This window comes from Oratosquilla oratoria, chromosome 28 (genome assembly GCF_046742065.1).
Source record: "Oratosquilla oratoria isolate Oo_2021 chromosome 28, ASM4674206v1, whole genome shotgun sequence".
NCBI classification, from domain to species: Eukaryota; Metazoa; Arthropoda; class Malacostraca; order Stomatopoda; family Squillidae; genus Oratosquilla; species Oratosquilla oratoria.
This window is the reverse complement of record NC_134804.1, coordinates 54768143-54840231: the sequence shown is the minus strand read 5'-3', so window position 1 is coordinate 54840231 and position 72089 is coordinate 54768143. Positions and strand designations below refer to the sequence as shown.

General features: G+C 39.4%; 3 protein-coding genes across 7 annotated transcripts in view; 2 read left to right on the top strand and 1 right to left on the bottom strand.

The window, feature by feature from the left end:
- Window positions 1-26130: 26130 nt before the first annotated feature.
- On the top strand, window positions 26131-33634 carry LOC143040428 (uncharacterized). Its single transcript, XM_076211519.1, has 3 exons — window positions 26131-26309; window positions 30313-30555; window positions 32042-33634. Exons 1-3 carry the CDS (start codon window positions 26241-26243, stop codon window positions 33134-33136), a joined length of 1407 nt encoding a protein of 468 aa, XP_076067634.1. The 5' UTR covers window positions 26131-26240; the 3' UTR covers window positions 33137-33634.
- A 3863-nt stretch (window positions 33635-37497) lies between these two features.
- Window positions 37498-60308, bottom strand: Ice2 (Interacts with the C terminus of ELL 2). The gene is made up of 15 exons (XM_076211518.1): window positions 60090-60308; window positions 56110-56290; window positions 55608-55718; window positions 55273-55449; window positions 52106-52237; window positions 50986-51117; window positions 48268-48397; window positions 47589-47741; window positions 46164-46308; window positions 44785-45328; window positions 43492-43665; window positions 43257-43395; window positions 42866-43097; window positions 38075-38241; window positions 37498-37964 (listed from the first exon to the last, which is right to left on the bottom strand). The coding sequence occupies exons 1-15, from the start codon at window positions 60128-60130 to the stop codon at window positions 37891-37893; spliced, it is 2532 nt and encodes an 843-aa protein (XP_076067633.1). The 5' UTR covers window positions 60131-60308; the 3' UTR covers window positions 37498-37890.
- A 5664-nt stretch (window positions 60309-65972) lies between these two features.
- Window positions 65973-72089, top strand: part of LOC143040425 (uncharacterized) — a 19482-nt gene continuing 13365 nt past the window's right edge. For 2 of the 5 annotated variants that reach the window (XM_076211515.1, XM_076211512.1), the window contains exons 1-3: window positions 65973-66116; window positions 66295-66461; window positions 70086-70215. In XM_076211515.1, coding sequence (XP_076067630.1) covers window positions 70132-70215 — 84 coding nt within the window. In that variant the 5' untranslated portion in view covers window positions 65973-66116; window positions 66295-66461; window positions 70086-70131. The remainder of the gene's footprint in view (window positions 66117-66294; window positions 66462-70085; window positions 70216-72089) is intronic. The other 3 variants (XM_076211513.1, XM_076211516.1, XM_076211514.1) reach the window with 3 other exon arrangements.

Genomic DNA, 72089 nt, shown 5'->3' with positions numbered 1-72089 from the left:
CGTGGGTGCTCCTCAAACAGAATGGATTTGGTCAGAAACAGCACGCCATAAGTCGGGTCGTTGCTCCTGTTCCCAGCACACATTTTCGCGGGTTTTCTTTAACTCCGCCCACTTAGACAAAATCTACCAATCAATGGCGTCGTACAAGTCAGATCAATTTCACATGAGTTTTGCATTACACTTGCAATTATGAAAAGTAGATACGAATTGTTCTGCTAATTCGGTGATAATTTGGTCTGAAACAGTACCGCATAAGTTGGGAAGTTCCTCTTGTTTTTAACAGCCTATTTCCGGGTTTTCGTTTGCTCCGCCCACTTACACGATAAGTATGACACACGTCAATAGATGGTAATAATGTCAATAATGACAGAGTCTACCAATGTCAATAATGATAGAATCTACCAATGTCAATAATGATAGAATTTATACAAAAAATTAGGCATGATTTTTTACGCTATTATGCCTCTAGCTGGCATTAATATCACATGATAAAAAAGACGAAATCTTTACACTTTTTTCTACAGCCTGCTTGCGCTAAGCCTCTTTAATAATCAAGAACCATATGGAATAGGTGAAATATGTGGTTTATTTGATTAGTAAAAAAAAAAAAATGGACTTGTTGGAACTGCTTCGCTTCGAGATGCTCGATTTGTTCAGAAACAGCAAACCATAAGTTGGGTCGTTGCTCCTGCTCCCAGCACACGTTTTCGCGGGCTTTCTATAACTCCGCCCACTTAGACGAATTTCTACTAATCAATAACGCCGCACAAGTTAGGTAGCCACTCCCACAAGATTTCGCATGAGTTTTGCTGCAGTTATACTAGGATGATAAAGCGTCTGGCGTTTTTCTGGGTGAAAATTGGTGTGAAACAGCACCGCATAAGTTGAGAAGTTTCTCTTGTTTATAGCAGCCAATTGCCCGGGTTTTTGTTTGCTCCGCCCACTTACGCGATAAGTACGGCGCACGTCAATAGATGGCAAAAATGTCAATAATGATAGAGTCTATGATAGATAAAGAGACGACATTTCTACACTTTTTTTCTCGAGCCGTCTGCTTGCACCAGTAATGAAAGTCTCTTTGATAATTAAGAACCATATGGAATAGGAGAAATAATAGTTTATGTTTTGGTTAATTATAATGTTTTATTAATAAAAAAAATGGGGACTGAAAGTCTACTTCGCTCTGATATGGGGGATTTGTTCAGAAACAGCAAGCCATAAGTTGGGTCGTTGCTCCTGCTCCCAGCACACGTTTTCGCGGGCTCTCTATAACTCCGCCCACTTAGACGAATTTCTACCAATCAATAACGCCGTACAAGTTAGGTAGCCACTCCCACAAGATTTCGCATGAGTTTTGCTGCAGTTATACTGGGATGATAAAGTGTCTGGCGTTTTTCTGGACGAAAATTGGTCTGAAACAGCACCGCATAAGTTAAGAAGTTCCTCTTGTTTATAGCAGCCTATTTCCCGGGTTTTTGTTTGCTCCGCCCACTTACACGATAGATGGCAATGTCAGTAATGATATAATCTGCCTAACAATATCAATAATGATAGAATTTATACAAAAATAGGCATTTTGTACAGTATGCCTCAAGCTTGCATTAAATGTTTATCTTATGATAAAAAAGACGACATTTCTACACTTTTTTCTAGAGTCGTCTGCACCAGTAATGAAAGCCTCTAATAATTAAGAATAATATGGAATGGGAAAAATAATACTGTTTCTGTTTTATTTGATTAATTATAATGTGGATTTAGTAAACAAACAAACAAAAAAAAAAACAAAAAAAGTGAGGGAAGTCTGCTTCGCTCCGAGATGGGGGATTTGTTCAGAAACAGCAAACCATAAGTTGGGTCGTTGTTCCTGCTCCCAGCACACACTTTCGCGGGCTTTTATAACTCCGCCCACTTCTGACGAATTTCTACCAATCAATAGCGCCGTACAATATAGGCAGTTCCTCCCACGATAAGTACGACGCACGTCAATAGATGGCAATAATGTCAATAATGATAGAATCTACCAAACAATGTCAATACGTTATTATGCCTCTAGCATTAAATTGCTTGATCTTATGATAAAAAAGACGACATTTCTACACTTTTTTCTCGAACCGTCTGCTTGCACCAGTAATGAAAGTCTCTTTGACAATTAAGAACCATATGGAATAGGAGAAATAATACTCTTTATGGTTTGGTTAAATATAATGTGGATTTCATTAATAAAAAAAAAATGGGGACTGAAAGTCTACTTCGCTCCGAGATGGGGGATTTGTTCAGAAACAGCAAGCCATAAGTTGGGTCGTTGCTCCTGCTCCCAGCACACGTTTTCGCGGGCTCTCTATAACTCCGCCCACTTAGATGAATTTCTACCAATCAATAACGCCGCACAATTTAGATAGCCACTCCCACAAGATTTCGCATGAGTTTTGCTGCAGTTATACTGGGGATGATAAAGGTCTGGCGTTTTTCTGGACGAAAATTGGTCTGAAACAGCACAGCATAAGTTAAGAAGTTTCTCTTGTTTATAGCAGCCTATTTCCCGGGTTTTTGTTTGCTCCGCCCACTTACACGATAAGTACGATGCACGTCAATAGATGGCAATGTCAGTAATGATATAAACTGCCTAATAATGTCAATAATGATAGAATTTATACAAAAATAGGCATTTTGTACGGTATTATGCCTCAAGCTTGCATTAAATGTATCTTATGATAAAAAAGACGACATATCTACACTTTTTTCTAGCCGTCTGCACCAGTAATGAAAGCCTCTAATAATTAAGAATAATATGGAATGGGAAAAATAATACTGTTTCTGGTTTATTTGATTAATTATAATGTGGATTTAGTAAAAAAAAAAAAAAAAAAAAAAAGTGAGGACTAATCTGCTTCGCTCCGAGATGGGGGATTTGTTCAGAAACAGCAAACCATAAGTTGGGTCGTTGTTCCTGCTCCCAGCACACACTTTCGCGGGCTTTTATAACTCCGCCCACTTGACGAATTTCTACCAATCAATAGCGCCGTACAATAGGCAGCTACTCCCACGATAAGTACGACGCACGTTAATAGATGGCAATAATGTCAATAATGATAGAATCTACCAATGTTAATAATGATAGAATTTATACAAAATTAGGCATGCTTTTTTCACGGTATGTCTCTAGCTTGCGTTAAATGGATCTTTTGATAAAAAAGACATTTCTACACTTTTTTCTAGTGCCGTCTGCTTGCATTAGTAATGAGTCTCTTTGATAATTTAGAACCATATGGAATAGGAAAATAATACTCTTTATGGTTTGTTTGGTTAATTATAATGTGAATATTATTAAAAAAGGAAAAAAAAGTTGGGACTGTGGGTGATTTGTTCAGAAACAGCAAACCATAAGTTGGGTCGTTGCTCCTGCTCCCAGCACACATTTTCGCGGGCTTTCTATAACTCCGCCCACTTAGACGAATTTCTACTAATCAATGACGCCGTACAATTTAGGTAGTCACTCCCACAAGATTTCGCATAAGTTTTGCTGCAGATAGGATGAGTGTCTGGCGTTTTTCTGGGTGAAAATCGGTCTGAAACAGCACCGCATAAGTTGAGAAGTTCCTCTTGTGGATAGCAGCCAATTTCCCGGGTTTTTGTTTGCTCCGCCCACTTACACAATAAGTACGACGCACGTCAATAGATGGCAATAATGTCAATAATGATAGAATCTACCAATGTCAATAATGATAGAATTTATACAAAAATAGGCATGTTTTTTACGGTATTATGCCTCTAGCTTGCATTATGCCTATTTTATGATAAAAAAGACGAAATTTCTACACTTTTTCTTAGAGCCGTCTGCTTGCACCTGTAATGAAGCCTCTTTAATAATTAAGACTATATGGAATAGGAAAAATAATACTATTTATGGTTTATTTGGATAATTATGATGTGATTTATTAGTAAAAAAAAAAAAAAAAATAGGACTTGGCTGCTTCGCTCCGAGATAGGGGATTTGATCAGAAACAGCAAGCCATAAGTTGGGCCGTTGCTCCCGCTTTCAGCACACATTTTCGCGGGCTTTCGTTGACTCCGCCTACTTAGATGAATTTCTACCAATCAATAGCGCCGTACAAGCTAGATAGCTCCTCCCACAAGGTTTCGTATGAGTTTTGGTGCAATTATATTTATTTCATCTAACTTGCAATATATAGCATGATAACCCTATAATAATAAAGACAAAAAATCTACAATGTTCTGGTGCGTTCCTAATTCGTACTACGCACAAGGTGATAATTTGGTCAGAAACAGCATCACATAAGTTTTCGTTTGCACTTACAGGATAAGTACGACGCACGTCAATAGCATGGCAATTCTTTTCGATAATGATACAATTTCTACCAATCAATAGCGCCGTATAAGTTTAGCCCTCCCCCAAAACTTGGCATTTTTATGCATTTATATTTGTGCCTCTAACTTGCATTAGATACACACATACATATACCAAGGCTTTTTCCCCCTTACTAGGGAGGTAGCCTAAAAGGAATAGGCATAAAATCATTCCCACCCATTCCATCCCTGAAAACACTCCACACCCCTCCACCCTCCCTCCCATCTTAGCACCTCCTAGATGACGGGTCATCCCTGCACCTTGTCCACTGCCCTGGGTCAGAAGCAGTGTCGCAAGACACAGCAAGGCCGCTTCATTAAATCGGCGACCCCTCTCTCCGTCCCCCTATATAAAGGAGAAGACGGAGAGAAAACCCTTTGGGCTGCGTCAAAATTTTGCTCACACACACTACCTCACCCCCCATCCCCGTCCATTCCACCTCGTGCATCACATCTTCCATATACAACCATTCTCCATTCACCCGTCTTCTGTCCTCTCCCGTTCTTCCTCAACAAACATTCCCCTCTTCCCCAAAGCCCCCTTCACCCCATCCATCCATCTCATCCTAGGACGTCCCCTCATGTTCACTCCCTCCACATCTGCCTTCCATACCTCCTTTACTAGTCTTTCTTCACTCATTCTTTTCATGTGTCCAAACCATCCCAATACTCTTTCATCAACCCTGTCTCCCAACTCCCTTTTCACCCCTGTTCTCCTCCTCATTTCTCACTCTATCTACCCTAGTAACCCCCATCATACTTCTCAGACACTTCATCTCACATTCAAGCTCCTTCTTTCTTCGTCTCTTATGTTCCATGTTTCTGCTCCATACAGTGCTGTTGGCAAAATCACTCCTTCATACAGTCTCCTCTTAGCATCCATTCCCAAATTCCTATTCCTCGTTACACTTTTTAATCCACCAAGGCATTTACTCGCTTCTCTCAATCTACATTCTACCTTCACCTTTTCCTGCCACATTTGCACCCAAGTATCTAAGACTATCCACTTCCTCCAGTTGCTCTCCCTTAATGCTCACTTCCAGATTACTGCCACTTTCACCCCTTGTACATCTCATCACCTTACTTTTACCCACATTTATCTTCAGCTTTCTTCTATCACACAATCTCCCAAACTCTGCCACCAACTTCCTCAATCCCTCCTCCGATCCTGCCACAAGCGCAGTGTCGTCCGCAAACAACAGCTGGCTCACCCCCCCCCTTTTTCTCCATTTTTCCCAACCATCTCCAATCCCTGACCCACTGCCCTTGCATTTACCTCTCGCACTACCCCCACCCATGTATAAGTTGAACAGCCAGGGTGACATAACGCACCCTTGACGAAGTCCCACGTTAACCTCAAACCACTCTCTCCATTTCTAATCCTGACACAAGCTCTACTACTCTCATAAAAACTCTTGACAGCTCCGAGAAGCTTTCTTCCTATCATTATATACCTTATGATAAAAAATACGAAGTCTACACTTTTTCTAGTACCATCTGTTGCAACTGCCTCTTCATAATTAAGAAACATGGATTTAAAAGGAAAAGCAATAGTTGTTTACCTTATTTATATATATTAAAAAAAAGTCTGGGTGTGGATTTGGTTAGAAACAGCATGCCATAATTTGAGTCGTTGCTCCTGCTCCTAACACATTTTCGCGGGTTCTCTAACTCCGCCCACTAAGACGAATTTCTACAAATCAATAGCGTTGCACAAGTTAGGTAGTCCCCTCCTACAAAGTTTTGGCGCAATTATACTGGTTCACCTAACTGATGGGATGATGAAGACGAAGTTCCTACATTACCACAAGTTCGGAAGTTCCTCTTGTTTATAGTATGATTTTTGTTTACTCCGCCCACTTACACGTTAAGTTCACGCAATTCATGGCAATTATCTTCAATAATAATAGAATTCCTGCTAATCAATAGCGCCATATGATAGGTAGCCGCTCCCATGTTTGGCATTATTTTTGACGAAATGCCTAACTTGCAAATGGTTTGACATGCTTATGAAAAAAAAATCTAGTTTTTCTAGTACCATCTGCTTGCGCCACTAATGAAACCCCTTTATAAGAATCATATGGATTAAATAGGAAAAAATAATGCTGTTTGTTTATAAATGTAATGCGGATTGATTAAAAAATCACTCAAGGGGGGGATTTGGTCAGAAACAGCACGCCATAAGTTCGGTCGTTGCTCCCTGCACACATTTTCGCGGGCTGCTCCGTCCACTTGGACGAATCTCTACAAATCAATAGCGCCATATAAGTTAGATACCTCATATCACATGTTTGTTATGAGCTTTAGTGCAATTATACTTGTTCATCTATCTTGTAATAGATGGCATGATAAGCTTATGATAACGAACACGAAATTTCTACAATGTTCTGGCGTTTTTCTAGTACGTGCAGTGATAATTTGATCAGAAACAGTACCGCATAATTTGGGAAGTTCCTCTTCCATATACCAATAAATAGCGCCGTATAAGTTCGTTAGTCCCCACAAGGTTTGCCACGAATTTTTGTGAAATTATACTAGTTCCTCTGACTTGTAATAGATGTAAAAAAAGACGATATATATTTTTAGTACCTTACAGGATGGGGATTTGATCAGTAGCAGGCTTTTTGTTAAAAACTCAGACTTACACGATAAGTACGACGTATAACAGTTCTACCAATCAAAAACGCCGAATAAGATAAGTAGTCCCTTCCACAAGTTTTGGCGCAATGTGCTTTTCTTGCTCGTACCTCACAGGGTGCTAGTTATCAGAAACAGTAGTGCATAAAGCCGTGTCCAGACGATCGGGCGTGTCCATCGGTCAGTGCGGTTGGCCGATGGTTGGTTGACGAATAGCTGAGCGTGTCCGACGATGCCAGTAGCGTGTGGAGTGCGGTACGACAAGCATGGCGCCTAGCATTGCCAAGAATGTATTGTGCACAATGATGATAAAAAGTGAACGGTGTTACAATGATGTGGGTTCACAATATTAACTTTCGTCTGGCAGGGTCGAAGCCTCAGCTACCGGGCACTGTCCTAGTGATTTCGCTCGACGAGCACTCGGGCAATTTGACAGTTTGCCCGTCAACGGGCATGCCTGCACGTCTGCGTCGGAACAGATCTCGAGTTGAAAAGTTCCTAGGCATTGCCGCGGGTTTTGTTAGCTCCGCTCTTTCACAAGTAGGGCGCATTTTGATATATAGTATGGCGATAGGGATGGAATTTATACCAAGCACTAGCGTTGTCTAAATTAGGTAGCACCTACAAATTTTTGGCGCACTAATGATGTACCTAATTTAGACATGGGACAATCTGGTGTGACAGGCCCTACTTGTAAAAGCCTTTTTTTGGGACGCGTTTTTTTTATAGATGGCAAGATATTTCATAGTAAACTATTCTATTAGCCAGTACCACATAACTTAGCACATCTGGTTCCACCATGCACAAAGACTTTATCGTAACTAAGGCAGAAACAGAGTGCATATTGATAAAATGGAATAACAAAAAAATTCATTCTATTTAGTTCTAACGTGTATTGATGCAGATTGCTAAAATTATATATATATATATATATATATATATATATATATATATATATATATATATATATATTACTGAAATTTTGAGTTCCGATCCTTTTGGACCAATATTGCTGAATAAGTTCTAACAAATCTCCCTTCGTGGTCCACACCTTCAGCTCTATAGGCTGCCAATATTACCTGTGTCTTCGCTTGGTCAACAAAGAAAAGTACAGTATAAAGTAGTGAGACGATGAATCTACGCTAGGAAGCTCGTAGCTGCAGCCGATAGTCCTCTTTGTCCTATGCGTTTGTATTGTTGGGACAGGTAACTGTCACTTCTGGTAATCGTAGAGAAGTGCGGGACTCGAACACGTGATTAAAATGATACCCCACCGGTATATGGCAAGTTTCCTCTCTAGACAATATCTACTTTACTATATACATATAAACTACGTTCCATTAATAAGCCAACACAATTAAACTAAGTAAAATGTGAAAAAATATGATCTCGTTGTAATCTTAAAAGAGAAAGCAAAATAAAACAAGGCGTCACAGGTATCTTTAATGTAATACTTCAGTCTCTTAATTACCTCCTCTACTTTTAGCAATCCTGACATGTTCCTTGAAGGCACGAGTGTCGAAGAAAGGGTAGCCTATACACACCAATATATTGAATGGACATATATGGGGGTCATCTTAGAATTATCTACTTACACGAGTTGTTAAAATAGCTTAAAACAGATGGGATTGTCCAGAAAAAAAAAAAAAAGTTGGAATATACCTATAAAATGTTTTTCAATGTATTTACTTCATACATATATATATATACATACCTGGGCTTTTCCTCTAATAAGAGGGGGGTAATTACGTCAGATACCTACTCCCATCCATCCTTTTCTCCCTCTCATCTGAAACAAAGTTGCAAGTTTGGGGTTGGCTGCATGTTACTGTACGGCTTATTTTGCATAGTAGCCGATACTTTAGGGACTATGGGGCGCCCCTATGGACCAGAGCCACACATCATTTTCTCTATGTTTAGAGTAAATCTCTACTCCTAGAGCAATTATTCTATTTTCTTTTACTGCGACTGTCCCTCCGTTATGCTGTCGCCCGTCTTTGAATATATATTTCCATTTTCGCCTCTGACCCCTATGGTTGGGAGAAGAAAGAATACTGCCACAGAGTCCTATCGAAATAAACACCATGCGTCAGGACGGAGCCTTTATTTGTACGTTTCGCTCTTTACAGCTTTCTCAAGTACATAACCGTAATACCCATGACTTGATCCTCACTTGTGGTGTTTATTTCGATAGACTTGTCGGCAACTACCACTTTCATACACCGAGTCTCCCCACTCTGGCCGTAGAGGCAGCTAAAACGGGATGAGTGATGGGACTAGGCACCCTGCTCTGTGTAACCCTACAGGGTACATCCCTACGAGAAGTTCGTGCATGTATTGGTACACAGTACACTAAACCCAAACTCTTTGTGCATCAGAATTCTTATAAGTAGACTCACGTGGAAAATAAATTTTAAAATGAAATAGATTAAGCACTTAGTTATACGTTCCCTTGCTCCAAGCCCCATCAATTTACTATGTTGCTTGAGTCTCGATGTAAAGGTTTAGACCAGTAGTTATTGACCTTTTGATGACTGCAAACCCCCAATGGACGGCCCAATATGGTCCCACACCCACTTCACTTGACTGTCGAAATAATCACCATTCCAATTAGTTATCAGGATGACTTCCAAATATGTCAATAGTATTGACTATACTATAGATATGGACAGCTAGGAATAGAACATGGAGTAAAATCATAAGCATAGACAACTTTATCATATTCATTTACAAAAGCGAGACAGAAATGACAAATATAAAAACAGCCACAACTCGACTGCACAACACAGACTCTTACTATTCTAGCGAGGTAATAGTAGCTGTTTTGTGCAATCAGAGCATGGAATCTTGTGCATTTACTGACAAAGCAACTCGCATGTCATCTGACACGCCAGGCGTCTATTAATTATCAAGGGTCAAAATATGGAATGCCAGTTAATAATAAATCTAACATTCTACCCAAGTATAAACCGATACACTAAAGTAAATACCAGTACCCAGATATTCCCATGCCCCCAGCATCTGGTTCCTATATCCCCGATTAAGAACCCATGGTTAAGGGGAATTGGCTACTGAGGGAGCTCAGTATCCTTGAGGTCTTATTCCTGGTTAAAATATTTAAAAAATGTGTGTGTGTGTGTGTGTGTATATATATATATATATATATATATATATATATATATATATATATATATATATATATATATATATATGTATAAATAGAAGAGCGATATTTACATTTCAGTGTCAATACAAAGAAGTAATTTATTATTAATTCTATTAGCACTGAATATATATACGAAAACTCTGATTTTAGTTTACCTTTCCTGGTGATTACTTCCGCATTTGTGAACACACGTTTCTAGATCCATGTTTGGGCGGAAGGAGTGGCTGGACAATAGAGATGTGGAGAGTGGATATGCACCTGGAAGACAACGGCTTGCGGTTTGACTAACGAGTTGGTCTCGCTAGGGGGTCGGTTAACATAGCTGCTGCTCTTCCATAGCAACACACTCCAAGCGTGTGGGAGGGTGTGGATGAGTCGGGGAGGGGGGCTAGGCGGGGATGGGAAGAGATGTTGAGGAGTACAGGATGAAAGGGAAGGTGGGGTGGAGGAGGGTGTAATGAAAGTCTTGCTAGAAGGAATTTACCCATAGACTGGAAAGAGCAGACGAGGGTTAAGGGGTCGGGACACAGAGGGCTGAAGAGTGGGATCAAGTATGAAGGGGAAACCTGGGATAGTAACGGCGAAGTAATGAGGGTGTAAGAACGAGAGAGAGACGAAAAGCCAGGCAAATGACATCGGGTGAAATGTGGAGGGGAGAGAAGAGAGCGGAAAGGTGAGGGACGGGGAAGGAGAGATGGAAAGAAAAATGGAATCAAGGTGACTAAGAAACCACAAAAGTTCATAACCTTGTTTCCGGGCGGTTATTCCACCTCACTTACCTCATCTTACCTTCTCCCTTCCCTTGAACTACATAAATATACATTTTGTTTCTCTCTCTTTCCTTTGCCCATCACATTCCCGGTTTTCTCTTTATTCCTTCCTGGCGCCTCGCACGCGCGCGCACGCACACACCTTCCCTGTATACATTAGGTAAATACACAACGAAAACCGGCTTGAGAACTTGGTGTTACTTGGATTTGACATGGACTTGCTAGTGCTCGAAAGTATTTGATAATATTTGACACTAACTATAGTACGAGTTGGACCTGGAACACCCGTGTTTTCCTACCACCTTTTCCACTTGACTGCCTCAGTATCTATATGCCAAAGGCTTCTTTCCCCTTATAAGAAAGGCAACCAGCCAAGGCACGCACCCAGTTTCCCTCTCATCTTAGCTCCTCGTGGATGCAGGGTAATCCCGGTCTCCTGCCCACGGCCAGGGTCAGAAGCAATGCAGCAAGACACAGTTCATCTACTTACACGGCTACCCTCTCTCGTCATCCCCTCACGCGGAAAATTGAGATGGGGAAAAATCACTTCGGACTTAGTCAAAATTCTCCACTCACACCAGTCCCCTACCTTCTCCCTTCCCTGCTCAACAGACATTCCCCTCTTGCTCAAAGTCCCTTTCACGCCATCCATCAATCTCATCCTTGATCATCCCCTCAAGTTCACTGCACATCTGCTTACACCACTTTTTTGTGGATTTTCCCTCACCTCACACCATCCAAATAATCCTTTATTAGTCCTGTCTGCCAGCTCCTTTTCCACCCCTGCTCTCCTCCTCACTTCCTCAGTCTATCCAACCGTGTAGCCCCTACCATACTTTTTAGACACTTCATCTCATACACATTTAAATCTCTCCTTTCTACCTGACTTAAATTCCAAATCTGCCCCATACAGACACAATCTCCCCTTCATATAATCTCTTTGCATCCATTCTCAGATACCCATTTTTCAGGACACTTTTCAATCCCCTAAGACTTTTACTTGCTTCCATCACTCCAGTCTACCTCCAACCCCACTCCATTTCCTGCTACATACACCCCAAATACTTCAAATTATCCATTTCCTCCAGCCTTTCTCCTCTAGAACTTACTTCCAACTTGCTGCTATCCTCTCTCCTTGTACATATCATCTTACACATTTACCTTCAACTTTCTCATATCCCATACCTTCCTAAACTAATTGCCATAGTCCCTCATCTGACCTCTCCACAACTGCAGTTTTGTCCACAAACAACAACTGGCTCACCATCAAATTTCCTCCACTACCTCTAACCTTCTCCAATCCTCTACCCATCACCCTCCATTTAACCCTGTACCACCCACCCAGGAATTTTTGTACATGTAGGATATTTGTTGATCATATGTATATCTCCTTGGGAAAAACCTATGCACAATAGCATCAGTAATTATATAACTTCATGAAACGAGATAAAACATTAAATGTCAAAAAAATCTGAACAGCGGGGAAAAACATTGAATCTTGTGTTTCTCTCAGTAGTGTAACACCTGGTGGCAACCTGAATGAGCACAAGAATCGAATATTGACTTGAAGTGGTTCGTGGAGCTAAGAAGTAATTTTCTCTTGGCGAAATTAATTTTTATCCCAGAGTTAAGAACTTTGACCTGATTCTCTGACATAACAGGGCTGATAAAAATATGTCTAGACCAAGTGGAACACTATGGTCCTCATAAAAAACAGAGTTGGATACAAGTAAGACAGACATTGGCAATGTGTTGTACATATAAAATAAATAATCCAAATACATTTAAACAAACAGTAATATAACTAAAACACAAAATGTTATTCATAATAGTTCAAAATAATAATAATTTACAAAATTCATTATGTAATGAAAGAAATATACTAATGGCTATAGAGGTATTAAACAAAAATATATATAATAATAAATAATTGAGAGAAGCAAGTAAATGCCTTGAAGGATTAAAAAGTGTCATGAGAAACTGGCATCTGGGAATGGCTGTAAATATACTGTATGAAGGGCTGATTGTGCCAAAGGCTTTGTACGGGGCAGACTTGGAATTTAAGAGAGGTGGACAGAAGTTTGAATGTGTTTGAGATGAAATGTCTGAGAAGTATGGTAGAGGTTACTAGGTTAGATAGAGTGAGAAATGAGGTGAGGAGGAGAGTGACAGGAAAAGGAGATGAGAGATATGGTTGATGACAGAGTATTGGGATGGTTTGGACACATGGAAAGAATAAGTGACGAAAGATTAGTAAAAGGTGTGTAGAAGGCAGAAATAAAGGAGGTGAATCTGAGGGGCTGACCAAGGATGAAATGATACATGGGGTTAAGAGTGTTGAGAGAGGGGAATGTCTGTTGAGCAAGGAAGGAAGAAGCCAGGAGATAGTTATGAGTGGAAAGTGGCTGTATATAGAGGATACTTTTATGCAAGGGAGGGGTGGGAGATGGGGGGTGCTTATGTGTGAATGACATTTTCATGCATCCCAAACGGATTTCTACCCGTCTTCATTTTTTCTGCATGAGGGGACGGAGAGGGGGTTTTGCCAATTAAGCAAAGAGGCCTTGGTGTGGATGTACAGTGTCTTGTTACATTGTTTCTGACCCAGGGCAGTGGGCAGGATTCAGGGATGACCCATCATCCATGAGGAGCTAAGACAAGAGAAGGGAAAGGGTGGTGGAGGGAAGTGGAATGGGTGGGAATGCACATTTGCCTTTGACTTGGTTACCTCCCTTATACAGGAGAAAAGCTCTTGGAATATAGACAATTACAAAATAATAAAATAATAATACTGATACTACCTGTTTACTTATTTCCATCTAGAAGTGCTGCTTCACAGCGACCGTTGTCCTCCACTGCTGCCCAACCTGGTCTCTCTTTCTTGCAGAGACACTTGGTCTGCTATCATGCTGTATACCCTAGCACTGGAAGTTCATCTGGTACTGTTCTCAGGAACCTATATAGTGCAGCTTTAAACTTTACTGTGCACCCAGACATGCCTCTAATCTCCTTTGGGACTGAACTGGAGATACTAATAAGATAAAGCCTAGCACAAAATTACTGACTAAATTTGATAATAACAGCAATCACATAAAACTGTTAATACAGAAAAGTAAACACAAGATAAAAAGACTTTAAAAGTATCACCATTACATATAAGAGACCTAATAATAAATAAAAGACTCCCAATTTCTAGCTTGCAACTGAGAACATAAAAGATTTTTAATCTGACCCTTTAAGGCATTTTTTGTTGGTAAGACTTATGTTTGTGGGGAAATCATTCTATAGTACAGTACTTGTGTGATATAACTTATTTTTACAGAAGGAGCCAGTGTCGATTTGGTAACAGCCTATAAGCTGTTTCTGATGTGGTTATGTACTACTGGCTGGAAGTTGGATCTTAGGTACTTGGGTGCATTATTGTTGTAGATGTTGTATACATAATTTAATTTCAGTTGTTTAATGGATTATTTAACAGGTAACATGCCCACTATTACAAATTCATAAGCTACAAGGCAAGTTTAACATACTCGTAAATACCATGAAATCACTTTGTGCCCCCTGCAGTCTAGATTGCTTTTGGAGAATCCACTGTAGCATGGACTATAAGCATAATCAAAATGGCCTTCAACAAGTGCAGATTTTTTTTTTTTTTTTTCTGTATATAAAAAAAAAAAAATTATATACATATATATATATATATATATATATATATATATATATATATTATATATATATATATACATATATATATATAAAAAGTATGACCTATCCAGACAAAGCTTGGCCTATTGTTACTCCTAAGTAGGTAACCTGTTATTTATTCTCTGTTTCATTACCAAATTGGACTTCACCATTACACTGTTTCAGTTTATGGCTGGATCCAAGCAATATTGATTATCTATTACCACAATGTAACAACTCTTTATTACCAATTAGCCATTCTTGTACAGCATCAAGCTCAATGGCTTGGACCTCCTACCTCTGATTTATCTCTGGCTGAAACAATCAAAGCTGAATCATACATATGAAACAGTATTTTACAGTCCACAACAGCTGACATATTGTTCACATATATCAGCAATAGAAGCTGTCCCAAGAATGAGCCCTGAGGCACACCTCAGGTAATATTGCATTTACAGGAATTGAAATAAACTGCATTAACAACTTGATTTATGTACGGTTAACAAGACCTAAACCAGTTTATTGTAATGCTGTACTCACTCATACCAAGTGCAGTCATTTTCTGAAGAAGGATATCATGATGTATGTATCAAATACCTTTTGAAGGTCTAAAAGAACCATACATGTACTCGTATATCTACCCCTATAACATTCATGTAAGTAAATCAAACAGATTTCAGTCAAGTACCCTGTATGGAAACCTGATTAAATTTCATACAGAAGATAATTTTCCACATGGAAACCACTCAGTTTTTTTATAAATTCAAAAATCTTTGACACAACACTTAAACAGACACCAACCTATGATTACCCACATCACTTTTGCTATTCTTTTTATATAGTGGTACCACTGGCTAATTTTAGGTCATCTAGCACTATACCTGAACTGAGTGAAAGATTTATATGTTATATAGTATGAGCAACTATACAGACACCATCCTTCACAAAACAAGCTGGAATGTTGTCTATACCAGCCTTATTATGACTCAAGTCTTCTAAAATCTTTACCACACCACCTCATATGATGCACGACCTAAATTGAAATTTTGAAAATCTTTTCCTGTGTTTAATTTTCTATTTAAAAAAAAAAAAAAAAAAAAAAAAAATCTACCTGAACTCATTGGAAGTGCTTCAACCAGTTTAGAATACTGACAAATGTTGCAAGAATTGGATACCATAATCAAATCTAAAGATGGAACTGCTAGTTTTTGATAACCTTGTTGGTACATCAATCAATTGTATTAGCCCATTTGCATTCATGAAGTTATGTACTGCTTTGATCAAATAATTTTCTGACTTAGTATTGATGTTGTAATCATTCAAGATTATGATTTCACACTCTACTGTATCAAGTTCATTGTTACAGGGACTCTCCAGATGACCATAAAAGTCCATCTGTTTTAAGGGTCTAAGGAATACTCTTGTCAATTAGTCAAGTTTTTTGGCAGAAGATCAACACACACTGATTCCATGTCACTGTTATTCATGACCTCAGTACATGCAATGAATGCCAGGTCACTATGAATAAACTGACATACACCACCACCAGAATGTCATCTGTACTAATAATGTATGATGTATCCTGGTATCTCCATCTTGGTATCCTCTGATGATACGAAGTGTTTTCACTCTTCTCATGATTTTTGAATCATCTACAAACAATTTGGCATAGCTTGTTGTTCCTTTCATCATGTTACTGACATAGACAAGAAACATTACAAAGTGCTTGCACCAGAAATGTTTTTTTTGTGTATGTCAATGACATGATGGAAGGAACAACAAGCTATGCCAAACTGTTTGTAGATGATCCAAAAATCATGAGAAGAGTGAAAACACTTTGTTACCCTGAAAATAAAAATTCAATTTCATAGATGCAGAGTTTATGGGTTAAGATTCATTGGCTGTGCATATCATTAAAGGATAAGAGGAATATTACCTGAGGTAATATTGAAGATCAGGACAAATTGATCTATCTGCACTCTACAGGTGTCATTGTATTCTATTTCGAGGTCAGATTTGTGTAGATAGGCCTATAATTTGTATAAGCTCTTGAATAACAGTAGCACCATATGTGCACTTAGCCTTCTATTTTACCATTATATTATTTATATGTGACCTCTAAGCTCTCATCTGCTTGGGTAATAACTGTAAATCACGAGTCCAACACGTGACCCAAGACCATGGTGAATCACCCCAATATTAATATCGATTGTACTTATTCATTGAGCACAATTTCAATTGCCAACCATACCTCTATATAAAGTGTAATATTGAATACCAATAAATTTCGCCAGTATAGGCCTATTAGAAATGAGCCTTGAGGTCAATTGCACAAGGCAAGCAACATTCCGAAAAACTTTTTAAATTTGCTATTTTTCCTACTTACGATACGCACACTGCGAGACGAGACAATTTACATTTATGCCAGGCTGCTGCAGTGGCAGTGACATATTGCCTAAGTATAAACTACATGCATGGTCATCTCAATAGTGAAAAAACTGGGGCTGTAACTGTTTGATAGTACGAATATTACACTTTGGCCATGATTTTCTAACTTCAAATTTAGATATACCACCTCTAGGATATTTAAGTCGACAATATTTAATGAAGTAACTGTCTACCTACCTCTAAAATAGCTCAGTTTTTCACTTGGTTTTGGCAGTATTCATTCACAAGTTACTTCCCCATATTTCGTTTGCGCTTTGACAATCTCGATATTTGGTCCGACTGGAAGGCTTCAAGGTACGTATATGTTTTTTTTTGTGTTATGCTCGCAATCTTATATATTTTTACATATGTGTATTTTATTGCCAATAAATCCTATTTAATCCAAGCCATATCTTTCGAATGTGCGCTAAAGGAATCTCGATAGAGATAAGATGAAGACAATGGCGCTGATTGGTCCGACTGGAGGCCACATATATACTTTTTTGTGTTATCCTCGCATTTTCATACATAGTATTTCTATACCTGTGTGTTTTAATTTAATTTCAATAAATCCAATCCCAGATAGCCAAGGTTTGCAGGCAAGTTCGAGAGATGTAAACAAATACATGTGCTTTTGCTGATGACGTTATAAATGCGACATAATATCAATTGCGCCGATTGGTCCGACTTGAAAGCACGTGTGGATTAATAAGATTCATTTTTTTCTCCCCGCCAGGCGGTCTGATTCAATTTGACGAATGTAATCGTAATCGAAGGGTTAGCAGCCTCGATCGATCAATCCTTTCGCCATAGTGGTGCATTTTGCATGTCCGAACTCCAGACGACTTGATTCACTATAAAAACCGAAAGGGTCAACTTCCTTCTTTTCCTTCTCCTCCCTTGTGCCTTCCACTCCCCTGCCTCCACTGTCACTTGTCGGAAGAAATTCGATGCTGCTAGAGAATGGAAAGGTCTGGACGGGGTGGGGGTGGGTGTTAGGGGATGGGGTGGGGGTGGATGGCACAAGGAGGGAGAGGAAGGTAGAGTGAGGAGGGGGCTGAGGGGTGTGTCGGAGTGGGGAGTCAAGAAGGCGGGGGAGGGCGCGGAGCATTTTACGTAAGCTAGTGGCGTAGGAAACCGAAGAGCCATGCAGGCCCTGTGCACATGGATCGGCCGTCATGATGTGCGCTGTTGTCAAGAGGGTCGTTCCCCAGTCGGTGGGATCAGTGGTTTCCAAAAACTGGGAATCTGGAGTCGTGACGCCTCAATAATATTCCTCTCGATCGCGGAACATCACGAAAAAAGTAGTGAAAGAGATTTAGGGTTACTGATAGTGCAATGGTAGATCATACGCCTCCACACGACATAGACTCATTCAAGTCTTACAACCACTAGTTTTTTTTTCATTGTCGTGGACGTCCGCACACAGGGTGAGGGTCACAGTTAAGATCCTCATTACCTGAGATCCTTGTTTTAGCTTAATGTGTGGAAGGAGTCATGCAGGTGTACCAAATAGTCTGACAATAGTCTTGCAAAATAAATAAACAAATATATATATGTATAGTGTATTCAGGGATGGAATGGGTGGGAATGATTTTGTGCCTTTTTCTTTTTGGCTACCCCCCTTGTAAGGGGGAAAAAGCCTTGGTATATGATGGTATATGATGATGATATATGTATATATATGTATATATATATGTATATATATATGTATAATGTATATATATATATATATATAAATAGATAAATAAATAGATTTATTATTTAGTAAATAAGTAAATAAATAATTAGATAGATAAGTAGATAAACAATTTAATATATGAATAAATAGGTAAATGAATAAGATAAACAAACGAACAAATACATAAATAAATGAATAAGGAGAGAGTAAATCACTAGATAAACAAGTTAAGTAGATAAATAAGAAAATATTGTATACGAACACCTTCGCCACCAGATAATTGATTCTTTAGGCGCTCTGGCACCAGGATGTTGCCAAAATTTATGTAATCTCTGCGTATTGTGGAGGTGGGGAGATCAGACGCTTCCGGCCGGCGTATACAAAGAGAAATGACCCGCAGTTGTTATGCTTGATCGGTGTTCTACGGAATGCTCCTCATGTAACAAGCATGAGAGTTCATTACCCATGCTGATATAACATGTTAGCAAGTGAATACCAACGGCGCATTCTGTTATATGTGTCATAGTTTTGCTTTGCATACTGAAAGATACATTTGTGTGAATACATACATATATATATATATATATATATATATATATATATGTATGTATATATATGTATATATATATACATATATATATATATATATATGTATATATATATATATATTTATATATATATATATATATATATATATACCCGATAACGTTGTCGTAAATGTAATTTCAAACATTGGAAAACGACCATTGCAACTATACAGTAGATGGCGAAGTCTTCAGAAAACCCACCTCATGCATTGACCAGTCTTAGAATTTCAAACTCTCTTCGTCCGTTACGTCTCTCCTTATCTCGTCCTTCCTACCTCGCCTACGTCCTCCCCCGACTTCAGATAATTCAGCAACAAAATATTTCTGAACGCATTTTCACACTCCAGGGAATATTTACAAAGGCGCAGACTTTTTTTTTTTAACCATGTTTGAGGCTTTCGGACGTAGCCTCCCCGCCGACCCAGACCACAGGGTAACATGACATTTGTGGGCTTATCTGACGTCCATCGGGAACGCTTTACACCTCAGGACAAGACACCAAATTCTCGATCTCTAGATGCGATCGAAGTCCTCTAATAGGAACAGCATTAGGGTTGGTGTTGGGTCTTACAGAATTTCTCCATGTTCGTACTTCTTCCTTTCCCCTCCTCTCTCTCTCTTTCTCCCCCTTCTCTCCCTCTCCCTCCCCCCTCTCTCTCCCTCTTTCTCCCCCTCTCTCTTTTTCTCCCACCCGCTCTCTCTCTCTTTCCTCCACCCTCTCTCTCTTCCACCCCCTCTCTCTCCCTCTTACTTCCTCCCTACCCCCCCCTCTCTCTCTCTCTCTCTTTCTCCCGGGTAAGCTCAAGACCTCCATATATAATGATACAAACAGGTGATTAGCAAAACATATGTAAGTGAAGTATTAGGCATTTCACTGCCTAACTGATGAAATAATAAGAGAAACTCCAGGTCCACGACTCGCCTCCTCACCCTGCGCTTGTTAGGCTTAGCCTCTCAGTCTCTTCACAATATTCTTCTCCACTCCGTTCGATCTGTCCACACCGCATCCTTTGTTGCTCCCTCCAGAGATCTCAAGAACATAAGAACGTAAGACTGGAGGAGACTGCAAGAGACCATAAGGCCTACACTAGGCAGTTCCATGTCCATTACTACTTTCCACCCCTATCCATAAAGTTAATTTTTCTTAAAACAACCAATAGTTTCTGCGCTTATTGCATGGTTGCTAAGTTTATTCCATTCGTTAACTATTCTATTTGTAAACCAGTTCTTACCTATTTCTTAAACCTAAATTTGTCTTATTTAAACCTTTCTCTGTTTTATTGGGCATCTTTGACCTCCTGGATCCACCAGAGGGTCATGTTCCTTATTAAATCTAGTCTAAAAACTTCTTCGGAAAACCGTTTTCTGTCATTCTTTGCCTTCCTCCACCAGTCACCCGTAGGACGCACCGGCTATGAGTTTTCTCCCACCCTGGCATGGTTGAATTCCAGGGAGTATGAAGCCAACTTTAAAATTCTTGGATTTGAATGTTCTTATTCACCTGTCTATCTATCCATCCAACATACCAACAGGATTCTTCCCCCTCACAAGGGAAGTAGCCATCCAACAGCCGAACCTGGTTTACCCCCACCGCTTCATCTACATGGCGACCTTCCCTTGTCGTCTCCTCACGAGTAAATGGAGAAAACGAGAAATCCCTTTAAGCTGCGTCAGTTTATCATCCATTCACAACTCCGTCCATTCCATCTCCCGCCCTCTCCCTTCCCTACTCAACGGACATTCTCCTTGTATCCATGTATTTTTTCATAAACATAAAATACATATGTATATCTATATTTTTCTAATGAAAAGATCGATGCCATGACTCAAATATCCAGGATAGTCTATCGACCAAAAATCTTTTGAGTAAAGACGATGAATTACTGTTTCAGAAAAATATCTAGCCTCTTTAATTGTGACGTACTATTGTCGGAAGGTTTAATTCTGAAAGCAGTAGCTGGATTACATTGGAACAAGGTATAATTATAGTGCTGCATGGAGAATCCAACAACTGCATGATGATGAAGCTATTGATTAGTAGTAAAATTAGAGTAAATGGAAAGGAGGAACTATTGGATAATTTTTGTGACCTCAGAAAGTTTAATTTCCAAAATAATTTCAGGTTTCAGAATAGAGATGTACGTACATATAATTATTTACTAGACATGAACAAAATGGAGGCGCTGATTTGAAAAAAGAAAGTGGAGCAGGGCGAATTGGTGGTCCTTTTCAACATTTTCCTTCAGTTGAACGAACATGCAAATGAAACCTGCAACCGGTCAAGACTCGTGGCTCTGTCCTTCTACCAAAGAAAAATCATCTGTTTGCAACAAAATCCTCCGGTTATGTCATGGTGCTTCACTGAATTGATCTCAACAATAGCCCCTGGGCTCTCTTGCAACTGTACCTTGGGCGCCATGCTGCACCAGGCAGGCGGTATGTCTCAATTAATCTTATCTTGGTTCTCTATATATGTGTCCATCACGAGCGATAACACCTTTGGGGTGACACATTCACACCCGTGACGTTTTACCAACTGTTCGCGAACGTCTTACATAACACCTTGCTTTTAGATTCATTCACTCTGACATCGCATCACGTAAGCCCATTGTATGGTGCCTTGTGTTACGACACACTCTTCCCTTAAAGTAGTAATATCATAATCTGCTCCTAGGGGGCTCAATGATGCACACGCACACACGAACTACGTTATTAATTATGCTATTTGTTATCATAAGCCAACTGAAATGTGGAAATTCCTACCGTCTTCGAATCTACCCCGCTCTTTACCATTGTTCTTTAAGAAGAAATTATATTCTAATATGTGATCTCTATTCACCCGAGATTTTCAGGAATGTATCTCTCGAGCAAATTGAGAGATATACCTGTATATAGTCTGCCCGCGTCTTGGTAGGCGGGGCATACAAATCACCCACGACATGACGTCATGTCAAGTCCGACGCATTTGAACAAAAGTAACCTTCTGTTTACACGTAAACTCTGGATGGGAGAGTTGTTCACCAGGAGGTTCCTAACGAGGTGCACAGTAACTTCCTCAGCTGAAACCCGAGACAACTTGGGCAACTATATCATTGCAAATTTCGGTTAGTTAGACCCATCTAACTGGAATTTGGTTAACAAGTAACCAGTTGAATGGAATGGAATGGTTTTGCCTGCTGAGGAGTTTCCCTCCGCTGAATAAAGCCATCTGGATTTAGCTGCAATAAACATATCTACAAGAAAGATAAGAGGAGTTATCACACTGGGCTTGCACGGGCTTCACCAGCGTCGACCGTTGAGAGTTCGAGTAAAAACGAAGTTCGTTGCAATATTTTTTCCAAATCTCCAAATGTCAAATTATAATTATCTTTCCGTCATATATAGCAAAGCTGAATGGTGAACTAAGAAAGAGTAAACCTATACGAATGTGAGACATACTGTTCAAATGTTCTTAGAGAGGTCTAGATTTCTGTTAGCGAAGTCATATTCGAGTTATTCAAATGGAGGTTGGAGGTACGATGTCGGAGGAAAAATAGCCCAGTGTGATAACCCCTTAACGCCGTCGGCTCGGATGAGAAATCATAATTTTTCTTCAGCCAGATACAATCGTTTGGTTGTAACAAAGATGGAAAAAAACATTTGCACAATGACGACATTCACAAAGAAGTTAACCGTGTCAATACTGCACACCACCACACCTTCACCATGTAGCTCAAAATCTTGGTCTCTCTCTCTCTCTCTCACACACACACACACACACACATCTCGCCTGCCACTAGGGTGGGCCGGGTTCGACTCCCGCCCATGGCTGAAATAATTTCAGTATCGCTCCGCTGCGGGGTGTTACTCCAGCTCTCGTGGGCGGGGAGTTCGGTGTGTGTGCGTGTAAGGGCACAGTATTACCCATAGATCGGTCGCACGAGCTCTGAGCTCTCATCCGGGAGTTTAATAACTGTCGATCACGGGTCTAACACGTGATGCAAGACCATGGTGGTGAATCACACACACACACACACACACACACACACACACACACACACACACACACACACACACACACACACAGAGTTGAGTTCCAATCCTATATATGTCTTCCTCATCTTGGAGCGAAGGTAAAGTGGCCCAGGTACCCAGTACTTGTCATGAATCTCATTTCGAGATTCTGCAACTCTTCACCCCGTCCCCGCACTAAGGAGAGGATAGAAGGCTCTCGAGGCGAGACTCGAAAGAACGAAAATGTGGAAGAGAAGGAACAATTTGTGGGCCACCACCTCCACGCGGTGCTCCCCGGGACCTACTCCCACCTGAGCGTTGTCAAAAGTGAAGGTAGTGGTTGAGACTGACAACATATTCAGTCACCGTCCCTCCCACCCACTAGCAATAGATTGCTTCATTTTTGCACCTAACAACCATAAGTCCTCCGGCAGTGGTGACAGGAGATGGTGACCTCTGAAAGCCCTTAGTCACATCCCGGACGGCAGGGGGTGTAATAGGCCCAGTGGTCACCCTGCGCGAGGGTGGGGAAGCACAGCTCGGCAGCAACCTACACCGACTGAGCAGCCCTATTTAGGATCCACTCCACATGAGGGAGGAGCTAGAAAAGTTTTCCTAAACAAAACTTCCGCTAACCTAACCAGGCTGGGGAGTCGTCCCAGCATGGTCACCCATAATGCGGTAATGATGATGATGATGATAACAAAATAATGATAATAATAATGATAACAATAATCTAATATAATAAACGCGAAATTCTGTCGGTCCATTCGGTATACCTGTGTACCAGTCTACATTTGTTCTACATAGTCATATTATACCTTTTTGGAATAAAGATGATCCCGGGGTTGAAAAAATGTCCTTCATTTGGTCCTTGACCATCCAGCATTGGGATCAGGTCTGGGTGAAGATTTATGGGATAACAATTGATAAAGGGAACTCTAAATAATCATTAACTTACAAGTTTTCCATTCAAACTGTATCTAAAGTAACACAAAAAACTTTGTGAATTTAAATAATATTTTAAATTCAGTTCAATCAGCCCTCCGCAGAAGTTAGTTTGAAGGGATAGGAGGTAGCAGTCAAAAAGCGCTGCTTAAAAGGCGTAAGCATAGCTTTCCTCATAGATGCTTCAATTTCTGGAATAGCAAGATATGATTCAGGCAAACAACATTATTAAATTTAAGGGCAATGTTGGTAAATGGAAGTATTAGCCTAGACCTCACGAGTATGCTAAATATAAGCTCATATGAGAAATGTAGGAAGGATGTAGGTGAAAAGAGCGAATTTTTGTCAAGATGATTTGGACACACGATGAGAAAGGGAAATGAGTGACAGACTAACAGGAAGGGGTAGACAGGAAAGTAGACAAAAGTAAAGGCAGAAATAAGAGAGGCCTAAAACGAGCTGGAGATGGCAAAGGATCGCATGGGAGCAGAATGACAGCGAACATTGGCTGCTGAACACTGTAATAAATATGAGTTTGGTTTTCATTTGTTAAGCATGATTTGAAGTTGTTAAAAATAATAACAATATCGCCGGTGACTTACAGATGGTACAGGGACGAAACGTGGAAAGACTGACGTTGAAGTGTCAATCTACATGTCACATCATTCACAGTTATATTCATGACCGCCCAACTTCAGTGCCGACGTAGCTTCACGCGCACCCGGGGTTTGAATCCAACAACTGGCAAGCTACTTCTACTTGCATTGCAAATCTGAGCGTACAGGGCAGAGGTGACCATGGGCACACCTAAACGCCTCCTGACATGTGCTGTCACGCACGTACAACTTTAATTCAGTTTTGCAGTGGAAGAGATTACGCAACGGTGCGTAATGGTTAACACTGCGTTACTATTTTAAGACAGTGAGAATTTTGTATTTGAGAATCCCAACATGCAACTTTCCTTTTACAACCTCCCTTGTATCCGTAGACCTACGGATGTGTTTATATTAACCAACATTGTACTTTCCCATCGCAACTCTCCTGCCCTGCCCATCGTTTTGGTACTTTCCGTAGTTGCTTCACATTCTTTATATATCCGGCCACGATATCGTCTTCACGACTGTTTACATCAGTATCCATCCTCTCTAGTTCTGCTAACAAATCTAGAACCATACACCCTCCCTCCTATAACCTACAATACACCCACTACCAACTTCTCCCAGTCTCATCCGCCACGCCAGTTGCATGCCGCACGCGTCCTACCTTGTTTCCCGTAATGTTTCGGACAGAAACAAATTGTACCATACAATCTATTTAGAGTTCTACTGACAATTCAAGAGTTAGTGAAGTACCTAAATATGTAGCAAAATGTTTGCAATGGAATTTTACGTATATAAGACTTTGGAGTGTTATTCATACTCTGTTGGTATTAATATAAGGTAATTATTATAGACAACTCATTCATAGAATAACGTCGAGTCACGGCAGAGGCATTCCGTGTTCACGTGATCAATGTTGCTGGTTAGATGAACTTCACGCAGTGATCACGTGAACAGTGGGATAGCCTTGCGCTGATTGGCTAACCACGCCGCGCCCCCAACGTTCATTGGTGTATTGCAACACCCACCCTCTTCGTTTCTCTGCTATCAGGTTAGAGTTACTTAACGGCAAATTATAATAAATTTATATAGCGTATAGATGAATATATGCCTTATAAATTTTACAATAATATAATCATTACATTACTATGTTTCATTTAGATGTAAAATAAAGGTGAGTATGACAAAATATAGGAAACAAAAATATTCTAGGTTAATTTCTGGCGACATTTGGCACTGCATCGAGACAACGTTAGATGGCATAGTGTTGTACCGGAGCTAGTACTTTAGAAGTGTTCTGTGCAGTGGGTGGTAGTCAAACTCTTGTGCTCCCGATACTATAGAGGAATACTTGAAGTTCACATAGCCGTCAGAAATACAGAAATGAAGAAGCAACTGTGGCAAAAATATTCATCACCGCCCGCATCGCCACCATACGCGGAGCAGATGAAGGTAAATTGAAGCTGTGTGACACCAAAACTCAGTTGACAGCTGCAATGACATTTGGGAGTGCAAAGCTTTAGCTCAGTAGTTTTACGAGTGATCCATACGCTTGCGAGTGTACTGCCAATTCATCTTGGTCAACTACGAAGCTGGTATAGCAAAGTCAATCTTGGCTGCTGGTACACTATATTGCAGAGAAAAACTTGTATGTGCCTTGTGATAATAGTTTCAAGCATAACAAAGACACGTGATTGCTGTGCACGTCGTGGTATCGTAGCCAGCGTGGTGCGTACAGGGAGACGGTTTATAAAATCTGAGCTGTGACGCTTGGGATGTTTGACCATCGGGCGGAAGTGAGTTTTCCCGCGTAACCCCATGCCAACCTCATTGTGTTGCTGTTAGTTAATATCCAAGAACTACGATTAAAAGGTGCAATTTATGGGGTATATCTGCGTTGCTGTTCAGTGGAAACCGAAGTTACATTTAGAAAGGAGAAATATATTGAGAAAGATCCCCAGTTTGGATGCGGGTCTACTTCATACTTCTCCTGTGCTTCCTTACTTCCTCATCATCATCTTTGAGTTTTGCTGTCTTCCACGTGAACTCGTTCACATATTTTACTGGAATGCCATAGTTTAATCCACACACGGTCATCTTAATCTGACTATTAGTGAATAGAATTCTACAGTGCTTTCCAGGCAAACGTTCAAAATCTTGCCATACGCCATTCCGTGTAGTTCTACCAACTGTACCTCGACCATGAGCTACAGCTTCCTTGTCCAGGAAACTGTCCGCCTTTCCAAAGCATTATTGCCCCTACCCATAGAATAGTTCGTTACCCAAGGATCAATATGTATGAAGTTTCGTACATCAGATGGATACACATTTCATCGTGCCTTTCATATTCCCGCGGCTTGGCCTCGTCGCCTCTATATACATTTTTAGCACATCAGGGGTTAACCTGACTATTCTCATATTGGCACACGTGCTAGTTTAGCGTTCTACCCCAGATAGCTCTTCGACACGCCGTTCCTGTCACTTTTTCTATCTCATGTCCCCGTTCGTTGAGTTACTAAGTTACTCGTAGCGAGTGTCAATGCTCCCTCCTCTGGACGCATTGTTTCTGCAGTGTTATCGAATACATTTTCTCCGTTTTAAGGGTTGCACTGATTAGTTTCCAGACTGAAGAATAGATTGCATACAAAAATGTGATAGGATGTTAAAATTTAAGTCATGACAAAAATCAAGTGGAATGTAAGAAAAAAGTATTTCAAGAAAAGGTAAGAAGCGTAGCTACGGCCGAAGATTTGGCTATTCAATAGTCAAAGCTTCGGCCGTAGCTACGCTTCTTACCTTTTCTTGAAAGGTAAGAAAAAGAAAGGAAAAAGAGACTAATCTGTCCCAATAGTCTATTGGGACAGATTAGTCTTTCTTTTTCCCTTTGCAGTTGGGAATCGACCAAGTGAAAAATTTGTTAGAAACAAAGACTAAAGTATAGGTATGCACACTTAACGTGAAAATGCATGAGGTTGTGGAAATAATTGCGTTCTGTGTGATTTAGGATTATAAATATTGTACGTAGAGTTAATATACGATAGTTGAACACAACTTCCACTATCGAAAATTCGTAGTTCCGGAGTTCATTGGAAAGTACAGCATGGATTGTTTTACGATTTTGTAGTCCACCACATCTGTAACCAGAATCACGTGCTGTAAACCGCGATTAAGGTTTCATATTACCGCTGGGATATCAAAAACGAATTTAGGATATGTTGAGTGAAGTGAATACTTTCTCTAAGCAAATGTAAACATTACATTTTTCACGGTTTATTACAGTATAGAAGAAACTAAGAAATGTAATATTCACATTTGTCTGAGAAACAAGTTTAAATTTACCCATATCTTATGTAGAAAGTCTTAATGCGGTGGAGACGAAGTGAGAAATTTGGTTGGGGTTACGAGGATATCGAGAAATGAAGTGACATTGAGAGCATGGCAGATAAGGTTGGATGGTGTAGGCACATGGAAATGATTAGTGAAGGAAGACAGAAAAAAAAGTGGGAGGCAGAGGTGGACGGGGTTTGGTTAAAAGGGGACTGTCGAGCAGAAGAGGCAATTTTTTCATTCTGCTCTTTTCACATTCTCGAGTAAATGGGGGGAGGGGGAAATGTGGATGTTATCAGAAAGAGCCTTGTGGTATATATTAATATTTCTATTTTATGCATTTTTAGTTCATGTTTAATTTCATGTTTATCATATTCATTTCTTTGTTCCTATTAACCGCAGTAGACTTGTTTCCTCTGGTTATCTCAAGTAGTGGATATCAAATAATTTCGGTATAGCCATCTTGGGCTCGTGGGTATTTGAAAATAGCTAATGGTTTCAGATGCCCCCCTCACACGCCCCTGACCCGTTTCCCGCCAAAGAAAGGCCCAAGATCCACGTGTAGGTGCCAACGCGGGTAAACTTGATTGAATATTTTCCGTATTACACCATTGCATATCTCTTATTATTACTGCGTCTGTAACTAGGTGAATTCACGGTTTACAGGTTAACTTCACGAAAGGCCCCGGATATGGTGATAGAAAATAAACATAGTAGCGAGACTGGCATTAGCGTGACGTCATACTTGGGGGTGTGTCCAGAGAGAGCACGCACCCTGCTCATGCTGATCACGTGATAGGGTGTGACGTCATGTTTGCTACCAGATAGTTTCGCTTGAATATATTTGATTTTGATAGCAGTTTGCACATGCGTATGTGCCCACTTGTAGTACTTGCATTGAAGGTTTATTCGTTATAGTAGTAGGTTTTGTATAAAATCAGATTTAGTACATAGTTGGGATATCCGGGGGTGTGAGTAATAACCTGTATTTTGGACTGCTGGAAGGTCGGCGCCGCGCTGTCTACCCACGATGACAGTTGGGAAGCCGACTCAGGAATTCTAGGTTGTTTTGCAGATGCACTTTATTCAAGCGTTAATTTTTGCGGACTGGGTTTCGATGATATACCATGTAACACGAGTAGTCGATAGTTGGTGCAGCGGATATTGTAACTGATATAGGCAGTACTAGTAGTGCTGGGAAACAATGCAGTACTTAGGAACGTGCGAGCGCATAATGTGTGTGTCGATTGCGCATGATTGGAGACTTAACCTATTATCCTATAGTAGTTATATTTGTATGTTTGGACCTGTGGGTTCATAGAAAAATTAGTGTGTAGAAGGTCCTTGCCCATTACATTTAGCAAAGTTGTGATTTTGTGTCGATTCACGGGGCCTTGTATATTTTATGTTAAATAAGGGCAAGTTCGAAATTAAAGTGATCAATCGAGATGAGTTATAACCACAACACTGCCGGAGATGAGTGAAATGACTGGAAAATTGGAAAATACCATCCAGTATTGAGAGGGTTAGTAAAGTTACAACCACAACTAAGGCTACAACGCTTAAAGTCCGGATCATAGATGAATAAAATAGCTTTGTCGCAGTTTGATGTAAAAGAAAATTGCCTCCAGTATATTAGGTTGGGTAAGATAGACTGCATAAATGGTAGCATGGATACAAGTCAAGTAACTTAGTAGTAAAGAAAAAATTCTGTCAGGAACAGAAGTAAGCAGAGATAAGCCCTAACCTAACCTAAACAAAATCAAAGACAACAGAAAAAAAGATAGTGGTGGGGCAATAACAGGAAAGTTTCAAGATAAGTTGTAACCTGCGCTACTGAAGGGGTGCCATGGAGATGAATGAAATAGTTTGATGGAAGCCAGGGTGTCACCTGGTATGAGATGGGTTAAGTGAGATTGGTGATAATCTTGTTGCCACTGATAGTTTCCAGAATAATAAGGGAAAGTGCCAATTGATATGGAAGGGGTGACCTCAAACACAGCTGTTATTCATTATCACATTTTAGTATATTGGGGAATTACTATGTAATCCTTGGAAGTATATGGTGATTTTTTAATACTTACACCTGTGTGTTCAAGTTGTTAAATTTGTTCTCTTTTTCTTTCAGATGGATGATAATCTACCTCCTGCTCACAAAGACTTAGAGGCTGTGCATACACTCCTTTCCTTTGCCCACTACGATATGATGTGCAAGAGGACCCACTCCACAGATACCACATCCTTTCCACCTTCCCCTGCTGCATCCCAGGGGAGCACATCTCCAGTGCACCCAGAATCAGATTTTGAAGAATCATGTGATACTGTGACTGATGTTTCCAAGAGACAGCATACAGAATCTGAGTTGGCCAAGGTGAGATTTTTTTTGTTACACTGTAGGAGTATTCTAATATGTAGTTATGTGTACACATGTATTAGACAGAATAGAACAGTAGCTTAGGGAAACTAGAATGGAGGCTCCCTCAAAGAAATTTACACTAACACTGCTCACTCCAGCCAACCATGAATTAAAAAAAAAACCACCATATTATAAAATGGCCAAACCCTTTCATAGGAAAAGAACCCAAAAATTCTGGGTCTTTTCATTTGTGTTACCCTCGGCCCACATGTCAAATACTTGTGAATATCAACAAAAATAAATTTACTACGCCATAACAAGTCATACTCGACTATCCCATATGTGTTCTAAAAGAAAAAAAAAATCAGACACCCTAAAAAATACACAAAATGAACTGCTGAAAATAATAACAAGAGGCCCCAAAACCACCTCAGTAGAATGCTGCATACAACCAAAATTCTCCAAAGAAAACTGCATGAAAATGATTGGCACACAATTCTGTGCAATCCAAAAACCTTCAATCCTATTCACTTGTCACAAATACATCACACAAGCACAACCAGCAGAATGCGACAAAATAGAAAACTACATAGCATTACTGCTCAACTTTAAATTTTCCACTTGCATTACATGTCATACAAAAATAAATCTCACCTAAATCACAAAATGAGCACTTAGACAAAATTCCTTGAGAAGCGGCCCTTGCTGCACAATTACTCTAGTACAGTAACAACACAAAATAGGCCTGGCTACAGATGCAAGCTGCAACCATCACATAGAAAATACTGAATATCATCTTGCAATGCCTCAACCTAATCATACCCAAACCACAACACAATATTTCTTCCTTTAGTGATTTATGGGTCAATCTGGTGGCTGTTGTTAGTTATATCTAGGGTCAATAGGTCTATTGTAAAAGATCTAGAACAATTATATGTATGTATATGTTACAGTAAGAACACATACCTAGGGATTACGCGTAATCCCTGAATGTTTATTCAGTGAATACGCGTAATCTCCGTTTCACTAACCGTTTATTCAGTGAATACGCGTAATCCCCGTTTCACAAACCTAACCTAACCTTACCTTACCTTACCTTACCTTAGGTTAGTTTAGTTTAGGTTAGGTTAGTGAAACGGGGATTACGCGTATTCACTGAATAAACATTCAGGGATTACGCGTAATCCCTAGGTACGTGTTCTTACTGTAACATATATACACCTAGGTCTTGTAATCCAACACTTGCCAACTGCTACTTGTGTGGATGTTTGGGCATAGGAAATAAATCCACTTCAGGAATTGGTGGTGTTGTATGTCCTGGGCCCAAATGTCTGCACAAGTGGTGATTTGGAAGTGTTGGATTTAGAGACCAACATGTGTATGTGTATGTATGATTGTTGATTTGTGTTAATCTAATAGTTTTATGGGTAAAGTAATGCCCAGTTGTCTTTTCTGATGTGGTTGTTCATTATTGTTAATACTGTTTATTTTTTCTTTTCAGATTCTGACAGGCACGCCTGGGTCACACATTCCTAGCTCTCCGTCACATATTCCTGGCTCCCCTCCTCATATTCCGTACACACCACCTCATTCACCAAGTCCAACAGTGTATTCATACACTTCCAGAGCTTCAACACCAAGCAGCATTAATGGGCCATCTAGTGTTCCAGTTTCTGTGATTGTGAAAGCAGATCGACAGATGCCAGAGAGACCAAGAACACTTGCAGAAAGGAAAATGTATGAATTTCATCCCAGTAGTTATCCTGAAAGTTATACGAGTGAGACAAAGACTGAAGTCTTTGAACCTTTCAGCCCCTACCCACTATGCTCCACAGACAACTCTAGAAGCACTGGTCAGGAACAGATTTATATAAACAGCAAAGATACAGATCGTGAGCTCCATGACAACCACCACCAGAGTATGGTCTCCTCTCTTCCCATTGAGAATCTCTCCTCTAATCTTACCCATAAGCAAATACCTAGTAATACGAAAGCACCAGAGGCCAGTACCAAATTAGTGGCCATTGCACCAAAGATTCCCACTGTGATCCCATCTAGCTCTGCAAGAGCTCCTTTATTATTAGCTCAGGTCAATGGTTCAACCACTGTCATTCCGATGTCCAACACTGGAGTGACTCATGTAATTGTCACACCTCAAGGAAGCAATGCTACAGCTTTGCCCAACCTAGTGTCAGCACCAATTTTACTTACTACAGCTCAGCCCCAGGCTGCTCAGGAGGAGAGGAAGCGTGCATTTGTTTGCACTTTCGCAGGGTGTGATAAAACATACTATAAATCATCTCACCTTAAATCCCACATGCGATCTCACACAGGAGAAAAGCCGTACCATTGCACTTGGGAAGGCTGTGAAAGACGTTTTGCCAGATCGGATGAACTATCTCGTCACAAGCGTACCCACACTGGTGAGAAAAAATTTGCCTGCCCAGTCTGTTCAACAAAGTTTATGAGGTCTGACCACTTGGCTAAGCACATGAAGAGACACAACCGACGCAGGATTGGAGTGCGTATTGTGCCCAAGGTTGCTCCCCTGGCTCCTGCAATAGGAGTATTAACCATGCCAGGCTTTACCAACTGAGAACTTGTTGATTGAGTGGATGTTTGTGGTGCTCGACTACTTCTCCAAATATTTAAATTGTTACTGGAGATCCAAATGTAACATTAAGATTTCTTTCAATATTTTGTATAACATGAGCAGGAAATGAGAGGTATAAAAAAGGTGACAAATCTTGCTTGACAATACTAATGGGAGTTGTGAAGAGTATAAGCTTGACTTAATTACAATGTCTCGAAGTACAAAAATGAGGACTTGGTTTTCAAGTCTGTTCTTGGCTATTGCCAGTTGATAATGCAGTTGAATTATTTGTTGCCATACAAATTGCCCTATGAAAAATGCAACTGTCTTGTTTTGAGTTTTCATGTTCATGGTAATATTACATAATACCAAATTTCATGTGATATGTATTTATTTTCCAGTGTTATTTTCATTTTGTCTTGTCCAAAGATGTATATTATATTTTATACTCTTTATATTACAATACACCAAACTTTAGAAGAAATAAAACAGAAAAGTAAATGTGTATTCTTTGCCTAAAAAAATTAAGAACTTAACCTAAAATACTTGCAAAAAAAATAGGAGAGGAATAGTGGCATTGTGGGAGGTTTTGCAAATATGCGATAGGAGGAAAACTGTTGAAAGCAGTCATGAGTTTTAACGAGTTTAAAATAGAAATGGAGACAGCAAGTGGTTTGAGGTAAAGGTGGTACTTTGCCAGTAACGTGTCATGTTGCCATGGCTATTCAATGAGTACATAGGGTGGTGCAAGGGTAATGGAATGAGGGTTGGAGATGATTAAAGAAAATGGAAGATAAGCCAGTTGTTGTTTCCTGATGACACTGCACTTATAGCAGGATCAGAGGAGGGATTCAGGAAATTTGTGATGGAGTTTCGGAAGGTGTGTGAGAGGAAGTTGAAGGTAAAGTGGGTAAAAGTAAGGTGATGAGATGTACAAGGAGAGAGAGAATGGCAGCAAATTGGAGGTGAGTATTATGGGAGAGAGCCTGGAAGAAATTGCTAACTTTATACTTGGAGAATATGTGGTGGGAAAGGGAGTGGTTGTAGATTGAGAGAAGCAAGTAAATGCCTGGGGGGGGGAAGAAAGACATTTGGGAATGGATGCTATGAGGAGATTGTATGAAGGGGTAATTGGGCTGACAGCACTGTATGGGTCATAAACATGGAACATGAGAGAGGAAGAGTTCAAATGTGTTTGATATGAAATGCCTGAGAAGTATGGTAGGGGTTACTGGGCTGGATTGAGTGAGAGACAAGGTGAGGAGAAGAGCGGGGTTGGAAAAGGATTTGGAAGATAGGGCTGATGAAAAAAGTAATGGGATGATTTGGACACATGGAAAGAATGAGTGAAGAGAGGTTAGTAGAAGAAGTGTGGAAAGCTGAGGTGGATGGAGTGAACAGGAGGGGGTAATCGAAGATGAGATGGATGGATGGGGTAAAAGGGGCATTAAGAAAGAGGAGGAGGTCTGTTAAGGAAGAAAGGGAGAAGACATAAGATAAGGGTGAGTGGAGATTGGTTGTGTATGGATGATGCTGTGATGCATGGGAGTGAGCGGGGTGGTTAGGAAGTGGATATATGTGAATGATATTCTGATGCAGCCCAAAGGAATTTCTCCCGGACTTCTCTTTTTCTGCATGAGGGGACAAAGGTGGGGTCACCGATTAAATAATGTGGCCTTGCTGTGGATGTGCTGTGTCTTGTTGCATTGCTTCTGATCAAGGGCAATGGTCAAGATGCGGGGATGACCCTTCATCCAGGAGGAGCCAAGAAAAGAGGGAGGGAGGGGTGGTGAATGGGGATGAAATGGGTGGGAGTGCAATTATGCCTTTTGACTTAGGCTACCTCTGCAGGAGGTTCCATGGCACTGGACCTGTGAAGATGGTGATTGAAATCAGCAGGTTTGCCAGTTTGGCCCAAACTTGGCTCAGAAGGAGAGGGTTGGGCACTGCAAGGTACATGGGAGGATCCTGGTCCTAAGGGTATGCGCATGGGACTCCACCAAAGTTGGGGCCCTGCAAAGATTTTTGCTTTTCTACCTCTAGTGCCCTTACAATTGGCTTTGTTTTAATTCTTCACTCCACCATTCATTTCACCTTTTCCTCTGTCCCCCATACAAGATATTGACTGCTTAAGTTTCATACAGTTATTTGGGACTTTAATGACACCATGAACTAGGAGAGTTGGGGTGGAAAAGGAGATTGCAGATGGGGTTGATGAAAGCGTACTGGGATGGGATGGACAGATGGAAAGAATGAATGAATGAAGATTAGTAAAAGAAGTGTGGAAGGCAGAGCTGGAGGAAGTGAACTTGAGGGGACAACTGAGGATGAGATGGATGGATGGGGTGAAAAGGGCATTGAGCAAGAGGGGAATGTCTATTGAACAAGGAAGGTAGAAGACAAATGATGGGAGGAATGGAGAATGGGTGTGTATAGATGATACAGTGATGCAAGAAAGGGAGGGGTTTGGGAGTGGTATGTGTGAATGATATTCTGCTGCAGCCCGTAGGGATTTCTCCCCATCTTCTCTTTTTCTGCATGAGGGGATAGAGAGGGGGGACGCTGATTGAGTGAAGCGGCCTTGCTGTGGACATGCATTGTCCTGCTACATTGCTTCTGACTCAGGGCAGTGGGCAGGATACAGGTTGCTGTAAATCATGATATTCTATTATTCAAACTACAAGCGTTAGGCTTCAAATCAGATGTTGTTAATTGGATGAGGTCTTATCTAACAGGTCGAGAACAGATTGTGAATGTAAATGGTACAACATCAAAAGCAGCAAAAATAACATGTGGTGTCCCACAGGGTAGCATTTTAGGTCCGCTGTTGTTTCTTTTGTATGTGAATGACATGAAAGCTGCTGTGAACTGTAAACTGCTGTTGTATGCCGATGATTCAGCCTTACTAGTTTCTGGCAAAGATGTAAATAGGATTGAGATGTTACTCAGTGAAGAGTTATTGAATGTCAGCAAGTGGTTGTTGGATAACAAATTGTCTCTACATCTAGGTAAAACAGAATCCATTCTCTTTGGCTCCAATCAAAAACTCAAAATTGCTCCCAACTTCAATATCCAATGTAATACTAGTATTCAACCTAGGTCTGTTGTCAAATATCTTGGAACAGAAATTGATCAAAATGTGTTGGGAGAAGTTATAGCACAAAAAATAATTAAAAGGGTCAGCTCCAGAACAAAATTTTTGGCAAGAATACAAAAATACCTAGATGTAGAGACAATGAAGTTACTATCTTCGGCCCTGGTTCAGTGTCATATTGACTATGCTTGTTCTTCCTGGTATAGCAACCTATCTAAAAAGTCTAAGAGTAATCTTCAAATATGTCAAAACAAACTAATCAGGACCGTTTTGAAAATTCATCCACGTACTCATCTAGATTATACGCATCTTAAATTGTTAAATTGGTTACCTGTTGAGAAACGTGTTGTTCAGTTAAAGCTTAATCATGTTCACCAAATTGTGAACGACTCTTGTCCCAGTTATTTGTCAGATACGTTTACACTTTTTAGAAATGCTCGTTCCCTGAGAACTCGTTCTAGTAGGTCATCTGTCATTGTACCTAGGTTTAATAGTTCGTTAGGGAAAAGTACTTTCAAATACACTGGTGCTTTTGCTTGGAACTCTTTACCGACCAACATTCAATCAATTGTATCTAAAAGTAGTTTTAAAAAATCAGTTAAATGTTATCTTTTAGACACTGTTCTCTCTGAAGAAAATAGTTTATATGTTTAATTTACACTTCTTATAATCCTAATTTACACTTCGTATAACCTAGCTTTCCTATGATAATCCTTTCCTAGTTGTAATATGAAGACCACAGTGGAAATAAGTCTTTTGACTTTCTGTGCCATCCTCGGATGTACAATTATATATACTATGTATAATATTGAGTCTTATATGTATTGTACTTATTGTATGTATGATTGTATCCGAATAAAATTCAATTCAATTCAATTCAGGTCCATCATCCCATCCATGAGGAACTAAGATGAGAGGTGGGAAAGGGTGGTGGATAGGAGTTGAGTGGGTATACACCTTTTGACTTGGGTACCTCCCTGGTAAGGGTGGGAAAAATCCTAGGTATATAGATAGAAAGACGATGGATGAGTCATATAGCATTCTTTTGTGATTGGAGACTAATCTCCACTCCTTTCTAATACACTCCTTAAATTTCTACTACATCTATGACCTCCTCTTTAGTACAACATTATCTCAAAGTACAGATGCATTGGTTATTGCTGAAAAAATTAAAGTTTTAATTCTCCTATATCTATTCAGTCTTTCTCATAACACATTCTTGAACCACCTCAAATATGGGAGAGTGAACTAAAGAAAAAACATAGGAGTGGGCAAGCCAGAATATTTATTGTCAACAAATGTACAATAACAATAATAGCTTCGAGTGGAAAATCAACAACTCCACAGCACCTAGCAACAATTCTCAAGCCTTCCCAAAGATCTCTGGCAAGATACTTTAAATTGCTGTGGGATTGTATATGTCACTGACTGTATTAGGAGGAGTGTAGTTACACTTCTCCATGTGTGAAAAGGTCTAAAAAACACAGTTAAAGTTGATGGAGACCTTGGGTCCAGTCTGGAGATCAAGTGTCAGCCCTTAAAAGCTGCACTTCTTGATGGAGATGAGGGGGGGTGATGGGTTTGAAAATGTGTAGCTCCCACTGTCCATCTTGTAGGAGCACCACAAACAGGTACTGTAGATTAGAAGAACTACCTTCTTTCATTACATAACTAGCATTTTCTTGGTTTCTCTCTTCCTCTTCCTTTTTTGCTTACTTCTGAAATCAAATTTCCTAGCTGGTGGGGGAAAAAATAAATAAATAAATAAATATATATATGTAGAAAAGAAACTAGTCTTTCTCATGGTGTTTTTTATAGAATTGCATAAAACTTGTTCAAGAACTTACCATTGTACATTGGGAAAGTGGCAGGTATCTTTTCATGCTTGTAGTGGAATGGGGTAAGAACGTGGGTATCAATGGCTAGCCAGGGGGCAGTTTTATAGTTCGTTGTTGTTACATCTTCCTTTGGATTGTACATATTATGAAGGTCCAATGGATGACACGATGAACTCCTAAATAGAAGAAAATAAACTAGTCAGGCCACACATGAAAAAAGAAAGTAGAAGAAGAAGAGAAAAAAGAAAAGAATGAAAAAAAAAAAAATATACATATATATATATATATATATATATATATATATACATATAGGTAAACGTGTAGTGGAGTGGAAGGAGGTTTCCTCAAGGATAATGTGGATGAAGGTGAAACTGGGAAAGAAGATGTGGGTCTTTGTAAGTGCATATGGGCCTGGCAGTGAGAAGAGTGTAGAAGAAAGGGAGGCTTTTTAGATAGATTTAAATGAGTGCATAGAGGATTTAGGGAGAAATATCAATGTAATAGTACTGGGAGACCTTAATGCTAGGGTAGGAAATGGTCCAATTGAGGGAGTGGTTGGGAAATGTGGAGTTCCAGGAAAGAATCGTAGTGGAGAGTTGATGGTGGAAATGTGTCTAGAAAGAGAGTTGATGATAGCAAATACAGAGTTTTGGAAGAAAGTCAAGCATAAGTACACATGGGAGAGGGTGGTGGATGGAAGGGTGGTAGATAGAGCATTGATGGATTATGTAGTGGTAAATAGGATTATGATAGGAAGAGTCAAGGATGTACATGTGCTAAGGGGAGAGGGTGGGGGAATATCAGATCATTTTTTGGTGGAAGGTAAGTTGAGAGTGGAGGATAGATGGAGAAAGAGGAAAAGGACAAAAGGTAGGGAGGTGCTTAGAGTGAACTCTTTAAATGAAAAGGAGAAGGAGTACAAGAAGAAGCTGACGGAGGAGTGGGAGGGAGTGAAGGATAGAGTGGAGCTAGGTGTGGAGGAGGAATGGGAATGGTTCAAGGAGGGAGTCATAAAGTGTGCAAGGATGGTGTGTGGAACAATAAGGACAGGAGGAAATAGAAGGAAGGGTAGTGAATGGTGGGATGAGGAAACATAGAAGGTTGTAGAAGAGAAGAAGCGAGCTTTCTCAGATTGGTTACAAAATAGGACGAGGGAGTCATATGAGAGGTACAAAGAAAAGAAGAGAGAAGTAAAGCAAAAGGTAAAGGAGGCAAAGAGGAGAGCAGATGTGAAGTGGGGTAAGAGTATGACAGAAAATTTTGAAAGTAATAAAAAGATGTTTTGGAAAGAAATTAAGAGAGGAAGAGGAGGTGAATCAAGTAGAGAAAAGGTAAAAGGTGCAGATGGAGAGATGATAATGGAAGAGAAGGCAGTAAGGGGAAGATGGGCAGAATATTTTAGGGAGTTGCTAAATGTGAAGGAGGATAGGGAGGGAAAGGTAGTTGCAGTGGGAAATGCTAAGAAAATGACCGTGATGAGTGAGGAAAATGGAGGAGAAATAAGGAAGGATGAAGTGAAGGCAGTTGTTAAGATGATGAAAGCAGGTTAGGCACCTGGGCTGGATGGATGCCATGCAGAATGTTTAAAAAAAGGAGGTACAGTGATGGAGGACTGGATGGTGAGGTTATTTAATGTTTGCTGGAGAGAGGGTAGAGTGCTGGAGGACTGGAGGAGTGCCTGTATAGTTCCACTTTACAAGGGAAAAGGGGACAAGTGTGAATGTAGTAGTTTCAGAGGGATTAGCTTGTTAAGTGTAGTTGGGAAGGCTTATGGGAGGATCTTGATTGAGAGGATTAGGAGAGGAACAGAGGGAGTAATTGGTGAGGAACAGTGTGGTTTTAGGACGGGTAGAGGTTGCGTAGATCAGATCTTTGTGGTAAGACAGATATGTGAGAAAGCTATAGGAAAGGGGAAGGATGTTTTTTGGGCTTTTATGGATCTGGAAATGGCTTACGATAGGGTAGACAGAAAGGCACTGTGGGAGGTTATGCAGATATATGGGATAGGAGGAAAGCTTCTGGGAGCTGTCAAGAGTTTTTATGAGAGTAGTAGAGCTTGTGTCAGGATAAGAAATGGAGAGAGTGGTTCGAGGTAAAGGTGGGACTTCGTCAAGGATGCGTTATGTTGCCCTGGCTGTTCAAATTATACATGGATGGGGTAGTGCAAGAGGTAAATGCAAGGGTAGTGGGTCAAGGATTGGAGACGGTTAAAGAAAATGGAGAAAAGTGGGAGGTGAGCCAACTGTTGTTTGCGGACGACACTGCACTTGTGGCAGGATTGGAGGAGGGATTGAGGAAGTTGGTGACAGTTTGGGAGAGTATGTGATCGAAGAAAGCTAAAGATAAATGTGGGTAAAAGTAAGGTGATGATATGTACAAGGAGTGAAAGTGGCAGTAGACTGGAAGTGAGCATTAACCTCTTCACTCTGGGGCACATCGCACGTCTGGCAGCATTAGTTGACCGACTTGCGATGTTGCGTCATAATAATCGTGTTATAAAAAATAAAGTCAGTGCTCAATCGTTTGTTCTCTTTCACCCGTGTATTTTGTTAACCATAGAAAATATGATGAAGCCAGTTTAGAGAGAATGAAGGTTATGTAGGTACGACTACGATAAATATAATCAAGATGGCGACGTCGGCATCATCGAGTACCCACTTGCTCCTCATGCCGCCTATGTAGGCGTCACTGTATGGAAGTGGTTAAGGGAGAGCGATTGGAGGAAGTGGATAGTTTTAGATACTTGGGTGCAAATGTGGCAGGAAAAGGTGGAGTGAAAGTGGAGGTAGAATGTAGATTGAGAGAAGCGAGTAAATGCCTTGGTGGATTGAAGATTGTAATGAGGAATAGACATTTGGGAATGGATGCTAAGAGGAGACTGTATGAAGGAGTGATTGTGCCAACAGCACTGTATGGGGCAGAAACATGGAACATAAGAGAGGAAGAGAGGAGTTTGAATGTGTTTGAGATGAGGTGTCTGAGAAGTATGATGGGGGTTACTAGGCTAGATAGAGTGAGAAATGAGGAGGTGAGGAGAAGAACGGGGGTGGAAAGGGAGTTGGGAGATAGGGTTGATGAAAGAGTATTAGAATGGTTTGGACACATGGAAAGAATGAGTGAAGAAAGACTAGTAAAAGAGGTATGGAAGGCAGACGTGGAGGGAGTGAACATGAGGGGATGTCCTAGGATGAGATGGATGGATGGGGTGAAGGGGGCTTTGGGGAAGAGGGGAATGTCTGTTGAGGAAGGATGGGAGAGGACAGAAGACAGGGGTGAATGGAGAATGGTTGTATATGGATGATGTTGTGATGCATGAGGTGGAATGGGCGGGGGGATGGGGGGGTGAGGTAGTATGTGTGAGCAAAATTTGACGCAGCCCTTTTATGCATGGGGGGACGGAGAGGGGGGGTCGCCGATTTAATGAAGCAGCCTTGCTGTGAATGTGCTATGTCTTGCGACACTGCTTCTGACCTAGGGCAGTGGACAAGATGAAGGGATGACCCGTCATCCGGGAGGTGCTAAGATAAGAGGGAGGGTGGAGGGGTGTGGAATATATTCAGGGATGGAATGGGTGGGAATGATTTTATGCCTTTTTCTTTTTGGCTACCTCCCTTGTAAGGGGGAAAAATATCCTTGGTATATGTATGTATGTATGTATGTATGTATGTACATATATATATATATATATATAATAAAAATAAATTAAAAAGTAAATAAATAAACAAAATACATTAGCTTCATGAAATAGTAACAGTTAGTTGTAATTTCATGTGGGCAATAGAATTAAATTTGAGTAGAGTAGGTTCACAAGTTCCATGCAACCATTTCATATCTGTGCTAGTTGCTATTATGCTTGTGGATGCTGAGTATTGATGTCTTATGCTCTTATGTGGTAGGGCTGTTATGGAGGAAAGAAATTTCAGGGAAAGGAAGTACCATATTTACACATACTATGCAAAAAGATCATAGACTGATATTTATAACAATGACAAGAAAGGGCTAACCAACTTTATATGCAGGAAGATAATGCATAGTGAACCAAAACAAAAATAATATCTGGTGGAGTTCCTCAAGATGCAATACTTTCATCATTGATGTTCGACCTCTTCAAGTGTGATCTACCAACTGAACTAGAACTATCAATGTTCTCTCATATGCACCCCAGCAGGACACCTGCACTTCCCCCCATTGCATATCATCTCAAAATTATTGGTACAGTATAGTTCTACACTAAAGCCCTCAACCCCATTCACCCATCCCATTATGTCACACAAGCAGAACCAGCTGAACATAACGAAGGTGCATACTATTCAAATATATATGACAAACTATACAATACCTATACACTAAGACATATTCACACTTGCATCCAGATCACAAAACAATCTCTTAAAAACTGGTCATTAAATTCAATAATTCACCGACACCTGCCTGATGTCAACCCTACAGAATTATCCCTCTTAATCGAAGCAAGACCAATACTACCACACTTGAATTTAGGATACCATCCAGCTCTATGACAGTATCAACACAGTCACAGAATCAAACTGCCCTAGATGCAACCATTTCCCAGAGGACACTGAGCACCTAATCTTACACTGCCCCATACTATCTCAAGACAGCAAGACAATATTTCTTCCCTGAGGAACCTTTGGTCATGTCCTGGCCATTGCTGGTTACCTGGGTGCTTTAAATCTTCTGCAAGAAAGATCTGGAGGCAATGGTGTGATTGTTTAGTATTTTTCTCAATTATTTTTTAACCAGAAATTATTACATAAACAACTAAACCATAGTACAAACTCTGTAGATGTGGCGGCCCTCATGAGGTGAACAAAGGCTGCAGTCTTTCTGTCATGATGTAGTAGGTATGAGCCAGAAGATAAACCAGAAACAGCAGAGAAGATGCAATTTAGTGTGGCTAAAGCTTGATTTGGATGAAAATTTATGTGGGGCTGCTTGCCCTCTTTTAGGATGATATCAAGGTCTTTTTCTTTACTGCATATCACTTCACCAGAATCTCGGCATGTACGTACTGCAAATGGAATGGAACTGTTTATCATTCCAGAGTGTCAATGGGTTCATTAATAAAATATATTGTATCAATAAATGTATCTCAATTTATGTCATCATAATTATAAACATTCTTATGCCTTAAAGCTCAGTCAATGCAAGACATAACTCATCAGTTTACCTTCAAGAAGAGTTGTATGTGGCCTGACCAACAGTTCAGCCCACTGCTGAATAATCTCACTCTGTGTGTGGACCTCACAGCCAAAGAAAGGCTGATTCTCAAGTTTAGGATACAGCACAAATGTCCCAGGGTTTTTAACCTGGAATGAAGATAATATGAAAGTTAAGCATGATTTCTAATTTCCATATCCTTAACTGTATACACAATACACTATTCTAAAATACACTATGCTCACCCTTTGGCTCTTGGCTCCAACAAAACCATGGAGATTATGGCGGACTATGATTTTATGTTCTTTTTGGGGTGATGGAAATGCTGAGGTTTTTGAATGGGAATTATGTCCATCAAAACCAAGGGAATACAGCTGGTAATGTAAATTAACATTACTTTCTGGAGGAATCATCTGAACCTGGAACAAGATTAAAAAACAAATAATTTTTCATTGTCAAAGTATTGGCTGCATGTTATTGTGGCAAAGTAGCATGCAGTTGATACTTTAGGGTCTATATGGGGTGCCCCTATGGACCAGAGCCACACAACATTTTGTCTGTGATAGAGGAAAACTCTGTACATAGAGAAATGATGACACTTTTATACTACGACTATCCCTCCATTATGCTGTCCCCCAACCCCTTGTTACTGTCCTGTACCATTTCTCTGAATATTCATTTCCTTTTCTTGCCTACCTACTCTGTGGTGGGGGCAAAAGAATACTGCTACCAAGTATTTCCACTTGAGTCATAATAGGCGACAAAAAAGGGACGGGGGATGGAATTAGGAGTCCTACTACCTGTAGCCCCAAAAGGGGACATTCCTAAAAAAGAAAGTAAATATATATATATATATATATATACATACATATATATATATATACATACATATATATATATATATATATATATATATACATACATATATATATATATACATACATATATATATATATATATATATATATATATATACACACACACACACCAACTGGATAATAATCATCTACAACAACCTACCACCTACACCATGCAAGAACTGGGCCCAAGATTTTGTTTTATCAACTTCAATTAAATATATTTTCTACACTTTTTCACACATGGAGAGCTGACAACAGGCAACTGCTCTCCTCTCCCTACCATTGAGTTGGTGACATATCAACAGATCCATGCTGATACAATAAAGACAGTACACCAAAATTTCTTCCCAGGGAGATCTGTGGGAGGTTCCACTGTGGGGCAGCAGTTTTTCCAATTGGTGTAACTTGAGGCAACAATTGATTGACTAAGGCAGAGCTACAGAAACAAACTACTCCAAATGCAACCGTCAAACATCTCATTTCACATTGTTCCATCTTAGCCATGTCCAGACAACATCATAATATTTCTTATTTGAGTGACTTATGGGCCAGACCAGCAACTTCTGCTGTTTACCTGGGAGCCATGGATCTCCTGCAAGAGACCTGGTGTAATGGATGGATTGAATGATTAATGTGAGATCACAGAATAAAAATGCATTTGTCAGCAAAATAACTTACCGATTTAAGTTTCTCCCACCGAGTATCCAGTGTGCAAGACCATGGGTAGTGCTGATCTTCCTCTTTTTTCCTTTTCTCCTCTGGACTCACAGATGAATCTTTATGGTGTGAATTTTTTAATGTCGAACCTTGCATGGAAAGTAGGTCATTGAGAAATCCACTTGTTTGGGGTGTATCACTACCTTCCACAGCTGATGGGGCTTGTGATTTTAGGAGATCTCCACTATTATTTTCATCCTTTATTGAAGTCTTCTGTGCTTTTGTGCTCTCCAAAGCAGAATTAACTTTACTTTTCTTTGCCTTGGCCTTTGAAGATGATTTTCCTTTTTTTCTCTTATTTTCTAAATCTAATGTACCCTTATTATTCTTTTTCAAAACAGATGCTACATTTGAACTTGTAGAGTTACCGCCAAACACATCATAATCAGTGTCATCATTCGAATTAAAAATGTCATCATATTCCACAGATTCCTTGATCCTATCATCCTCAGTTGGTATAGGTGCCAAATTATCAAAAAATCTGAGAGACTTTGGTGATCTTATCCTGAAAAAAAAAAAAAAATAGTAATAAAGAAATAAGATAATAAAAAATAAAAAATAAACAGATAAATAAATAATAATAAATAAATAAAGTAAATAAATAAATTAAATAAATAATACATAAAATAAAAAAAAAAGAATAAAATAAATAAATAAATAAAAAATAAATAAATACATTTATGATTTGGCAATATTCTTATAACTTTATAAAGATGGTGCCCATGCCCAAGCATACACACACACATACCAAAGGCTCCTTCCCCCTCACAAGGGAGGTAGCCAAAAAAACAAAGGCATAAAAACCACTCCCACCCATTCCATCCCTAACATACTCCACTCCCCTCCACTCTCTTATCTTGGCACCTCCTGGATGATGGATCATCCCTTTCATCTCACCCATGCATACACCCATCCAAAACCCACTCATCACCCTTCCTACACTGCTGGTGAAGTCATTCCTCTCCCCTGCTACACTGCTCAGATCATCATTTTTTTCTTTTTAGCTCCAACTCTGATTTCAAGAAATTTTAAGGTTGCAACTCTGTCTCCGACTCCAGGAAATTTTACAGTCATGACTCCAGCTCTCCAACGAAAAACTGCTGACTCCTTGACCTCCCTAACAGCAACCATAATGTTATGTAATCACCCTGCCAGCACATATGCTAGACCGACACAAAACAGGTAGTATTTACTATTTAGTGGTGGCAGTGCTAAGTGACTTTTGCAAAAATTTATCCTATAGCAGAGTTGGAGTCGTATGAATTTTTACTGACTTCAACCAAAAACTGCTGACTCCTCAACTCCAAATCCACACCCCTTCAAGCCATCAGCAAACTTACTTGAAAATTTTCCCCGACTCTAAATAGCGAGACATGACTGCCTTCTTTCTAAACAGATGTTTCTTCTCCAATGGTGTCCATAATTTCTTTCGCAAAGGTTTATCAATAAATACAACACGGTGATTCACTTCTTTCCCATTATCATCTGCAAGAAAACAGAGGAAAGAGCATAGCGATATGAAAATGCCTAACTTTCTGTGCCAAAAAATCTTATGCACAAATAAGGAAAAATGACAGTCCATGGAAGAAGAAGAAGAAAAAAAAAATATATATATATATATAAATGCACTCATAATCTTGTTCCAGTATTGTTCAACAAAGCTCACTCTTGTGACGACATCTAACTCTAGTTATGTTAGACCCATGAGAAGACTATTTTGAATTTATCTAGTCATATCAACCCCTTTCTTATTATCACCATATACTATTCATGTTTTTGGTCTATTCAACCCAGATATCCCATTCTCTTATGTGTTATTATTATATTTTTGTTACACTACCTCTAGTCCTACATTAACCTGCCCAGCCACAGACCAGATAACTCAGTCTAAGGTTGACTACTAGAGGTGAGTTTACCCACAGGTTCCCTGTACATAACACTCTCTACCTGACACCACCACCCCTCACTCCAGTTTAGTTGCCTTCTACAACATGCATGTAAACATGGTGGCAACATTCTTTTCTTCCCTCCCCAATAACCACAGGGTGGAAAGAAGGTGAAGAACATGGATGTAGGCAAAGCTGTCACCTTTGCCGTCTTCTTGGACTGTTGGGGTCAGGTAACAACCACAGCTGAGATTTTAAAGAGAAATGAAAGACTCAAAACTTCCACTAGCTACGAGGCCCATATGCTTTTGATTGCACCACCATATATTAATCTAGTTCTGTGCAGCTGTGGTGTAGTTCAATGGTCTAACATTTGCTTAGTTGTGGGTTTGAATCCCACTCTTCTCTGATTTCCACCAGTAAATATTACCTGCCCCAACAGTCCGAACACATATGTGTGGTGTACATCAGCACAACATCCAAAGAGAAGAGCATGCTGGAGTTATGATAGGACAATTTAATTTTCAGTTATGTACATACATATAACAAGGGAGGTAGCCAAAGTCAAAAGGCATAATTCCATTCCCTCCTATTTCATCCTCACCCACATCACTTCCATCCACCATCCTTCCCTCTCTTCCTCTTATCTTGGCTCTTCCTGGATGACGGGTCATCTCTGTGTCTTGCCCACTGTCCTAGGTCAGAAGCAATGCAGCAAGACACAGCACATCCACAGCAAGGTTACTTCATTTAATTGGTGACCCCCTATCTCCATCCCCTTATGCAGAAACATTGAAGATGGGGAAAAATCCCTTCAGGCTGTGTAAAAATTCAGTTAAGTATACACAATAATAAAAACACAAACATCAGTTGGTTTACCTATGGTGCTATAGGACTTGACAACCACTGGGATAGCCCATTCTCTAACAAAGGAATCTCCATTGTCCACAATTGTCTTTAAACTGCTCTTGGTGAGAACGATGCTGGCACCATGATTAATGGCTAGGAATTCTGCTGCTGGATCCTTACTGACTATATGCGGGAGAGAGAGAAAACGTGTTACAATTTTACATTCTAAAATACGAGATACTTATGTATCTACATCTTATGTTTGTTTACATATGCTAATGTGTAAAGATTATTTCCCAACATTTCAATCCCAGTGTAGGACCTTCAGGAGCTACAGCAGTAACATTATAGAAAGTAAGCTACAATTAGACTCCCATTGGGGTACTGGGATACATAGCTTGTGAGGGATGAAGAGAAATATCTGAAGATGTTATCATACACACATCAAAAGACCCTTTCTTCCTTATAAAATGAGTGGTCGAGTCAAAACATAAACTTACCAAATACCCATCCAAAGACTCATTCCTAGCTTTTCATGGATGATGGGTTATACCTGTCCCTTGGCAAACTACTTGAGTCAGGAGCAATACAACAGGACACAACACTTGCATAGCAGAACCCAACAGCTAAAGCTGATTTACTCCTACTACTTGACTGCATGGCAACCAACCCCCTCATAACACATATATAAAAACAGGTAAAAACTAACCTTCTGGTTTTTGGTAACATTTGTTGATATCTTGAGTAGAGTCTGGTGGGTAAGACTGGGCAACATTTGCTTCCAATTTGACAATTATTGGATATGCTGGATTGGGAACCATCATTATTGGCACAGCACCCTGTAACAAATATAATGCATTATAATATACATACATATATAAATATACCAAGGGCATTTTCCCCCTTACAAAGGAGGTAACCAAAGTCAAAGGCATAAATCCACTCCCATCCATTTCATCCCCACATACTCCACTCCCATTCACCATCCCTCCCTCCCTCTTTTCTTGGCTCCTCCTGGATGACAGGGTCATCCCTGCATCTTGCCCACTACCCTGAGTCGGAAGCATTGCAGCAAGACACAGCACATCCACAGCAAGGCTGCTCCATTTAATTGGCAACCTTCCCTCTCCATGCCCTCATGCAGAAAAAGAGATGGGGAGAAATCCCTTTGGGCTACGTCAAAATATTATTCACACATACTCTCTCACCCCTCCCCATCCCCTTTCATGCATCACAGCATCATCTATATATAACCATTCTCCATTCACCCACATCTTCCATCCTTTCCCCTTCTTCCTGAACAGACATCTCCCTCTTTCCCAATGCCCCTTTTACCCCATCCATCCATCTCATCCTTGGTTGCCATCTCATGTTCACTCCCTCCATTTCTGTCTTCCACACCTCTTTTACTAATCTTTCTTCACTCATTTTTTCCATGTGTCCAAACCATCCCAATACTCTTTCATCAACCCTATCTTTCAACTCCTTTTTCACCCCTGCTCTCCTCCTTGTTTCCTACGCTCTTCAGCCTAGTAACTCCTACTATACTTCTCAGGCATTTCATCTCAAACACATTTAAACTCTTCCTCTCTAATATTACATGTTTCTGCCCCATACAGTGCTGTTGGCACAATCACTCCTTCATACAATCTTCTCTTAGTATCCATTCCCAAATGTATATTTCCCATTACACTTTTTAATCCACCAAGGCATTTACTTAATTCTCTCAATCCACATTCCACCTCTATCCCCACTCCCCCCTGCCACCAAGTATTTAAAGCTATCCACTTCCTCCAGTCTCCTTAATACTCACTTCCAATTTGCTGCCATCCTCTCCCCTTGTACATTTCATCACCCTACTCCCACCCACATCAATCTTCAATTTTCTTCTTTCACACACCTTCCCAAACTGCCACTAACTTCCTTAATCCCTCCTCTGATCCTGCCACAACACAATGTTGTCAGCAAACAACAACTGGCTGATCTCCCATTTTCTTTAACCATCTCCAATCCCTGGCCCATTACCCTTGCATTTACCTCTCGCACTACCCCATCCATGTATAAATTGAACAACCATGGTGATATGACACATTCGTGCCAAAGTCCCACCTTTACCTCAAACCGCTTGCTCTCTCTATTCCTAATTCTAACACAGGTTCTACTACTCTCGTAAAAACTCTTGACTGCTCTTCTCCTATCCCATCCGCAATACCTCCAACAAGTATAATGTAATAAATATAATCTTGGACAATATTTTTCTAACAATCAAGTTACATTTTCATGTACATTTGTGAATACAAATATTAATGAAGGTGGAATGTAACTTATTTGACAGATCAATCAATCAATCAATCTGTTACCACAATTCTCTCTTGTTAAAAAATCTATGGTCCCAGGAAGCCAGCCACAACCACTAGATCAGTCACTCAGTGATCTTATGTTACTGTCTAAAAGTGATGAGTGTAGGGCAATGTACTGAGGTCCTGGGTACTGACTCCCCATTCTGGGTTACTGACTGCATGAGAACATGCATGACAGTATGAATACTCTTGGGTTGCCCCTATGAACCAGTTATACATTATTCATCTATGTTAGTTAAAAATCTATTCATACAGACATGATGATACTTTTCTATTATTACTGCATGTTTTTAATACTGTCCCTCTTGATCTTATTCTTTACTACATGAATAACACAACTTCTTCCCAATCTCTACAGAGGTGGTGGGGAGGTGGGAAGGTGAAGAATGCTGCCACTGTGATTTTATGCATATCATTGAAGATGACTAAATGGTGCAGAGTACGGGGACAGAGATTCTGCGAGGACTCCAACAAGAACCTTAGTAATTGGGTCATCAAATGTCCATGGATGTGGTACATATGAGAATAAATTGGAAGAGATTGCTAGTATGTTTGTGAGAAGAATGGTAGATGTGTCAGCACTGAGTAAAACTAAATTTAAACAAAAGGCTGAGTTGGAGTTTGGGAAGGTGGGTTGAGTGTCAGGAGTGACAAGGGCACGAGGGAGTGGAGTGGCACTGCTAATGTACTGGGGTGGAGGGAAGAATCTTTAAGGATAACATGGTTGAAGGTGAAATTGGGATGTGCAATATGGATTTCTGTGAGTCCATACAGTCCTGGTGATGGAAAAAGACACATGGAGAAAGAGACTTTTTGGGCTTGTTTAAATGAAGGTGTAGATACTTTTGGGATCAATCTATCTGCTGCCCCTGGTCTCTTACAGAAGACCTGCATCCTTCAGGCAGGTCCACAAGTCACTCAAGGAAGGTACATTGTGTTGTTGTCTGTGATTTGTTAGTGTGGGGGAAATTTAAATTATTATTTAGTGGAACTGGGAATTCAATTACTTAATAATACCATCAATGCTTTGTATTACATAAGAGTTCTAGATGTGCTATGAGAAATACCATGCTGAGTAAATGTCCTATGTGCTTGAATTGTAGTCCCTTAAAAATTTGCTGAGGGTCTTGGGGATGAAGAGGAATTTCCTGCTCACGAATATACAGTTGAGGATACTGCAGTGCACGTTTGCATCCACTCTGAAAAAGTCAGAATGTTTAAATATACTATAGCTCTAATAGGTAAACTTACACATCCTTATAAATAGAAATTAAACTATTCCCTGTAGCCAGCAAATTATATTCTTAAATCTTTATGTAATATGATATACTTATCTATATACCAAGAGCTTTTTCCCCCTTACAAGGGAGGTAGCCAAGTGAAAGACACACCCACTACCACCCATTCCACTCCCATCCAGCACACTTTTCCGTCTTAGCTCCTCATGGATGATGGGCCATCCCTGTATCCTGCCCACTGAGAAGCAATGTAACAAGATACAATACATCTGCAGCAAGGCTGCTTCACTTAATCAGCGACCCCCGCCTCCATCCCCTCATGCTGAACAAGAAAATAACTAATTTATGTAATACAGTATACAATAAACATTCACTGAATATAAAAATATATGTAAATACTAATTTAAACTGCTACTGTATGACTATATAATATTCAACAAAAAGTAGGGACCAGTGACAGACACTTGATATTATGTGGGGGTCCTGCAAAATAGATGGCAGAGAATCATCTTGCTGTCCATTTTAAAAACCCATCAACTCCCTCACCTTCATCCAGAGGAGCAGTTGTGTGGGGTTAGCACTCATGTGTCCCGACTAGACCCAAGTGGTTGTGTAGCTTGGTGATTTGCTGCCTGGGCCAGACTTTCATCATAGCCCCTACCCCCTTCTCTACCACCACCACCAAATTCCTCAACCCTTGAGTAAAACATTTACATTAATTTTCAGTTAGTTTTATTGTATACATAGATATACCATTGGGGATGAAATGCCAATATTGCTGGGATTGTGCATCATTTATGTGTAAAGGAGTAAATGGTCTGAGTATTTTCCTCTCTTTCTTTCTCACTCTTTCTCTGAGATGATATTCATGCACTTTGGAAAGTCACACTTTTTTCTGTTTACCTACCTAATACACCCTTCAGGTAAAAACTTACAGCTTTCCTCTTACCTTATAGTACTCTGAGACATATTCATTGATGACTGATGGCACTGCATTATATCCATCCAACTCCATGTTTGCTACTTTGTACGTTAAGTTCAAGAAGCAAGTCTGCTCATGCAGAACTTGACTTTGAAGTTGCTGTGAACAAATGGGTAAAACAATATCAAATAGTACATATAACTACTTCAGTGTTTTGCTAAACTGTGCAAATTACCCAACCTACATTCAAAACAAAGCAATAAAACATTCTTCTATATAAATTACATGAACATTCTAGGGCACCACAAATATCAAAATGCTAGTACAACTATACAGTAGTATATCATTAAACATGAACAACTTAAATGTAAGCCCCCAGAAATCAACTGAAATTTTTCTTACACCAAATAGATACAAATACTTAAAGCATCTAAATTCTACATAAATGGAAAACACCTAATTCTAAGCAAAACTCCCACCATCCTGGATATCAAATATATACAGGGTACTTATGGAATAAAATGAGACATACTGATTGCTGACAAACATAAAAGCTACATTCCACTATATGGATGAGGACATGATCAAAAAGACAAATGAAAGGTTGGTCTGCTCCAGACTAATGCAGTGATAGTGTTGTCACCTAAGAAAAAGAAATATATACAAAAAATCAAAGGGCAGTGACTAGAGTGATTCTGAGGCTGGCAAAAGTGATCAAAGGCAATAGATTGATTGATTGCGACTGGCAGAGAAAACACATGAAAAGAGATTGGAAAAACTGGGACCACTTGTGTTGGAAGAGGAAAGAAAAATAGTAGATATATTAACTCTTTTCAGAACAGACAAAGGAATGGCAAGAGATGACATAGAGGATCAACTGATATGGGATAAGAGAATATCAAGAGGACACTTCAAGAAGTTGAAGGAGACAGTTTGCCCCAAGGATGCAAAAAAGCACAGGTTTTCACACAGAAACATCAATCTATGGAATGGTTTAAAAGAGGAAAAAATACAGGCAGACACTACAAATGACGATATAGCAATGGTATCCCATAAACACAGTTACTTCTATTTACATACCTCCTCTCTTTCTAACCATCTCCAATCTCTGGCCCATCACCCTCACATTTATATCCCATACCATCCCAATCATGTACATATTGAATAGCCTTGGTAACATTGCACACCCCTGATACAGACCCATCTCCACCTCAAATCACTCACTCTCATGATTTCAAAACCTAACTCAATAATGATATTTTACTGACTTCAACTACTACCCCCCATCCAATACATTTGCAACACCACCCATATTGTCTTCCTGTTGACCCTGTCATAAGCCTTCTCCAAATCCTTAAATCTTCTCACATATCTACCTTACTACAAAAGTTTGATCCATGCCTCTTCTACCTTTCCTAAACTGAAACTGTTCTTCCCCACTAACTCCTGTTCCCCTCCTAATCCTTTTATTCAACACCTTTCCATATGCCTTTCCAACTATACTTAACCCTTTCTATAGATTGCCAAGGTCAGCATCACAAGGTGCAAGTGGTATATGAGGATGCCTGTGGCGGTGTCCTGATTATATTTATTTTGTAGTTATAGCTGAGTGACCCCTGTATTCTGTGAACAAACTTGATTGCATTTTCTGTGATTATTAGCATTCATGGTGAGAAAGAATATAAGAGCTGTAATTTCATATTCTATAATGCATATATTGTGATGCATCACTGAAATCATACATCAGGCAGCCTAATGCTGCACATGAGAATTCAATTCATATTGAAGCCGTTAAGAGAATGTTCTCTCTATAACTACTACACTCACATTTGTCCCCTTTTCCTTTGTAAAGCAGAACTATACAAGCATTGTTCTAGTCCTCCAGCACATTCCCATCACTTAGGCACACATTAAACAACTTCATAAGTCAATCCACAACAATAGTTCTTTGATATGTTAAGTTTTCTTTGTATTTTTTACTGTAAGAAACCAAACTGTGGATATATAATTGAGTGTGATATTATGAGTTGTTTGTACACTGTTTCTTTTTGCTGTATGAATATTGTCTCCCACTATGTGTACATTCAGTTTCATGTCTGGGGAGTGAAGGTCATGTGTCAAATGTAGACCCTAGCAGTTAATAACTTTATTCAATTGTTGATGATCAGAGCTTCTATCCCTGAGGGCAATATCACACCAATTAACCACTTCAGTACAAGTCAAATTCTCGCATGCACCATCAGCTGCCATATGTACAATGCATCACACTACTTGCATTACGAAATATAAAGTCACTGCTGTGTTACTCGTTCTCTTTTACTCTTAGCAAGGAAGCTCGCTGGCTGAGCGGGTTAGGGCGTCGTTACTTGCTGCAAAGGTTGAGGGGATGGCAGTTCGAATCCTGCCACCAGCTAAGTTGAACCAAGGGCATGGTTCATTAAATTCCATGGTACAAAGCCCTCTGTGAGGGGCACCATCCTAGCCTTCCGATAGGGGGGAGTTTGTGACGTTAAACCATATCATCATCATCATCAACAATAAACAAAGAAAACATGATCATTCTATTTTACTCTTAGTAACAATAAACAAAGAAAACATGATCAAGCCAGTTTGCAGAATATGGGGGTAACTCATGTACAACTACAAAACATATAATCAAGATGCCAATTCTGTCATCCTTGTCCTCTTGTGACTCATGACACCTGCATAGGCATCATTATACTGAAGTGATTAAGTGAAGTTATTGAGGGAGTAAAGGAAAGACAGGGTGACATAAAGCAGGGACAGAAGAAGAAGAAGAAGAAGAAGAAGAAGAAGAAGAAGAAGAAGAAGAAGAAGAAGAAGAAGAAGAAGAAGAAGAAGAAGAAGAAGAAGAAGAAGAAGAAGAAGAAGAAGAAGAAGAAGAAGAAGAAGAAGAAGAAGAAGAAGAAGAAGAAGAAGAAGAAGAAGAAGAAGAAGAAGAAGAAAAAGAAGAAGAAGAAGAAGAAGAAGAAGAAGAAGAAGAAGAAGAAGAAGAAGAAGAAGAAGAAGAAGAAGAAGAAAGAAGAAGAAAACACTTCTATGAGTGAAAATTAGTTTCCAGTCATAAGTTTTCATCTATAAGTCACTCCATCTCCACTACTGCATTCCATTACCTTCATTCCTTCATGTCTAAACACTCATGACATATTTCAAAGCACTTATGTTATCCTTACCATATACTGTTCATATTCCATCCTTTCTTGTTTTGTTGTTGGTGGCTTTATCTGGAATTTGACAAAAGCACGCAGATATGCTGAGTGTTCTGCATGGTTAAGAGTTGACTTGTTAGGTATGAGAACAGGGCACTCTTTCTTGACACACCATCGCTTTTCATTAAATATCTCTGACACCTGGAAAAACAGTCATAATTTTTTTTTTCACTCCAGTGCTGAAATGGGGAAAAAATATATTTCTCCTCTAAAACCTGAGGCAACTATCATTATCATATAATTCCAACAAAAGTAAAACTTTTGAACTCCAATGAAAAAAAGTGCTTTGAAACAAATACCTTTGTATCCAAAGCTTGTTTGATTCTCTTCTCCTCTAGCTCTGCAGCCTCCTTCTCCTTTTCTTTCGTATTTTCTGCTTCTTGAGCAGCCTTTTCCCTTTTGATCTGAACCTGAAGAACAAGAATATCCTTATGAAAGTCAATGAAGTAGCTCCTACACATGCATTCAAGATAATGTATGGTGAGAAATGTGAACCGCTACAAAGTATTTTAACGAGTTATACCTCTCAGCAATATGAAAATGAAAGTACACTGATAATTTTCATGTGAAAATTAGCTCCATCTTCAAAACTTGGATATTATCTGTGGGAAAAAAAAAAAAAAAAAAAAAAAAAAAAATATATATATATATATATATATATATATATATATATATATATATATATATATATATATATAATAAATACATGAATATATAGATAAATAAATAATCATCTTTCATATTTCCAAGAACCACTTGATAAAACTGGATGGACAAATTTAACTTTAGCTACATCTTTACCTCTGCAACTTCCTTTAAGTTTTCATATGTCAAGTCCAGGAAATCATGTGACTTTGGATGTTTTGTGACATAGGCAGGAAGTCCAGAATCATCTTGAGAGAAGAGGCAGCTAAACTCCCGGAGAGATTCATTGCTGATGAAGGGATCATCAGGAGATACTGGAATCTGTCCTTCTTTTGGGCTGAAATTTTCAAATTAAATATTAATTTTGGTAAAAAAGACTTTTTAGCACAACTATGAATATACATTACAAATTATAAATCTAGGTGTATGTATTTACCTAGATGTATTATATGGGAAGGGAGCTATGCTCTTGGTGACCCATCTTTGTATCTTTCAGTATCAAGTTTTCTCTTAAAATAATGAATAATGTTTGCACACACTGTTTCTTTATCTAATTTATTCCATGTATCCAGTACTCTATGTGGGAAGCTATTCTTTTTCAGATCTCTTCTATAGTTATCCTTTTTGAGTTTCTTTTCATGTCCTCTTGTTTTTCCATTGTCCCACTTTAATAAATCATCCCTATCTAGGATTTCCATTCCTTTCATGATTCTATAAATAGTCAGCAGATCTCCTCTTTTTCCTCTTTGTTCCAGAAACTTTGGTAGTTCCAATATGGACAATCTTTGTTCATATGTTAATTTGGAGAGAGTTGGTGCCATCTTTGTCATTGCTCTTTGTATTCTTTCTAATTTCTTTATATTCTTTTTAGTACTGGATGTCCATTGTGTTGCTGCATACTCCAGTTTTAGTCTTATTAGTGTAACTAAATTTTTTTAATAATTTCCTCATCCAAGTAGTCGAATGCCACTTTCATTGACCTTAATAAATTGAAGGTTTCTCCAACTATTTTACTGATATGTTAGTCCAGTGTCATGTCTTTGCTGATTATTACTCCAAGGTCTCTTTCTGAGTTCACCTTTTTGACTTCTTCACCAATTCTATAATTTCTCAATATTCTATTTTTACTTTTTCCAAACTCCATTATACTACACTTCTTGATATTGAAGTTCACTTCCCACTTTTTAGTCCATTTACAGATTTTGTCTAGGTCTAACAGTAATGATTCACAATCCTCCTCTGTTCTTACTTTCTTTAGAATTTTTGCGTCATCTGTGAAGAAATTCATATAACACTCCACTCCTTCATCCATGCCATTTATATATGGCAAGCATAATTGGAGCCAATACCGAACCTTGTGGGACACCACTTATCATTTCTTCCCAATTCGAGTGTTTGTCTCTAATTACTGTACTACCCTAATTTTTCTCCCAGTCCAATAATTTTCCTTTGATACCACCTATTGATTCTATTTTTCTTATTAGTTTTTTGTATGTATGTGTATATGTATATATATATATATATATATACATATATATATATATATATACATATATATATATATATACATATATATATATATATATACATATATATATATATACATACACACATACATACCATATATATTGGGTGAAAACAATATCAGCCTCATTACGCATGACCTTTCAGATCTGAAGCCAAACTGTCTGTCCAAACATCAACATTTTCAAGATATTTGGTCTATTGATCTTTCACAATCTTTTCACATAATTTCACTATTGTGCTGGTCAGTGATACCTTAGTAGTCTCCTTATTTCCACTTTTGTGAAATGGCACCACATTTTTCCTTTTCCAATCAATGAATATGTTATAGGATAATAGATCTTGTCAGCTAGTTGTTCCCTATATTCTTTAAGTATCCACTGATTCCAGTAGTATGAAGAGAGTATAAAGAGGGGCTATACTAAAATTATTTCCAAGTGGAAGGCAAAACTCAATAGGAGTAAATCTGGTAAAATTCCAGAATTGCACAAACACATACATGTAACTTAACATTGTACAAAATTTTTGTAAATTTTTAATAGTGTACAACTCCATGATATAGCAATAAAAAATTAATAATTTGATAAATTATAATACATCAACGTAATATGCATTTTTCTTGGCAGAAATTAATAACAACAAAGTTGCTAAAACTAATTTACTAACAAATTAAGTCGTGGCGGGTAAATAATACGTTATCTTAATTTTAATAAATGCTGAGGTCGAAGAAATTATAGGATGATAAATTCATCTATTCTAACCTATGTGACCTAAGCTGTATTTAATAATGTGGTACCTGTAATTCTAAAGATCATCTGGGTCATCGTCACAGATGCTGAGGTCGAAAAAATGGAAGGATAAAAAATTTGTCTATTTTAATCTAATCTACTTAACCTAACGTACATAACTTAAGCTGTACAGGTACTCCTCGTTTAACGACGACAATTGGGACCAGCACGCCGTCGTTAACCGAATTGGTCGTTAAGCGAAAGTGTATACATATACGTACATGTACTGTATGTACAATGTCCAGCAATACATGTATCTTTATTTTTGTGTATTTTCCCTCTTTTATACAGTACATTAAAGCTTTATTTACTGTTTATTTACGGTGGTTAGGTTCCTAAAATTACCGTATATGACCAAATCCGCGTATGGCGGTATGCTGACATTCCATATTGAATACCGGGGTATTTTTTTAGTTTCGACCATGGGCGCAATATAGCAATAGAAAATTAATTATTAATTTTGTAAATTAAAATGTATCAATGTAATATGCAATTTAGTAGGCGGAAATGAAAGTAAAAAATACCTTGCTACAAGAAAATATGCTAATGAACGAAGTCGGTAGCATAGGCTCGGGACGCCATCTTGTCGTCTGCCAACGTCTCTCACGACGACGACAACAAAGACGAGCCGGATGACATTTAATTTGCAGGTAATGATTTATTAAACACAGGTTAGGTTAGTTTAGTTTAGGTTAGACGAATTAATTTATCATCCTTTCATTTCTTCGACATCGGCATCTATCATAACAAACATGGTGTACCATTCGTCCGACATGACTTCGTTACTTACGAAATCTGTTTTAGCATTTTTTTTCATTTCCGCTCACAAAATTGCATATTACGTTGATACATTATAATTTACAAAATTAATAATTAATTTTCTATTGTTATATTGCGCCCATGGTCGAAACTAAAAATTTACCACTACCGGTATACACTGTACCCCAGGTAGTTTTTGCAGCTTGCAGGATGGTAATGTAGACCTAAGCTTCAGAACACTTTACCTCACAGCTAATATCCACCGTACAAGTTCATTTATAACATCATACAAATTTGCCTCAGCCAACTTGATTATCGTACACGACGTCGTAACTTCGGGAGATTTACGTTAAACGACATCATAAAGCCCGTCGTTACTCCGAGTTGTCGTTAACCGAGTAGGTCGTTAAACGAGGAGTACCTGTATTTAATAATGTAGTATCTGTAATTGTAAAAATCATCTGGGTTGTTGTCGTCACAGATGCTGACAGCCTCATTAAGTACCCAATCAGACTGCAGGAAACAGAGTTGTTGCACAGCTTAAAGGAAGTCCTATTGTCTTTGTAAAATTGTTTATTAATGTCACCTAGAGTTAGAGAACCCGGTGCAAAACGTGTTCAAATAATGCAACCATATATATATAGAAGTATGCATTTGAGCAAACCCATCCTTGTTTGGGTTTTGTTGTTTTGTTCGGCAATTAGTGAGACCCATCGTAGCTGGGGTCAGTAAATTTGCAGAGGATAAAAACGTAAGTTCTCTTTGATCAATGCAACCATATATATATAGAAGTGTGCATTTGAGCAAACCCGTCCTTGTTTGGGTTTTGTTGCTTTGTTCGGCTTTTCTCGGTTTTGTTCGGTTTGTTCGGCAATTAGTGAGACCCACCATAGTGAGATCCACCATCATGCATATACATAGAATAATTTTAATGTATAACTACCAACTACCACGACCATAAACGTAGCTCTGTACAATTATGAGCTGGAGTCACAAGTTAAGTAATTTAGTTTCTTAATAATCATCCTGTATTACAAGTTTCCAAACACAAAATTATAATCTTACCAAAATAACCGTGGTATGAATGTTATCCTGCTATTTTCCATTTTGTCTTATATTTACTCCATATAAAATTTACACGATTTATGATATTACTAAAAGAAAATCACTAAGGGTGAATTAGTATTATGCCATCTAAACCTTCACGTGTAGCCTCATGTTCGAGGTGTTTTGCCTAGATATACTATAGGCACCCCTCTATTTGTAAACAAATCTTATTCATTAATGTTTGAGAAGCGCTTCGATTTTGTTTCAGTTTAGTCTTTTTTTTCCCATATACTACTTCCGCTTCCTTTATCTTATTTTCTCTTACTTTCCATGGTTTGTAAATATCTTCCGTTCTACATTTGATCTCTCGAATAAGAATTTCCTTACTGTTACCTTTATCGTTGTTTTTGTTTTGATTTAAATCTACTTTTACTCCTTAGTTCTCCTAGTTTCTTGCAGTGTAGTATGGAGTGTATTAGGTCTTCCTCCTCCCCACTGTTGTATAGTTTGCACATTCTCTTTTCTTTCTGGTGATTTATTCTTCTCCGTAGTGGTAAGCTGTTACTTCTTGATCTATGCCATATTACTGAATCTGGTTTATTATTATGGCAATCTTCCTCCGTTATTTCTTCTTTCAATTCTTTACATATCTGCAGTCCTTCTTTTTCACCTCCTCTTTGCACTTTAGTGGTCTATTTTGTTCGTTATTTCTTTCACTTACATGTTATTAGCCCTTGTGTTGTTACACCATTTTCACTCATATACGAGTATGTTTGCGTTATTTTGTTCCATTTGCAGTTTGTCTTCACTTACATCCTCCCATATATTCTTTAATAAATCAGTTTCTCCGTATTGTGCTTTTTACATATTTTAGTCTCCCTTCTGCTATCCTCGTTTTTATACTACATATTCCTATGTCTCTTCTTCGTGTTTCTAATGCTGCATATTTAGGTGTTCCTGTGGTGGTGAGAAGAGGAATTCGGCGTGGTTAAGTGAAACACAAGCAAGTGAAACACTGGCAAGATATTCAAAGTTTTTATTTCTTCGACACAACCATGACCGGCAGCTAGAAGAGCGCCCACTGCCCGGGGCAGTGGGTATGGGTATGGATTCTGGCACCCTGCTGCCAGGTGGGGTTTGTAGGTAAAACAACATATAAGTCAGTCTCCTGCCCATGTTGTTAATTGGATGAGGTCTTATCTAACAGGTCGAGAACAGATTGTGAATGTAAATGGTTCAACATCAAAAGCAGCAAAAATAACATGTGGTGTCCCACAGGGTAGCATTTTAGGTCCGCTGTTGTTTCTTTTGTATGTGAATGACATGAAAGCTGCTGTGAACTGTAAACTGCTGTTGTATGCCGATGATTCAGCCTTACTAGTTTCTGGCAAAGATGTAAATAGGATTGAGACGTTACTCAGTGAAGAGTTATTGAATGTCAGCAAGTGGTTGTTGGATAACAAATTGTCTCTACATCTAGGTAAAACAGAATCCATTCTCTTTGGCTCCAATCAAAAACTCAAAAATGCTCCCAACTTCAATATCCAATGTAATGATACTAGTATTCAACCTAGGTCTGTTGTCAAATATCTTGGAACCGAAATTGATCAAAATGTGTCGGGAGAAGTTATGGCACAAAAAATAATTAAAAGGGTCAGCTCCAGAACAAAATTTTTGGCAAGAATACAAAAATACCTAGATGTAGAGACAATGAAGTTACTAGCTTCAGCCCTGGTCCAATGTCATATTGACTATGCTTGTTCTTCCTGGTATAGCAACCTATCTAAAAAATCTAAGAGTAATCTTCAAATATGTCAAAACAAACTAATCAGGACCGTTTTGAAAATTCATCCACGTACTCATCTAGATTATACGCATTTTAAACTGTTAAATTGGTTACCTGTTGAGAAACGTGTTGCTCAGTTAAAGCTTAATCATGTTCACCAAATTGTGAACGACTCTTGTCCCAGTTATTTGTCAGATACGTTTACACTTGTCAGAAATGCTCGTTCCCTGAGAACTCGTTCTAGTAGGTCATCTGTCATTGTACCTAGGTTTAATAGTTCGTTAGGGAAAAGTACTTTCAAATACACTGGTGCTATTGCTTGGAACTCTTTACCGACCAACATTCAATCAATTGTATCTAAAAGTAGTTTTAAAAAATCAGTTAAATGTTATCTTTTAGACACTGTTCTCTCTGAAGAAAATAGTTTATATGTTTAATTTACACTTCTTATAATCCTAATTTACACTTCGTATAACCTAGCTTTTCTATGATAATCCTTTCCTAATTGTAATATGAGGACCACAGTGGAAATAAGTCTTTTGACTTTCTGTGCCATCCTCGGATGTACAATTATATATACTGTGTATAATATTGAGTCTTGTATGTATTGTACTTATTGTATGTATGATTGTATCCGAATAAAATTCAATTCAATTCAAAAATTCAATTCAATTCAATTCAATACATACCTCCTGAGCCGCAACATAAAAACTAATGAATCTCCCTAAGGCGCTCAATGGCAATAGCTCCCCTTTATACACAAATACATACATATATATCTATATATATATATATATATATATATATATATATATATATATATATATATAATTTCACCAACTTTTCCTGGCGACGCCCCTTAGCAAAGAATAGACTCAGTGCACCTCGGGTGAATGCTACCTGAAGCCCTCTGCTTGAGCAAAGAAACACTTGCGCGGACAAAAGCCTAACCCGGAGTCTCTCGTCGCGTCGCCCATCCGACACGACCAAACTTTTATATATTCCAATGTTATAATCTCCCTTCGATTCCTAGCGTGCGCGTGTATGCACGCTAGGCATCGAAGGGAGATCATACACACAAACACACACACACACACACATATATATATATATATATATATATATATATATATATAAGCCGCGGGCTTGGCTACGCAAACAGCGGCCTACGGCCGCAGCTTTCCACGCTCTAATCCCTCGTTTTCCCCTTCGGCCTCGTCCACGGGACGGAACCCCAACACGGGATCCCCAGCACGAAGAAGAACACGAAGTAGAATGCGAAGAAGAACGCGAAGAAGAATGCAAAGAAGAACGCGAAGAACACGAAGAAGAACAACAAGAAGAAGAAGAACGCGAAGAAGAAAAAGAGGAACGCGAAGAAGAAGAACGCGAAGAAGAACGCGAAGAAGAAGAAGAACGCGAAGAAGAAGAACGCGAAGAAGAAGAACGCGAAGAAGAAGAAGAAGAGGAACGCGAAGAAGAATACCACCTGACCCCGACTTACCCAAGCGCTTTTTCAAGAATATTTTTAGGACAAAGTGTCACCGTAATACCACCTGTCCCCGACTTCCACAGCGTTTTTTAGAAGAATATTTTTATTTAGACTTTGACATATGTATATATATATATATATATATATATATATATATATATATATATATATACACACACCAAATTGTCACGCCCTAGCGTGAGAGTGATAATGTAATTTTTGTTTGTATATGTATACCGAACATAAGCATATATTTTTTCTCTGTAATGTTATTGTGTCAATGCAAAAATGATGTATGCATAAGTGCTGCAACGTAGATACGTGGAGCTGTGAGAGCAGATGGAAGTGAAACGTCCTTCACCTCATCCCGGATGGACGCCCCGGCCTCTCTTCAAACTTGATATGTTGCCGCCGTTTCACCTAACTGCACGCGGGGTCCTGGCGTCACGAGCGAGGAGGTAAAGGACGCGCTTTTCGTTAATTAAAAGAACTAGAGATCAAGAAGCCAGGACGTATGGACACCGTTCCTGCCGTCGATTCATTGCCCACTTTTACAACGCACCGGCCTTAATAGAGTCAATTGAGTCTCTCCACTATCGGCCCGGCTATCCAGCCCGGCTGAATTAAAATACTCTCGAAAACAAGAAGCCTACGTTTGATCATCCCTGTTCGCACCCCTCATAGGTAGTTATGTGTTATTTCATACCTGATGTAATAACCTTATATGATTATTTGTAATATTTCGTGTATAGTAAAATTAGTCCTAAAACGTTGTCTGTTGATAGTACAGGATTTTTTCTACCTTTGATTTTGATCAAGAAAAAGAAAATGTTATTGTGTCACTCTTTTGGTGCAGGATGAATATTTCTTATTATATACTGGAATAGTAGTGAAGTACTGAAAAGGATGACGTAATAACAAAGGAAATCCCTTCGACTACGTAGTGTCAAATCCTTAACCACCCACAGACACTCTCCACTTACACTTATCCTTTGCCCTCTTCCTTCCCAGCTTGATGTACATCTATACTGCATCCAATGCCCTTTCATCCCATCAATCTACATCATTCTTGGTGTATTTTGAAATGAACTAATGATAATACACCTTAAACAGTCAAGGCTATTAAGTAAAGAAAATATGAATTATAAAATAATTAGATTCAAGAACGTGAGGAAAGGAGAAATGAAACAAAATCAACTGTCATAATTACAATATAAAGCGGTTGTAAAGGAGGAAATCGCGTAGTAGGGTACATATAGATTAAAGCAACAAAAAGTTATCTAAATCTCGAACAAATCATTATACCTTGTGAAGCTCTCGGCGAATACGCCTCAGCTACAGAAGCTGACGCCATTTCCTTCCTGGCCACGTTGCCACCAGTGAAATGGTAAACGATGTACCAGCCTGTTGTAGTGAGGCCACTGTGTCATCTGTTTCTAGTAGGAAGACATCCAGCCGTCTTTTTAATACTTTGACTGTACAGGATGTGGTGTTCTTCAGGTAGTTGGGGAAACTACTGAAGAGCTTGGAGGAAGCTCTGGTAAAGGAGTGATATGATGCTGCTGGTGATTCCTTACAAAGGATTACAAGGCGGAGCATGCCGACAGGAGACCTTTTGGTCCATATGTAGGTCGGATGCGAAAAAAAACACAATAATAATAAAATAATAAATAAAAACTATAATAATGTAAGTAACAAATAAAATACATAAATAAATGCATAGGTATAGTTAAATAATAAACAAGCAGGTAAATAGTAAATAATAATAAATTGACATATAACTAATAATAAATGAAAATCAAACAGACAAATGATAACAAAACAAAAACAAATAATATAAAATAAATTATAATCATTAAAGCATCTTGCTTAGGTGTTTATCTAAATGATTCTTAAAAGCTTCGAACTGAACTACATTGCACTACCTGTGCAGGAAGTTTATTCCATTCATTCACTACACGGTTGGCAAAGTTGTTTCTACCTACTTCCAAATTGAATCTATTTCCGGACAGTTTGAGACCATTGTTTCTTGTCTGATTCTCATTCAATGTGGAAATTTTGGTCACTTTTGATGTTGTCAATTCCCTTTAAAATCTTAAAGACCTGTATCAAGTCACCTCTGAGTCTACGCTTTTTTTAGGGAAAACAGATTCATGTGTTTTAGTCGATTTTCGTATGATTTATTTTTGATATTTGGAATCAGTTTTGTGGCTCGCCGTTGTACTTTTTCCAGTCTGTCAATGTCTTTAATGAGATTCGGTGACCATACGGAAACAGCATATTCCAAATGTGGACGAACTAACGATTTATATAGCTTTTCAAATTTATTTCTCTGTTGTAGCCACTATCGACGCAGTCAGTTATTGCATTTATAAACGATGCTTTGATAATTTACACTCACTCTCCTATCCCCTCCTGCGCCACTCCCCCTCGTGAGAATGTATTGGAGAGTTATTTGCAGGGTGGAAATACGCCATAAGAAATAGGCTATGAAAGTAAGGATATTCTTTTTTGCCATTTTGAAGAGGAAAACTAGGCACTTAAACAGATCAAAAGAGAAGTTGGTTAACAAATATTGAATTAATTCTAAAATGTTCAGCAAAGCAACGCATCACGCTTCGCATCTTAATTTTGTTTACAGGCATCTATTGTGCGTTGTGTTTACGAATGGGTGGAAGAGGCACTATTGCCAAATAATTGAGGTCACGGTGGACCTGATTACAGTAATTTCTTATGTTTCGCACTATGAAATTTTGATATAACAGAGGTGAGAGTGCAAGTTGAAAATACGCATATCTTGTAAGAAATAATAGGAATTTAGAGTTAATGAACCTTGTGATTATCATTATACTTATTGTCCTTTCGACTTTGTCTCATCAGTGGTCGTTGCGTATCGTAACAGCCCAACAAGAGCATATTTCTCCATGCCGCCACTTTTTTTTCAGATGGGTTAATATATTTATATATAGCTGTAGATTTTCATATTAAACGGAACTGACGCAGTCGCAGTCACGTCGACAGCTGAAAACACCTCTGATGACCCTCTGAGAACCGGATCAACTTCTTGATATGCCATATGGTCTAAATTCTTATCCAGTTACCATTACTTAAGGTGAGTTCTTAAAGGTGAAAATTTTATAGACATCATAAAAACACACACACTCACAAATAGTGCATGAACCAACAGGCAACACACACACAGTCATGAGAAACAAAGACCCTCCTTACACATGACATAGTGACATACAGATGCCAAGTTGAACTCAGCTCTACTTATAAACTCACTCAACCTTATTGTTATCAAATGCTATCGCCCACCTCAGTGTGACACTGAAAAATTCAGAAGAGAGATAGAAAAGATAGACCTCTTACTAGATAGTCTACAAACACCAATGGCAATGCCAGACATCATCCTGTGTGGGGATTTTAATATACCATTTATACAGTGGCCAGGAGGTACCATATCGGGAGGAACAGTGGAGGATCAAGTCCAAGCCAAACTCCTGCTGAACCTAACTGACAGGGCATTTCATGATTTCTCACACAGCTGATAACCAAGCCAACAAGGATAAATAATATCCTCGACCTTTTCTTCACCAACAATCAGGATATCCTCAGCAACTATCACGTAGAAGAAACGATGTTCTCTTACCACAATCTCATCACTGTGAACACCACCTACATGAAAACAGGGAATGCACAAAGTAAGTCATCCCCATTGGAGGATACTCACCTTGGGCATTTCAATTTCCACAGTGATTTCATACAGTGGGAAGAGGTGAATGCTAGACTTGGTGAAGTAAACTGGGACCGGATCATCGAAGGGAATAGTCCAGATGACATGTTTCAGGCCCTAATAAAAACTCTACTAGAAATCTGCAATAACCCTATCCCACTAAAAGGAAACAGAAGCCCTCGATATAACACCATACTGAGAGAGAGAAGAATCCTGATAAAGAAACGAAGGTCCTTAAACAAACAATTGAATAAAGGAAAAAGTGAAGAAAAAGAGTGCCAAATCAGGGCCAAAATAGCTGGTATTGAACAACAGATAGTATCTCAAAGGAGAAATGAAGAAAGTCGGGCAACATTAAACATCAAACAAAACCCAAAATACTTCTACAGCCATTGCAAGAGGTACATAAAAATGAAAACTCAGATTGGCCTTCTAAAAACAGACAGGGGAACACTAACAAAAGATCCGGAAGAAACATGCGAAGTGGTGAGGCAACAATACAATGTGTATTCAGTACACCAAGAGCATCAAAAGTTGTCAGCAACCCCACAACATTCTTTGTAACAGACAACCCCCAGTCACCACACCTCACAGACCTGTTCATGAAGGATGACATAAAGAACAGCATAAAGGAGCTCAAATCGAACTCAGCCACCAGACCAGATGGAGTGCCAGCCATCATGCTTCTGAAATGCAGAGAAACCCTAGCACAACCCAAGTATGTTATGGAGATCCTCTCTGGACAAAGGAGTGGTCCCAGCCCACCTCAAAAAAGCCACTATAAGCCCCATCTACAAGGGAGGGGATAGGAGCCTCCCACAAAATTACAGACCAGCAGCACTTACATCTCGTATCACCAGTGTTCGAGAAATGTGTGCAAGACAAAGTTGCCACGTATATGGAAGACAACTTCCTAAACAAAACCCAACATGGGTTTAAAAAAGGGTGCTCTTGCTTATCAAAGTTACTGGACCACTACGACTGGCTCCTACAAAACCTGGCAGAAGGAAGAAACGTAGATGTGGTGTTCCTAGACTTCGCCAAGGCCTTCAATAAGGTTGATCATGGCATCCTGCTTCACAAGATCAGATCCCTAGGAATTGGAGGCAAACTGGGAAACTGGCTAACCAGTTTCCTCACTGGGAGGACACAAGCAGTGGCAGTGGATGGCCGAAAATCTGAAGAGGCCGCAGTAACTAGTGGAGTGCCGCAAGGTTCCGTTCTGGGTCCACTCCTATTCCTCATCCACCTGGGTGACATCGACACACACATAGGCTCCTCAGTTCTCACCTCTTTTGCTGATGACACAAACGTCAGTCACATAGTGACCAGGGAAGAGGACGTAGACCACCGGCAGGAGGACCTCAACAAAGTGTACACCTGGGCTGCAGAAAACAACATGCAGTTTAACAAGGGAAAATTTGAAATGCTGAGATGTGGTCCATCCCAAGACATAAAGCTGCAAACTGCTCTGCATACCAAGGGTGACTTAGTCATCCCCCCAAAGATGCGTGTAAAATACCTGGGAGTTCACCTCAGTGATGATGCCAGCTTTCATCACCACATCGATAAAACAATAAGGAAAGCCAAGGGAATGGCAAGCTGGGTACTCCAGACTTTTTCATCCAGGGAACCATAGGTTATGCTAACCCTCTGGAAGGCCCTAGTCCAACCCACACTATATTACTGTAGCCAATTGTGGTCACCCCATAGAAGAGGAGAAATCCAGCGATTGGAAGCAGTACAAAGAAGCTTCACCCGGCAGATACAGGGGATGAGGGAATTAAATTACTGGGACTGCCTCAGGGAACTCAGACTATTTTCCCAACAAGGGAGGAGGGAATGATACAGGGCCATCTACCTGTGGAAGGTTCTGGAAAATCAAGTACCAGACCCCACAAACTCCTCTACACTACAAACACAGTACAATAAACGAACAGGGTGCAAGTGCAAAAGAAGAACCCTTCCAACCTGAGCCCCAGAGCGAATCAAGACTCTACTTGCTGCCAGCCTGGGGCATGAAGGACCAAAAATCTTCAGTGCACTCCCTACAGAAGTAAGAGGCATAACAGGCTGCACGGTGGATACATTTAAGGCTGGCCTGGATAGGTACTTGATGACCTTACCTGAAGAACCACCGGTACCAGGCGACACAGCCATCTGTTGAGCAGCCTCAAACTCCATCCCGGATCAAGTGGACCTACTAAGCAGGGACGCCAAAACCGGATTCAGCGGCGGATCACTGTGACTGAGAGGGATCAACCTCAGCATAACACCAAGTAAACCAAGTAAGCAAATAACAAGGCCCTGATGAACTGTAGACTCTCCACCCTAACATAGGCTAGGTTTGGTTAGGTATCATAAGCCATAATCAAATGTAGAATGTTAGGTTATGCATCATTTGCCATAATCAACTTTAGAATGTCCACCCCAGTAACATCCAATTGTACAACCTCCACCCCAAGTGCTTGTGGGGGAAAATTCTACAATTGTTCCCAAAAATGAGATGCATGGTTGGGGGTGAAAGGGAGCATTAAAGAAGATGGGAATGTGTTGAGATGGGAAGGGAGAACGCAGGGGACAGAAGTGAGTGGAGAATGGTTGTGTATGGATGATATTTTGACACAGCCCAAAGAAGGGATTTCTCCCTGTCTTCTCTATTATCCTCATGAGGGGATGAGGAGGGAAGGTTGCTATGTAAACGAAACAGCCCTACTGTTGATGTTCAGTTTCTTGTTGCATTGCTTTTGACCCAGGCAGTGGGCAGGAGAGAGGGGCGACTTCATCCATTTGGAGTTAAGATGAAAGGGGAACAGTGGATGGAGGATGAGAGTGGTGTGGGTACATACATTGGGTAGCTACCTCCCACATAAGGGGAGAGAGGGCCTTGGTACATAGATAAAATTCCTGATTATTTAGTTCTTTTTCTCCATTGTTGCACATGTTAGGACCAAAATGTAATTATAACAAGCAGACTTAAAAGGATTTCAATAATTTCAGTACATGTGATAAGTGAAAGTGTTCTCCGTGACCCTCATTGGACTAGATGGGAAAAGTAATGCAAGAAGAGGAAGAAGACTTGGAAATAGGGGAGGATGACTATGAGATTGGTAATCCTGTAGCAGATAAGGTATGTTTCTACATCTTAATATCTATATGTTCTCATTTGTTTTGCCTGGATTCTCTGAGGAGAAAACACTTAACATGCCTCTGAGGTTATAATGAATATTTAAGATGAGGACAATTATTTTGGCATTAGATACACACATGCAAACTAAAGGACACATCACATACATATGCAAAGAGGTCTCTTCCTCCTCATGAAGGAGATGGGTAGCATCCTGCACCCACCCTTTTCCCATCCTGTATCCATTGAACACCCATATTCCCCTTTTCTCTTAGTTCTGAAGGGCACTGGAAGTGATGAATGCAGGTGAGTTGTCTGGGCTGGACGGGTATCATGTTGAGTGTCTTAAAATGAGAGGAGCTGTTAGTGGACTGGCTAGTGAGTTCATTTAATGTGTACCCAAGGGAAAGGAATGTGCCTTAGGATTAGCAGAATATATGAATACTCCTGTTTTACAAAGGAAAAAAGGAATGGTCTATTGAGTGTAGTTGGAAAGGCATATAGGAGGGTGTTAATTGAGAAAACTATATTAAGGAAAATGATGGAGTGATTGGGGGAATAACAGTGTGGGTTTAGGAAAGGCAGAGGATGTGTAGATAAAATTTTTGTAGTGAGGCTGATCTGTGAGAACTTTTGTGCTAAAGGTTAGGGTGTTTTTGGGCTTTTATGCATCTATAGAAGGCATATAATAGGATTGATAAGAAGACATGGAGGTGTTGTAAATATATGGGTTAGGGGAAAAGTTGTTAAGGGTAGTAAAAAGTTTTTATATGAGTTGTGTTAGGGTTGGAAATGGTGAGACTGAATGTTTTCAGGTGAAGATGGGACTGTGCCAGGTTTGTGGAATGTCACCACAGTTGTTCAATATAAGAACATAAGAATAAAGGAGACTGCAAGAGACCATAAGGCCTACACTAGGCAGCTCCGTATCCATCACCACCTGTCGTCCCCATCCATAAAGTTGTCTAATCGTTTTTTAAAACAACTGATAGTTTCAGCGCTTACTACATGGTTACTAAGTTTATTCCATTCATCAACCACCCTATTAGTAAACCAATTCATGCCTATCTCCTTCTTAAATCTAAATTTGTCCAGTTTATACCCATTACTGCGAGTCCTGCCCTGTTGTTTTAATATGATGACCTTGTTTGCATCTCCCTTGTTATAGCCTTTGATCCACTTGAACACTTCTATTAAATCACCCCGCACCCTGCGTCTTTCCAGAGAGTGTAAGTTAAGGTGCCTAAGCCTCTCTTCGTAAGGCAAATTTCCGAGTCCATGTATCATTTTGGTTATTCTTCTCTGTACTGATTCTAGTGAATTTATGTCCATTCTGTAGGACAGAGACCAAAACTACCACATAGTCAAGGATGGGTCTAACTAATGCTAGATAGAGTTTAATAATTACCTCTGCACTTCTATTTGTTACCGTCCTAGCAATGAAACCTAATACTCAGTTAGCTTTACTTCTGGCACTAATGCACGGCTTCCTGGTTTTAAGGTCTGGACTCACCAGAACTCCCAAGTCCATCTCGCACTCAGATTTTTCTAAAAACGTGTTATCTAAGATGTATCTATTTTTGGGGTTGTGTAGCCCTACGTTTAACACACTACACTTAGAGATATTGAAGTTCATTTGCCATTTCTCCGACCATGTTAACAATTTATTAAGATCATCCTGCATAATCTCTACGTCGTCTCCTGACCCAATTAGGCGTCCTATTTTAGTGTCGTCCGCAAACTTACTAACATCACTATTTATCCCATCGTCTAAGTCATTTATGTACATAATGAACAACAAGGGACCCAAAACTGAGCCCTGGGGGACCGCGCTAGTAACATTGCCCCACCTAGATATGTATATGGAAGGGGTGGTA

Bases quoted from the DNA above. Each gene is read 5' to 3' on its own strand.
- LOC143040428 (XM_076211519.1), top strand. From the start codon at position 26,241: ATGAAGAAGCAACTGTGGCAAAAATATTCATCACCGCCCGCATCGCCA. The intron at 26,310-30,312 runs GTAAATTGAAGC...TTTTTCTTTCAG, and splicing joins CATACGCGGAGCAGATGAAG to ATGGATGATAATCTACCTCC. The intron at 30,556-32,041 runs GTGAGATTTTTT...TTTTCTTTTCAG, and splicing joins CAGAATCTGAGTTGGCCAAG to ATTCTGACAGGCACGCCTGG.
- Ice2 (XM_076211518.1), bottom strand. From the start codon at position 60,130: ATGGAAAATAGCAGGATAACATTCATACCACGGTTATTTTG. The intron at 56,291-60,089 runs GTAAGATTATAA...TGAAAATTTCAG, and splicing joins TTCATACCACGGTTATTTTG to CCCAAAAGAAGGACAGATTC. The intron at 48,398-50,985 runs GTATTTCTCATA...TATTTGTTACAG, and splicing joins TAGGACATTTACTCAGCATG to GGTGCTGTGCCAATAATGAT.